The sequence below is a fragment of the Lygodium microphyllum genome, chromosome 14 (genome assembly GCF_053477565.2).
Source record: "Lygodium microphyllum isolate KBCC chromosome 14, Lygodium_microphyllum_v1.1.10, whole genome shotgun sequence".
Classification (NCBI taxonomy): domain Eukaryota; kingdom Viridiplantae; phylum Streptophyta; class Polypodiopsida; order Schizaeales; family Lygodiaceae; genus Lygodium; species Lygodium microphyllum.
In genome coordinates, this window is record NC_141148.1 from 35,287,391 (window position 1) to 35,359,479 (window position 72,089).

Here is a 72,089-nt window from a genome sequence, read left to right on the forward strand (position 1 = left end):
GCAACATGAGGATCTGGCAACAAAAATAGGTTAGATCAAACGGGGCATGAAATATTTTTCCGGAAGGAAAGAAGGAAGGAAGCAAGAAGAGGAGCAACACCACAGAGAGATGAAAACCATGACCGAAAAGTTGAGTCTTGAAAGAGAGGAGCAAGAGAGAATGAGCAGGGAATTGGAAGACCAGGAGCAAAGACTCATGGCCCTGGTACAAAGACAAGGAGAAAGTATAGAGGAAATGAAAAAGAGAGCCGAAGAGTGGGCAGGCCAAAATGAACGAAGAGTGAAGACCTTGACGCGTCGCCTGGCTCTTCTGGAAAAAGAAAAAGTCCTAGCATAAAGCAGAGCAAAGGCATCCCAAGTGGGCTTCAATACTCAACAACAAGTTTTCCTGAATACTCTGATGGATGCTACTCACGCGGAGGAAGGGGAGTCCCTTGAGGTGGTAAAGAAGAAGCTGAGCATAGCATGCAAAGCTTTGCAAGTAGGGCTATACATGCCCCCACAACCTGTTGCAGTTGGGTTGAGCCTTGATGAACAATGCAGGTACCTGTTATTGGCCAACCTAACCCCCAAGGAGATTGATGCACTGGGGTTTGTAGAGGAGGTACAACAGGAAGATTACCCAGGGAGTGAAGCTGAACTGCAATTTGACATGGGCAGATTCGAAGAAGAAGTGATCCCACAACCCCCCTCACCCCACTCTGAAGAGCAATGGGCAACCAACAACAGACACATCCGTGGAAAGAAAAACCGCCCTGAGGGAGAAGAGAAAGAAAAGTGGAAGAAACCAGACAAAGATTGAGGGCTAACCCTATGGCACAGCCATCTGCACCTCTTCCACCATGCCCAGGTGATCTACCGGCCAGTTTCCATGCAAAACTTGTAGTCTGGGAGAGACAAGAAAAAGAGAAACATCCTTTTAACTTCAGCTTCCTCCTCCCCAATGGCTTGCACAGAGTCCTTCCCCTTAAAATAGTGGACGAGGTGATCGACATCAGCCAATAATGGCTAGAAGAAAGAGAGAAAAATCCCACCCTCTGGGGCACCAAGGATGCATAGTACTGGCAAAATAAGGTGTTTGAAGTACCTCAATCAGTGCATGGATACGAGTGCCATCCACCACTGTGGCGGAGATGCATCTGTGATGACAATGTGTTCTCATGGATGGCTTTTTGTAATACCCTCCCTTCTAAGAGAGTAACAACCCCACCTTCATGGCATATCCTCATAGGGTAGGAGTAGAATTTGATGCAAATACCCATGGCCATTACGACTTCCCCATCATATATAACCCATGTACTACCACCTTAGCACAAGCCCTCACTTTCACCTAGAATAGCCTAGATGCTACCATGACCCACTTTATTTGCTGACTTCTCCTCTTTTCCTGATCCCACCTTCATTTCCACATGCAACTACCTTAGACTATTAAAAATCTTACTTAGGCAGGACCCCACCCCAGCAGAACCTGGTCTCCTCCCACTCTTTTTTGACCCTAACACCATAGATAGTTGCATGATGACCCATCTAATGATGCGAGCCAACCTTCTACCTTCCTTCTACCTCGCTATTCTCAAGGATATGAGTGACAGCCAATTCACCCATTGTAACCACCCATTCCTCTCCACCACCTCTCTCCAAGTCCGCTTGAACCTTAAGGGTTTCATACAAAGCTGGAAATTTTTGAGTCGCTCCATTAAATCCCCTTCACCACCACCTTTTGATGATGATAACTAGCAATTAGCTACTGCCTAAATCCTATATCTCAACAAGTTTATTTATTTATTTATTTTAAAAAGAGTAAACAAATAACGATTAAAGAAGCACGCGACATGTCAAAACACAAGTCGTGGCACGTAGCTCACAGTCACTGCACCTAGGGGTCCTCAAGTTAGGCATGTCCAATGGCCTCGATCGGCCAGCTCCATTCGTGATCCCCTAACCCTTTTTGCCTCCCCACTTCAAGCTTAGGGCATCCTAAAGGTAGGACATACCTAGGGAGATAAAACTCGCCTATGGTTAGACTTGTCAACCTAAGCTACACACACCATACCTCCCTTTGCATGAATGGGGTTCTCAAGTGTGGGACATCACCCAAGCTTACCTAGGGTTAGACCCAACTCCCTATTCCACTAGCACGAGCATAGAGCACTGCACGGTGAGGTAGACACTCCCCTTAGGTCAAGCACTTTCTCATTCCAGGTAGAATAAGATGCTGCAAACCACCAACTTTGGAGGCCCCCGTCATCCACTCAACACACCTTGGGTTCTCCATCCAAATTATTACCAAATCTTCCCAATCAAAAGAGCCCGCATGTGGCCCTATCATCACCCCACCAGCCACTTGCACGGACCCCACCCTTCCACAACAAAGAGCTCGAACTACCATGGGACTAGCACATGTCTCTCGAAGGGGGATAATGTTAACCTTAGTTCGAGAAGGCAAAAACATGAAGCAAAAAGTGGAAGAATGACAGAAAAAGAGCAAAGGTGCAAAGGTGCCCCCAAAGCTAAGCTGAGGCAAAAAGCACAATTTTAAATGGAAGGCACCTCAAAAAACTCTAAAAACTCTTGTAAAAGAGTTCTAGTCTCCCACCTGTGCCATTTGTAAAAGAATAGATGGGTGTATGCTTAAGGCATGAGGCAATAAGAGGGAATTAGGAAAAAGGACCTTGCCACAACGGCTGGTCATGTAAAAAGGGATGGGTGCCCGTGGGATTTTGGGGTTTGTATATAAAGTTCACAAAGTGAATAGAAGCTCATTCTTGTGTGTGGCCAAAAGTGGCTCTCCTCTTCTTCTTGCTTGCTTGAGCTTGTGCTTGAGAGAGGGAGTGTGAGAGTGTGAGGGAATGAGTGTGTGAGGGTGAGGGATCGGAGAGGAGAATCTCTCCATCTTCTCTTCTCCTCTCCTCTCCTCTCCTCTCCTCTGCTCTGCTCTCCATTCCTCTCTTCTCTTCTCTTCCGTGCGGCAATGGAGCTTGGAGCATGGAGCTTGAGGATGGATCTTGATTGAAGCTTGCACTTCGATCGTGGAGCTATCGGAGTGCTCGAGAGAAGAGGTAACTCGATCAGGCATGGAGGTCAGCTCATTACACACGTAGAAATGGATGGTGCGTCAACTATGTGAGAGATAGCCATTAGTGCTTGTCTTGGAACGCTTGAAGCAATAAGCAGTCTGTGGGTCTTGGCGGTTGATTGCCTCTACATCCACCCATATATCAATGTGGTTATGTAGCAATCTCACGATTCCATTTGGCCCAAACTTAACATTTTAATTAGTACACATGTAAGTTTCCCTTGAAAGGAGCTATATTGTAGAAACATTTTCATTGGTTTTAGCCATGTGGTCAAATCCTATTTAGTCATAAGACTTATCTATATGATTAGAAACTTTTCCATGGTTTTTTACCATATGGTTTTTAAAGGCTAGTTAAAGAGAGGATGCGGTTTATTGTGAAATGAGATTCACATATAAACAAATATGACTATGTAGCAAATCCCATAGATATCAATATAAGGTAATGTGAAAAACACTTGAAAGGTGGAGATTTGACCTCATGGTGAAACCTACAAGATAAGACGATTTCTATAAATTGGTTTTAACCATATGGCCAAATCTAGTTTCATAACCATATGAAAAAAGTGATTCATTTGTTGCAACATGTTGTGAAATTGGATTTGACTATATAGCCAAATATTGTTTTATAATTGAATGAAAAAGTGGTCTCATGGTTTGTAAGATATATGAGATTAGATTTGATCATATGGCCAAACGAAACAAGAATGGGGGATTCTTGGATGCTAGCATTGATAACAAAATGAAAGATTTGACCATATAGCCAATTTTTATTTTGTAATGGAATGGAAAAAGTGGATAATTTGTGGCAAAATGATATGATATTTATATATGAACATGTAGATAAGAAGTTATAAAAATTTGAAATAAAAGAAATGGTTTATGGAAACAAAGTGGTTTGTTTGTTGCACAACAAGTTCTGATCACATGGCAAAACTTCCTATAAATATAGTAGGTAATCAAGGAGTTCCAAGTAGAGCACGGTCTTCCTTTTTGAAGATAATATAGAAAATGTTATTCTTAGAAGATTTTTAGTAAGGAATTCTAAGTAGAAACTAGCCTTTCCTTTTGGAAGTAAGTAAGGGTTGATAATATAAGTAAGCATTTGACCAAATGGTGAAACTTCATTCTTGTAGTAAAATGAACAAAGTGGTTGATTTGTTGCAAGATATTGTGATACTACAAGAGTTCTTATTTTGGCCAAGAGATAGCTTAAGGAGAAGATTTGGCCGCATGGCAAAATCTCACAATATATAGGGAAAAATAACAGAAATTACATCTTATCTTATAAGAAAAGATTTGACCTCATGGTCAAATCTCAAATTGTATTGAATAAAATAACAAAAAGTACTTCTTATATTGTAAGAAAATTTTTGACCATATGGTCTAATCTATAGATTGATGAAAGATCATGATATGTGTTGTTAGAAGATCAAATTACATCCTATGGCAAAATCAAATTGAGTATTGGTAAGTATTGTATAGCCATATGCTTATTGTAAAATTATAAAGAATGTAACCATAAAATTTGACGAAAATGCTTTTACTATGAAAATACAGTATAATGAAAAGTTATATATAGTAAAGTATAATACGATGTATAAGAACTTGATAAACTGCTCTAATATTACTAAAGGATACAAGTAATATAAGGCTAAATCTAGCCTTGAGCTAAACCTTAAGATATATAGCATCACAGAATAGAAAGAAAGGCTAGTATTTTGAAAGCACTCATTGATAAAAGCATTGCACAAACCATTTATTCCATATTCACATCCAATAGAGTTTTTTCAACATTACACAAATCATATATTTCATATTCACAACAAAAAGAGTATTTTCAACAGTTCAAGAAATCATGTTTTTCATATTCACAGCAAAGAAACTATCATTTGTAAGGTAGTGGACAGCAAAAAAGACAAGCGCTCCAGGAGATTAATTAAGCAATCAAAAAGAAGAAGAAAGCATTGAATTCTCAAGAGTGAGTGCCTAATCTCATTGCTACAAAAATAAAGATTGCATTTAATTTTCATGCATGATTCTTATTTAGAAAATGCTTTTGGTGTTTGATCTTAATATTACTCAATATTAATCATACAAAATAATAGTAGTGTGATTTGTAGTAATTGTATGGATTGAAATGATCAAAATCAATGTAGTTTAACTCAAAATAAAAAATGAAATAGGGAAGAGCTGAAAACCTATTGTAGTTATAGTAGAAGTCAGTAATGTGTGCTAATGTAACAAAAATCACCTGTGAAGTAGAGCAGACACGTTGTGGAGTAACAATCATTCATTGCCCTATTGAATTGCTGAACCCTTGGAGCAAGATTTCTGATTTGAAGACGCAAGTATCCTGATTCGAACCAAAATTTGCACTGCACAATCTATTTCAGTTTGAGAAAACAAAACAGTGGAGAGCAATCAAAGAAGAGTAGGGGGATAGAACCGCCAAAGATTAGGGCTGCAAAACTTGCAGTAAGAGAGGGGCAACAGGAGCAGATATAAAAACGCAAAGGATCAAAGATGCAAAACCTGCAACTGTAAAAATGCAACAGAGAAAACACTCAAGCCAAAGAGTTGCATGGAAGAGAGAGGAAGGGGAAAAGAAACTCATTTTGAAAAACATCATGATTAGTTGTAAAGGCCGACCTCATGAAAGGGATCATTTAATGTATCACGCTATTCAAATAACCATAACTTATTACGGAATAAAAGTAGATTTAGATCTTATTTTTGTATCTATTTTTTAATTTTATTAAAGATTTCAAGTCGTAAATTTTTCAAAAATCACGTAATGGCTATATCGTCGCCCACTAGGGTCTACCGGCAGCCCCTGGACCCCCCGTGGGGGGCCTCGCCCCCAAACCCCCATCAGGGGCACTGCCCCCAAACCCCCACCATGGGGCGCTGCCCCCTGGGCCCCTTGTTGGGGGCATTGCTCCCAAACCCCCAACAAGGGCACTACCCCTTACTAAGGGTGTTGCCTGCAGACCCCCACCAAGGGACGCTAACCCTCGAACCCCCCATTGGGAGCATTACCCCCAAATCCCTACAAGGGGCACTATCCCCAAACCCCGACTGGGGACATTACTCCCAAACCTCCATCGAGGAGGACGTTGCTCTCGAACTCTCACCAGGGGTGTTTCTCCTAGACCCGCTCCTTCCCCCTCGCCCCTCCTTAAGAACCCACCATTGGGATATTGCCCCTATTTCCACAGCTAGAGATTTTGCCTACATACTCTCTATCCTACCTTGCTAGAGATTCTACTCTCGAACTATCACTAAGGTCGCTTCAAAATCCTCAATCATATTACACATTTCATATTAGATACATTAAATATACATAATCTTGAATATGCTTTAATATAATTTAATTATATTTATTAATTATTACTAATTTAATTTAATATATATATTTTTAAAATACATTTTGATACTATATTCCATAATATGCACATAAGATGATATACTAATATAATACGATTTAGACTAAAATAGTATAACTTAAAAATAAAATCTAATATGATACATTTTACTATTATCACAAGTAGGTAGTATAAGATTTATAAATATTTAACTATGATAAAAATTATATTTTCTTCTCAAATAGCTTCTAATTGATGCTGAAATTTCCTCAATCTTTATAGCTTTGTGTCATAGGAAATGAAATCTCCTATTCTTTAGAGGTCATTGTAGTTTTAACATTTAAGCACGAGGTGAAAGTTTCTCATAAAATATATTTATCCTTGTGGTCATGTGGAATACAAGAAATAAAGGTTTTGATCATTTGATCAAATATTTTCTAATGGAGATCACATAGATTATTTATCCTTGTTGACATACAATAAAGGCTTTGACCATTTGGCTAAATCTTGTTTTATGCAAATCACAAACAATTATTATCCTTGCTATCATCTAGGTTACATACAATACATGTTTTGACTTCTTGTGGACATACAAAGAATTTTAATCCCAAGTCTTGTGTAAAATAGTTGCAATAGAGGTTTTGACCATCTGGCTAAATCTTTTTTCATAAATATCACAATAAACTTTTATCATTGTTGTATGTATTTTGCTTGAGGTTTTGACCATCTGGCTAAATATTTTTCTATGGAGACCACAATGAACTTTTATCCTTTTTTTCATGTGAAATGCATGCAACAAAGGTTTCAATCATTTGACTATGTTTTCTCCTATGGGGATCACAAATAATTTTTATATTTGCTATGGTATGGAATACATACAATAGATTTTTGACCAAGTGGCTAAATCTTTTCCTAGACACATTATAAATAATTTAATCATTGTTCTCATGTTGAATAGATATAGTACAAGTTTTGAATGTCTGCTATATCTTTTCCCGATGAGAACACATAAGGAAGTTTATGCTAACTCAAAGAGTAGCTAATAAAATAAAGTAAAATCAAGGGCAACCAAAAATAATAGAAGAAACTTTTCTTATTTACTTTAGGGCATAGTTTATGAGAAAGTTTGTTTTTGGCCATATGGTCAAATCTATCCCTTTTCTATACGATGTTTCCATTAATACTTTCTATTATGGATGTTGGACTCATTCTATCTAATATTTAAGTGTTTTTTTCGTTTCAATGAAATTTGATACTTCATTGTATTTAGCAATTTCATTACTATTTTCTTCTTTCTGAGAGGTGACAATGTACACATTATAAAATCTCCATTTTCTCACTTGTACATGTATCATGAATAACAAATCTTATTTTGAAGAAACTGTGAATTTGCTAGTTGATCATGAGATTGTTGCACTTGGGAGAGTGCATGCAATACATCCAAATGAGACATGCCATGGAGAAACACTTGAAGATGGATATATTTCAGCGGCTATAATTGATAAATGTTTAAATGTAGCAGCATATTTTCCATTCCCAATAATTGACACAATGAAGGTTCATGAACTGTAGGTGGTTTTGCGAAATGGGGAAAGAAAGATGTGGTGGTTGTTTCAATATCAATAACAATTCATGACGAAGGCGATGATTACAAATCAAACCATGTCCTACCTTCTAAGAATATTGATGTGATTAGCATTCGTGAAAGTTGGAGAGAACGTAGAGTGATGTTATGGACAGAAGGCAACACTGTGTGTGTTGTTGGGACATGGGTTATATTATTGGCTTTTCCATATGATGTGATAAACTTTGAATTGCTAGGAGAAGAGGATGTTGGTGTGGTAGTAGATAAAGCCCTTGATCAAACCATAGGAATATACATAGATGGCAACCTCCACTATGTCACTTTGGAAAGATGGCCTATTAAACAAGTCACCTTTGATGACGGAACATCGTTGCTACATCAGCAATCATACATGCAATTTATCTCTACAAATTCTTGTGCCAAAAACATGAAAGATACCAATGAAGATTATGTTTCTACAAAAAAATCATTTTTTTCTAGAATAGATCATATTGTATGGTCAATAGAAAGCCTCAAATTATTGCTCCTAAAGGTGCAAACTTGAGGACTTCTATGGACTCCATTTCATAGGTTTCCATGATTGGTTGTTGCCGAGAAAAGTGTTGTCAATTTGCTTACAACAATTACGTAAATACTTTTGGGGATTCCAATTTGAAGACCTCACAAACTATGTTTATGACAAGTTTGAATCATCATGCAAGATTGATTACTTGGGAACAAGGAAGTACAACTTCATCTTCAATCTTCAATGGACAAGTGGTATGTGGAAGGGCATGGTATAAGATTCATGGAATCCCAAAAGACATCTTTTTACAGGTACAAAACACAATTTGAGCGTGGCATGAGGAGGGCAATGCATGGAAACAAGGGGGTAATAAGAGCAGCTTGGGACCACATAAAGATGGGAAGAGCCATCCTTAGAGACTTTGTTAAGAAGAATGTAGAGCAAATGCCACACAAGAGTAGAACAATGCAAGATGGATCAAGGGAGATACAATTGGCCATCCCAGATGTTTACAAGCAAGTAGATATATGGGCAGAAGTAAATACAACATTGAGTGGTATTGGATGTAAGCAAATGTCCTTGTCCACCTTCTATAGTCATTATTCCTTACTACTTGATCTAGATAAGGCCGCATGCATCGATGTTCGTCTTGTTGGTAGTGGCCTCCATTTGTAACTTAATACCTTGAGGATTCATATTGCAATCACTATTGTGGTTGCCGAAGGCTACAATAACACTACTTTAATATTGATAGAATGGGTTACCTAGAATAAAACTATAAGATGTTTGCAAGGGGTCCTCCATATCTAGAGCCTTTGTAGAATTAGACAACATATTAGTAGGAATAGGTTCACAATTAGTACAATAACACTACTTTGATATTGATAGAATGGGTTACCTAGAATAAAACTATAAGATGTTTGCAAGGGATCCTCCATATCCAGAGCCTTTGTAGAATTAGACAACATATTAGTAGGGATGGGTTCACAAGTTTCCATGATTGAAGTAGGAAATGATGCGAAGTGTGCTAGTATCAACCCTAAGCCCCATGATATCTTTACCATTATTAGAGAGGGAGCAAAGGAGGAGGCCAGAAGCATGGCCCTCCCCTTGAATTGAGGTGCATGTTGGAGACTACTAATCCCCTTAGTTGAGATGAGATTGTAGAGAAGACAAGTGTAGCACGTAAGGGAGCAAGGTGATGCATGGTTGTAGGGGGTAGTTGGAAATCTTACTCATCACTAGTTCCATCATACCTCATATAATGGTTGTAGAAACCAAATGCTTTTGTTACCTTTAACTGTAACCATAGTTGGTGGTACCCCACGCATATGAGGGATATGACCCCTCGGTATGGTAACTCAAAAAAATTGTAATGAGATAGGCCATGATTCACAACGCACACATAGGAGTTGCCTTTAAGAGCAAAGTCACAACATAACTGCACCAATATCTAAAAAGCAGTAAGCTTTTTAAGGTAGTTGCTTTTTGAAGAGCTCTTAGCATTGGATCTATTGCTTTGGACTTCATGACACTACCATGGTTTCCATTACTAACAAAAGGAAAATCCAATGGTTTACTGAACATGTTGCACTTCAACCCATTGTTAGGAATATTCACACATCACACTATGGCCTCATCTACACACAACATGAAGCTTAACATGAATAATACCCATAGTTCATAGCAGTAAGTGCACATACACATCATTTGACAACCACATGCTTTATTACCACATTCTTGCTCATCTAAGCTCATTATAAGCAATTGCAACAATACAAGCAATCATATCAACATTTGGTAACGGATTGTTAAATATGCATGACTTAACTCGAGCTTGAAAGTTTGTTGCTCTTTAATAGTAATAAGGCCAGCTAACTAACGATGACAAGGGGCCAAGGGTCTTGTGTGCCACCACAAAACACATATATACGTAAGTAGGTCTTTGCATGTTGGCTTTGTTAGCCCATTTGCATTTAATATCACTTCTTTTGCCCATTTACATGGGTAAATGAAGAACCTCTTTCTTCAACTTTCCATTTAAGTTAAAGGATAAATATTTCTTATATTCTTTGCTAATGGGCTTAGAGCTGGGTCATGCACATGTAGATTAATCTTGTGAAGAGGCTTAGAGCCAGATCATGTGTAGGTAGATTCTGCTCGTGTGAGCCCATGGAGTTGAGTGTATATCATGTGTGGCTAGTACGGCTAACCAACAGAAGCTGTTTGTTAGCACTTGGGGAAGTCAATGGAGTACCCTCGAAAATGAGGGTACTCCATAAGAGCTGTCAACTAGCTATTGATTGATAAGACCTTCTCTTTCTCATTTGTCTTTGCCCACAGAAGCTTGTGGAACTGTAGGCATGGGGGTTAGATTGGCTAATAAACTTGTGTGTGCCCGTGTTGACTTGAAGCTTTTGTAGCACACTCAAGCTGGTCACACATAGGGTGGACAGACAAGTTGCATCTAAGAAATGTGTGTTCTCAGAGGGTAACATGTGTGATCCTCATTTGCTCCAGATTTCACGGCTGACAGACACTTTTGGACGGCCACATTGGCTTGAAGCCTATGCACTTGCGGGTGGCTGTGCTCTTAGTGCGCTACGTGGGAACACCCTCTGTCTATAGATATACTATAAAAATGATATCTCCATATTATTCTCTATAATAATATAAATGTATATGGCTTAGATATGCGCGCCATTTTTCCTGTTCTTGAAAAGAGATGAAAGGCCCTGGGGCCTGCAGGGTCAGCGCGAGTGCACTAAATGTGCGCTCGTGACAGGCAAAATCTTACTAATTTAAAAAAAAGGGCAAAATACGCAGAAAACAAGGACGAAACGGACCTAACCCGAGGGTTAATTTTTAACTGCAGCAGGGAAAAGGTCGAGAACAGAGAGCGGGACACGTGGAAGGGAGGACCGTCTTCAGAATCATGTAGGATGGGATGGGATGGGATGGCTTCTCGACGACGACAAAAGGAAAGGTGAAAGAAGCGGGATAGTTTTAAAATTCAATTAAATTGGGATATTATATTAATAATTAGATATAATATAATAAAAGAAGAGCGCTTTAGAGAGCCAGAGAGAGGCCCCTGTTCCCACACCATTGAATTGCTGCTGCGCCTGTTTTTTCAGGAGAGCGTGCGGTGGGAACCACAACACTCTCTCTCTCTCAAGTGCTTACCTCCCCCCCACTTCTCACAGGATTCATGAATCACAGTCACTGGCCTCAATCTCTCTCCTACAAGCCCTGCCCTGTCGCAGGTTGCTTCCCTGCTCCCTCGCCCATGCAGCGCCTGATGTAAAATTAGGGTTTTGGTACCCCCCTTCCCCCCCGATGCTGGAAGCCCCTCTGCTGGAAGCTCAGGATGGATCTCCACTCCCCCAAACCGGTCAATTGGCGCAGCCCACATGCCCCCCGGCTTTCAATGGTCATACAATACACAGAGAATACAGCAATTGTAATATGCTCTGCACCTCAAGAGGACTCATCAAGCGACTTAGGCATGGCGCGATCTCTGGTTTAACCGCAGAAATTCAGACAGCCCAACTGCAAGATCTCTGGTTTCAAAGACAGCCCACCTGCTACTTGCACCCCCGGACGTTGCAAGTGACTCCGTAGGAATGAGACCTGTGGAAGTCTGAAAGGGGGTAAAACAGGAATCCTTCAATTATTTCCAAAGAGAGAGAGAGAGAGAGAGAGAGAGAGAGAGAGGCGCGCCTTACTTCCATCCCCTCACATTGCCTTTAACTCGGTTGCACGAAAAGCTATCCCTTTTGGAGCCTGCCAGGGCGCGCACACACAAGCTCCCCTGTAGCCTCGTTTTTCTACTGGCCAGTGACTGTAGCCAATTTCTATTGTTTTCATTTTAGGGCTTGCGTCTCTTTCACTCGGGCCTCTTCTTCTTCTTCCTCTTCTTCTTAATCCTCTCGGCCTGTTCGAATTCCCTGCTCTCAGTGCCTGATACTTTTCTAGCTTGTGGTTGAGAGTCGCTTCCTCTACTCATGTGCCCGGTTTTGAATAATCTCTCCAGTCAACCAATTCTCTTGTCCGTTTCCCATTCTGGAACCTGTGTAATAACCTTCACGTCTTCCTGTTTCTTATGAGGCCAGGCCAGACATTCCGTTTCTGATAGCACTCTCAGGGAAGGTTTTGAAGCTACGAATGAACGTTTTGCGAAGACAATTGTATTGCATTTTGTGACCAATGCGCGGCGATTTTCTCTTTCCATGCCTCCAGACCATACTTCTACCTGGGAGAGGCAACCCCTTGGTAGAGACAAATTCGAACGACCGGAGGACAAATACGGACCTGCCAGGAAAGACTGGCCCTCTGACAGGCCTCATAGATCTTCCATTGTAAATGGGAGTTTGCCTAGCTCTTTGAGTAAGCGACGTCCACAAGGTAAACCACAATTTGATGGATTATACGCCTTCTCCAGCACAATTATAGTTCTAATTTGCCGAGTTTTCATCAAATCGCTTCAATGTGTGAATTTTGTTGTTGGAACGCCCCTTTTTTTTGGGAGTTTTCGTCAAATTGCTTTCAATGTATGAATTTTGTCATTGAAATTTCCCAATTTTATTTTCTTACTCTGCGAATGCATGCTTCTCAGGTTCGACAGGTTGGCACGAGTGTACTGCTGTAAATGGCAGGTATAATTTTGCAGCAGACCGTCAATCAGAGCCTCTCTGTGCTACCTCGTCTTCAGAGGATGGCACTGTTGACAGGGATGGGGTCAGTTCGTGTGGTGGTAGTCCAGTCTTTGGCTTGAGTAATTCAAGTCTCTCAACTGACAAACCATGCAAAGCTTATGATGGGCAGCCTTGCCTATCTCCGGCAGATGGCAGGCCTGCTTCTACACCCAAGCTGGTATCTGGTCGCTTGTATGGTGTTTTTGAAGGGTTTGGCTCGAGGGAGAAAGGTAGATCAAGGTTTGCCAGTTCATACTGCTGGGATACACTCCCTAGGTCTCAAAGCTGTAGAGAATTTCCTTATAAGTCTGACAGTTTCAGAAGAGCTGACACTTTCCCCAGAGTGGGCTCTTCCAGAGTCCCAATTGAAGGAGATTTTCAGCCAGAAGGAAGGCTGGACAGGTATGGGAGTGCATTGAATAAGGAACAGTCTGCTTTTGACGCCAGCAACGCACAGTCTGATCATGATTGGAGTGCTGGAGATAAGCTTTCAAGCTCTCCTGCGTCTTCAAGGTGCTTTAAAGCCGAACCTGCTTTACAACATGAGCAAGATAGGTTGGTGGTCCAAATGCCTCCTAAAACCTCTTTTGTGGGGATTTTGAGCCCACAAAAAACTGGACATGAAGATGTTGAGCTTGTGTCTCCTCGGAAAAAGCCTCGATTAACTTGGGGGCAGGGTCTTGCCAAGTATGAACAAGGGAAAACAGAGGAAGACCCAGCTGTGTCTCAGAAGTCTGAGAAAGATAGTATTGGTGATTGCACTGATGTTGACAAAGGCGAGCCTAATGCAGTAGGACTTCTCAGTTGTGTTTTTGAGAAGTGTGATGAGCAACAGACTCTTGGTTCAGGTGGAATCGCTAAACCTTTTTGTTTATTTCGTTCTACAACACTTTCCTTATTATGTCAGCTTGTCCCTCCCCCTTTTTTTTTGTTTAACTCGTTCTACAACATTTTCCTTATCCCCCCCGCCCCCAGTCTGCATCAAACATAAAAAATTGTGGTGGAACTGTAAGTTTAGAAACCTTGGTTTTTGAATTTTGTAGCTGTGCTGACACATTGTGATTAGTTTGGCAGACTGTCACTTGAAGTTAGTAGGGATCAATGGGTATTGTAAATGTAAATGTTAAAGAACTATTTGGATTCCGGCTGTTATTTTGGATTGTGTTGGTTTTGCTGCATGGTTTCTATAGTGTTCGAATTCTGTACTAGCCTGATCTTTACAGTCTGATATATCTTTGCAGGACCTTTGCTTAGCAATATATTCAGTGCATGTGAAGAACAGTCTCCTAAACGGACTCTTGAGATTTTCAGTTGTGGCAATTTGAATTCTCTGAAGAGTGTCAATCTTGTGGAGACTGAAAACTGCAAGGATTCAGCAGCCTTTTTTACCAGGCCAGAGGAGTCAGCATCTGGTATTTTCAAGAGTTCTGCCTTGATTTGTCAGTCTTCAGTTGTTACTGAAGTGCAAACTCTTCTTGCAAGCTATCAGAATGACACTTCAAGTGTGTCTAAGGGTGCACTCACACAGCTTGTGGAGAAACTAGAGTTTGAAATTGATGTTGTTGAAAAGGAAATTTTGAAGCTTGAGAATGATGATGAATGTTCCATACAAACAATTAGAAAGAAGGATGTTTATATTCCTGCTACTTGTGATGCTACGTTGTCTGGTACTGATATGTCAAATAAGAGGCTTGAGGCTGTTCCATCTCTGATTAGTCCCTCTAAGGTTACTTCCATTGATACAGCTGCCACACGTGATGAGACTGCTCTTTCTGTTTATGGTCAAGGTGCAGGTCAATTGAGACATGCAGATGCTGAGTGCAGTGGCTCCAAGGTCGTTGCAGCAAGAACAATGCCAAATAAGTTTCATAACGATGCAGTATGCTTGCCAGACCCTGCCTCTCAGAGCATGAATGCTCAAGAGTCTGATGAAAAGGAAGTTACGACTGGAAAGGATCTGAATGTGGTATTGTGCCTTTTACAGGAAAACCATAAAATGGCAGATCAGGCCTCTTATGCTTTAGCTCACTTAATGCCTGTGTCTATTGCATCAGATGGATCAATTACCTTGAGCAGTGAAAATCTATACAGTAGACCGTCAGGAGCAAGTGTGTGGGAGTTCAATAAGGAAAATTATGAAAAGAAGCGGAAGTTTTTTGAACTTAAAGTTGCTGAAAGGAAGTACTCTATCAAGTTTGTAGAGGCACTTGTAGCTGTAAAATATAGGATGTTGAGAGGGGCTTGGAAGCAAGGACAGGCTGGCAGAGATAAGATGTTAGGTCAGCCAAAGACTCCTTGGGAATGCGTAAAAGGAGACTGTAAGAGTTGTCTATATATGTGTGACAAATCTTGTGTGCAGCATTACTGTAAAAGTAAGTTTTAACCTTGTGCTCATTCTAGTTTGTCTTTTTTGGGTTGTTTGGAGCTATTTTGAAGATTACACAAAATGATGTAACATTGTTGGTGTATTTTAGGTTCAGTTCAAAGTTAGGACTTTTGTCTCTTTCTGCTTGTACAGTTACTGAGCATTTTGCGTCATCTTGTTTTGGCATTTTTACAGCTATTATCCTTATGTGCAGGTGAGAACTTTGAGACTGATACATTTTTCTGTATGACTTCTCTGAGGCATGAAAGAGAGTACTTGAGAATGCCATCAATGCTACTGGACAAGAAGGAACACAATTTTAACAGGTTTGACACAAAGAATGGTTTGGTAGAGGATCCAGTTGCAGCAGAACGGGAAAGAACAATTGTGAACCCATGGACAAGAGAAGAGAGGAAACTTTTCCTGGACAAGTACTCATTGTATGGAAAAGACTTCCGCACGATAGCATCTTTTCTTGTTCATAAGTCTGTGGCTGATTGTGTTGAGTATTACTATCGCAATCAGAAGTCGGAAGAATTTGAAAAGGTGCACCGGAGGCATCAATTGAGGAAACGAAGAGACTGCACTCGGTCCAATGCCTCGTATCTCTCTACTGCCACCATAGCGAGCCGCCGTAGGCGCCGCGAATCTAATCATGCTAGTGCAGAAGGCTTAACATTGATGGCAGCTGCTGCAGCTGCAATGGGTGTTCAAAGAGATGTCTCTGGAGTTGTACAGAGTTCGAGTAAGATGGGTTCGTACTTAGCATGCTTCTGGTGATGTTGTAGAAAGTAGTTGGTCCCTTTCTTCTAGAATACTGGCACCATCATTAATTAATTTATGCTATTGTTGTTATTTTTAGCAGAACTATTGCAAGACAATCATAGAAGTAAGCAACTGTCCAACTTGATGGCATCTCTTGGTCAAATTAGCCATGACCTTGTTGGGGGTAAAGGATCACGCAGTATGCACTATCGAATTCCTAAAGGCCCCAAAGTAGATGCAGATCCACAATGGACGGATGATGAAAGGGAGCTTTTTGTTGGTGCTGTGGCAATGTTTGGGAAGGATTTTCGAAGCATTGCTCAGTATGTAGGTTCTAAAAGCCAGGGCCAGTGTAGAACTTTCTTCAACAGAAGACAGAAGCAATTGGGTTTGGATCTATTTTTAGAGCGGTATGAAATGCCTTTAGAGGAAGGTAGTGTAGATGCTATGAAACAGGTACCAGGTCCAGAGGATTTGAAGCTCTTGGAGCAGGTTGAAGAAGTTGCTAAGGGTTCTTGTCGTACCAAAATTTTGGATGTTAAAGGTGCACAGACACATGTTTCAGATGAGCCTTTAGAAAGACATTCTGTTTGTCCTGTTGTTCCACTAACAATTTCCAGTAACATTCCAGAGTGTCCAGTTGTGAGCATGACTGACCCAAAAGACGACACACTTGCCCATGATACAATGTCTGCTGCCAAGTCCATGGAAACCACTACAGGAGAGATGCATGGTCTCTTATCTGACAATGCTGATGTCTGTGAGACTGGTGCAATAGAGATGCGTGGTCTTTTGCCTGATGCTGATGTTGGTGGAACTCTTTCAGGTGCCCCATATGATAATGTGAAAGAAGAGATTTCTCCTGTTGACACTGGAGGTACTGTAACAGACTCTAACATGGTCAACCAACCTGTGGTTGATGCTACACAGTGCTGCTCTGAAGTTGATAGCTTGGCTTGTCAGGAAGTGCTGCAATTCAAAGCTGAACCAGTTGATGGTACTGTGGGATGTTCCGAGGCTTCTGGTGCAGCATTTTCTCTTGACCCGATGCTGTCTTCAGTGATTCCTCGATTGGTTGTGCCCAATCCCCCCACTGTGGCTTCTATTGCAAAGCTTGGAGATGTGAAAAGTAGAATTTTTAAAACAGTAGACAGTAGAACTAGAAGAGAGCCAACTTCCTGGAATCAAGATGAGAAAGATAAGTTCTTTGATGTAATCAGAAACCATGGCAAGGACTGGGTCCGGCTTTGTGAAAGTTTACCTGCCAAATCCCTTACTCAGATAAAAACCTATTTCCAGAACTCAAAAGCAAAATTGCATATGGTGCCTGATTCGGTTTCCACTATTAATAGTAATGTGGGTATGCATCGTAAAAGAAAATTAGATAAGCTGGATTCAATGTTTGATGCAGGTTTTGCAGGTCAATCCACTTCATCAAAAGTATTCATATCTTCAGATTCAAGTATGTTGACTTCTAGTGGAGGCCTGAGAATTAAGAGCATTGATGTAGATTCTCTCACTTGCAAGAGTGATCTAGGTTGTAGTTCATCTCAAAGCTTAGGGGACTCGATCAATATATCTGAGGTTTTCCACCAAAATGGAACACGTCAGAATCTGACTGCAACAGGAAGTATTCAGACATACAATATGGCTGCTGGATTTTCTTCAGGCACCTCTTCCTTGATTCAGCATTCAGTGTTTAGTTCTACCCCACTGGAGGCAAAATGTTCAGTCAATAGTCAAGTGCCAAACCAGTTTCCATCAACTGTCTCGACCCAAACATTGCAGCAACAGGTTGGGGTTCAGCAAACAAACCACAAGCAGCAGCAGCAACAAGCTCAGCCTGTGTCTAAGCATTCTCTGCTACCTCTGAATTCAAAACCATCAGGTGAGCCACAGCAAGTCATACAACAACTCCAACAGCATGTTGCAGAGGCTGTGTTAAAGCAGCAGATGATACCACACTTGGTGCAGATGCAGCCTCAGCAGCAGCTGCAGCTTGGTGCTCAGCAATTATCACAGATGCTGGCTCACCATCAAGCTCAGTCTCACGAGCAGTCTCTGCCTCAAGTGGTGAAGCAAAAGCTACAAAGCTCTAATCACTGTGAGGCTCCACCACAGTTGACTATCAGTGATAGTAGAAATGCTAGCTCACAGTTGACTATCAGTGATAGTAGACATGCTAGCTCACAGGTAGATCGAATAGGGCAGCTCCAGCCTCCATTTTACACAAGCTCATTATTGCAGCAAATTAACCCGAGCTCACGATCTGTCATGCAGGCTCACCCAAGCTCTCAAACATTTTTACAGCAGCAGACATCCCAGCAGCTTTTTCAGCAGCTGCAGCTTCATGTACAAGAGCAGAAACTGTTGATGTCTAAGCAATCTCAAAGACAAAGGCAAGGCACTGAAAACTCCCCATTACTTCAGCAATCTGCTTTTCATGGCTTTGAGGTGCGGCAGCAACAAGCAGTGTCTGGGGCTTCCCAGACACAGCAAACTATTAGTAATGTCTGTGAGGGACAGCAGCAGCAACAGGTTGCACTGACTGGAGTTAACTTGCATGTACCTGCTTCTGCTTCAGATATTCACACACACTGTTGTGTCTCAGAAATACCTGCCACTAAATTTCACAAGACCTCTCCTGGCAACCTGCAACAGTCACTGATTATTTCACAAGGTGCTGTGGGATTAACACCTCAGTCTAGTTTGGAAGTGCAAGTTCGAGGGACAGATGTAAAGCTGTTTGGTCAGTCTCTTTTGTCACAGCCAGCTGTCAGTTTTCAGCGTGGTAGTTCTTCTTTACAATCTCCACCAGCAACCTGTGCTACACCTACCAGCTTGACTGTAGCCAAGTCTGGATTACTGACTCTTCCCAAATCCTACGTGAGTTGTGGGGATAACACAGGTAAGACTGGACCTGGAGATCTTCCCAAGCCATATGAAACTGGAGGAGAGATTAACGTCCAAGGCTGTAAATGGCAGCAGGCTATACCTTCAGGCAGCATGTTTACAAATATGTCTGGTGCCAGCACAAAAGGTAAACCAAAAGTAGCTGATACTGTGGCTGCTGCTTGCCTTATGGCTAGTGGATTGAAACCTGACACTATCCGAATGAACAACTTTACAAAAAAGGAGCTGGAAATGCAAAAAAGGTGCCACATTGATGACCTGTCACTTGTCTCACAATCAATGCAAGATGGGAGGGACTTTGTAACTCTTGGTGGTCATGTCTCGGTTTTAGCAGAAGGTAAAAGAGTTGACAAAGACAGCAGAACCCACGAGCAGTTTGTAGTTTTCAATCAGGGAGCATCACTAGGCAAAAACCGAGGTCAAGATCTTAGCTCGTTTGCTGCAAAACTACCTGGATCACACATAGCAACCTCTCATAATTTACCACATGTTTTAGATGCTTTAGTGGCCCTAGCAGAGTGGCGGTTGCAGAACCCAAGCAATGGTAGGAACAAGCTAACTGAAGAGTTTCTTACTCAATCCTGGGAAGCGCTCCAGAGAGATCCAGGCTCTTTAGTAGAAGCTAGTAAAACAAATGGATCTCTAGCTCCACAATTTAGGGATGGTTTTGGTTATTGCCAGCCAAGCTCAATGCATTTTCGTACTTGTATTGGAGGTGGGAGGCAGAGTATAAGTAACTTCAAGCATTTGAATGGTGACACTCAAAATCCTACTGGACAGTCCTCTCTCTGCTCACATTCTGGGCCTCTGACTTTGATCAGGTCAGAAGAGTTCGAACTGATTGAAGTACAAGATGGCAAGAACAAAAGTGGTGCAGTGATTTGACGAGATCAGTATCTCAAAAACTGATTGAAGTATGAGATGCAAAGAGTTAAAATTCTGCACTGTTTTGGAGATGACCATCTCCCCAAAAGCTTTGGTGGGGCTCACTGTGCTGCTTTGGGCAGCCAAAGTGGTACTTCCCTGATTGTGGACAACCGCTGAGAGAAAGCAGGGCCTTGTTCTTCCAAGTTCCAATGCGAACACTGGAGCCACTTGATTCAAATGTAAGTTTTCTGCCATTGCTGGGCAGGGGGTAAATTTTATTGCTGCAAAGTTTTCCTAACATGTGCTGCTTTTAATATGTTCAGATCTTAAATATTTCAGGCCTCCCGTGGCATCAGCATTTCTGATACAGACCAGCACACTGTGTATTTATGTACCAAAAGCTGCTGTGTGAGAAGTGCGGGGCTATCTGAGCTTAGCGCCATTGCATTTCTTATGCTCTTTCTTATTCACCGAGGTTGCGGAGCTCTGGAGTGATAGGGATATTTAATGATGTGCAAGGGGGACTTTGCAGGCTATCATTCTATGTTCTGTCCTTTTATGTTCAAATAATCTTCTGGAGGGTACATGCATAGGTGTCTGCTTTTTGTCTTATGTCCTTTCTACTACCTCTCTCCCTGGATTACTTTCTTCTCCAGGAGGAAGTTTTGTATGAATAGTTTAAGATTGTAAATAGGCTCAGAGGCCACTGTAATATCCGGTAGCATAGAAGAAAGCCATCTCAGCTTTGAGTTCACTTAGTCATCTACAATATGTTGTAACATCTGCCCATTGAAATCAATGTATCATGCCTGTCACTTAAAGCTGGTCAAGTGGAAGTTTGATCTATGCGTTCTTTTCTTTCTTTCATGGTACAATTTGTGAAACTTGTGCTATAATGGTTAAAAGCTTTGATGCAGCTTGGGACTTTGGATGAATGGCCAGCACATCACCTTCTCCAACATCCCTAACAGCTCACCTACATGGGAGTGGACTTTAGCCAACTTGGAGCAGTTGACTTGCCCTAGCCAAGGGTGCACCTCAACCATTACTAAATAACATGTGTATGGCCAGTGCTAGTAAACATTGTATTTACACTGTTTTTGAAGCATTTGCAAGGAATTTTGTGGCCTACCAATGGGGTTGTAGCTCAGTGGTTTGAATGTGGGTTGAGTTTATTGGGGGTGTGAGTTCAAACCCTAGGCTGTGCATCTCCTATGGCATATTAAAATATCTAGTTGCATTGATGGATTTCGTGATTTGTATTTTTGGTGATGGAGGTGGCTTAGTCTGGAGAACAAATCCTGCCATTGTGGCATCTACTCTCCTTACCCCTTGGAGGCAGGAGCTGTACTAATTTGTAGCTAGTACAAGATGTAAACAGATTCATTGGCCCACTTTTTTATTCACACCCCAATCATACAAGTGGAGGAGAAGATTTCTATCCTAAACCTACGAGATCTACTATGTCTGGCTCCAAACCTAACATTTAAAACATAAGATTTCTATCTTGAACCTACGAGATCTACTACTTTGGCTCCAAACCTAACATTTAATTGTTTGTGTACTTCCAATACTCAAAATAGGTAGTGTGGGCTCGCTCACCTTCAAACCCGTAGCGTATAGAAGCAAAATTTGTTAGACTTTGTGAAGTTAGGATTGCAAAGCGTGTGTAGACCCTAGACATTACAACAAACAAAAAGAGTCTAGGATATCCAGCAACGTAAGATTGGAGAGCATATCCTTAAAAGATCATCCCAAAAATCAACACAGCCCTTAAGGAGAGTCGGGTATTTCTATCAAGGTCCATGCTCAATGTAGGCTGATAAATTAATATTAAACCATAGTGCAAGGGTAGAATTAGAAGACCATATGCGCTAAAGCTAGATGAAGAAAAAGGAGGAAGACTAAAAATCCCATTTGTATTTTCTTCATTGAAACATGGAATGCCATAGCTACATTTGAAGGTTGTCTTGTTTATCATTATGGAGTAGGTTCAAGATTGGAATCAAGAACGATCTTAGCTTTAGGAGCAGATGACTTATTATGAAGTGCAATGAGAAGGTTGGCTATTCACAAAATGCATTATTTTACATTTTTTACCAACTAAGTTGCCTTAATAATAGTTCGTAAGTTTGATATATCCTTGAAAATACAAGTGTAAGTTATATAGCCACTCTTTTTGTGAAATTTAAACAGGACTAAAGCATGTTGTGACTTGACCTTAGCTCTTTGTTGGAAATTATTATTAAAATATTTTCCAAGAAAAAATATATGTTACCTTTATTCATACTCAAAAGTGGTATTAGTTAGCACTAGAAGGGCCTCCTAAAATGGTGATATCATGAGACATGTCTCAAGCCTTTGAGCCTGAAGAGGCAAATCCTTCTAAACTTGGACAAAATGAGCCAGAGGACAAAGCCTCAAAGAAGGAAGAGCATGAGGGAGTGCTTACAATATGGTCCAATCAAGGTAACTTAGTGCCATGGAAGGAAACCTTGCTAATTGAGTCTTGGAGAACTTTCCAACTCACTCTTAAGGTGAATGCCTTTGGACTACGGCACCCGTTGGCTACCATACTCAATGCTAGTAAAGATTGAGATCTTGGTATTTAGGCCGCAAGCAATGCAAGGAGTTGTTATCCCGACCCTATGGATCCGTGACACACCAAGCACTCCAAATATGGGGTTCACCCCAAGAACTTCAAAGATATCTCTACTTCCGCAAACCAAAATCTGGTCTAAGTGTGACGACTTAGTCCATTCCCCTCCCAAGAACTTTAACTCCAAATGTAGCTAAGAAGAGCCAAAGAGGTGCCATGCAGCAAGACCACACCCTTTGTGCGAGAAGGAAAGTTGAGCCAACTGGTTTGTCTAAGTTCAAGGAAAGTAAGAAAGGAGGCCAAGAAAAACAACCCAAGTTCTCGACTTGGCGATGAGGGCAAAGCGTCTTGGCTAACAAACCAAGAGAGGCAATGGCACGAAGAAAGGGAGGGACAATGCAATGAGCAACACAATAGATTGCCTCCCTTAAGGCATGGCATGGCTACAATTGTGCCACCATAGCTTGACCCCAACAACATGACAACTTGGGATCACACCTACAGAGCTTGGTATGCAAAGCCATAAGCGCCAAGCCACATCAAGTTAGGACTATGAAGCCTCCACTCCTAAAATGTATTTGAGTTGAGGGTGGATTGGAATGCAAAAGAATAAAAAGAGCTAAGCCTAGATGGGTAGACCCTAGCCAACTTGAAAGAATAAGTTGTGTTAAGACTCCCAAGTTGTAGTGCGGCAAACATTGACCAACTTGATAGAAAAGGCTGTGTTAAGACTCCGCTAATGAGTCACGTCCTAGATCGACAGATACTGACCATCTTGATAGCATGAGCTATGTAACCCCATAATGAGTCAAGAAAACCACCCTTAGATTGCTGAGGATAGCAATCCATTAAGCAAGGGTGAGTGTAAGGGTATGGGCTTTGTAGCTATACCATGGAGTTGGAGCCATAATACCTATATAGGGAGTAGTAGTGACTTTGAGCTCTGCTTGGTTTTCACTCTGCGTGTGATTCCTTGAATCCTCACATATGCGGCGTCATGAGGGCGTAGTCTTGAGATGTGCATGAATGTTGTATCTTTCGATATCATGATACAAAGGATTCGTTATTGATATATCTGTGTCTTTCCGTTGAGCCATTTTGTGCCTCATGATAGGTTTTGACTCCTTTTATGAATTTGCGTCTATCAAAACTTTTGTTGACTGAAGACGATCATTCTGTCTGTCCTCATTAGGGGCGCTTGTGTTTAGGATCTTGATAAAATAGCTTCTTATCAAATTATTATCTATAAATTAGAAAAAGGAAGAATGTTAAAACGGGGGTGTAGCTCAGATGGTAGAGCGTCCGCTTCGCATGCGGAAGGTACGGGGATCGATACCCCGCGTCTCCATGTTTTTAAAATTCAAAATTCACAATCTGACTCTCAGTACCCATGGATATTTCTCACAGCAATCGCGCGATCCTCAATTGTTTTCTTCTATAAATTATTCTCTTCTATGTACATGTAGCTTTAATGATCAATGATTTTTACCTATTTTGTGCACACAACTTTCATCTAGCTTTTTTCTCTTGCATTCTCGGAGTATAAAGAATAAGCAGCAGAAGAAGCAACGACAACAACAAGATGGAGGGAGAGAGAGATCGATTCTTACTTTCAGCTAGAATATGTTAATTAGCTAGAGAGGGAGAGATGATGATTACTTTTAAAAAGGGAGTTAAAAACAAAATTCCCTATTTTGTAAGATGCTCAAGGTTCACTAGCTTAAGTATTCAAGAGTGCAAGATGCATGTATTGACCGCCTTAAAAGGCTTGGATAAATGGGTCTCTAGCTATAAAGCCTTTTGCAAAGCCTTTTGAACCTTAGTTAAGGCTCATTTCCCCTTTAGGAATGATGTAAATATCTTCCCTCCTTAATAATATATTTGCCATTGTTTGCTAACCCTATCTTGATATTCATTTGCTACAAAGCATACACCTTTTTGTTCTTCCTTTTGAGGTTAAGGTACAAATTTATTTGTACTAACTTTTTCTATGATGATGGAAGAAAAGACAAACCGCCACTAATTGGAACAACCATAATGGCAAAGTTGCCTAAACCTAAGCCCTATATAACATGCATGTTGATCAATGATGACACATGAAAGAGAGCATGAGAAGAGCCAAGAAGTCACATGTTAAGATGGTTGATTACACCCCATTCGCTTTTGGTACTAGCATTGCACAATTATTTGGGTGGACTCATGCTATCTACACATGAGAGAGAGAGAGAGAGAGAGAGAGAGAGAGAGAGAGAGAGAGTGTGTGTGTGTGTCAAATAGCCTTAAGCTTCATCCCTATTGTTTGTCTTCAACCTCTCCTTGATCTCTATGAAAATCGCCTCTCCTATCTCTCCCTTGAGCCTTCCCAATTTGCTAGCTTCTAATTACTTGTTCTAGGGCTTATTCCTCTCACATCATAGTTATAACAAATAATGGGCTCATCCGAGCGAAAATAAAAAACCATGTGTTTTATTTATTTTCAAAATTTTACTTTTTGATGTTTGTGTTTCTCCTTTCAATGGCAATTAGGCTTGGATTGCTTGTCCATCTCTTCCTGGAGCCTTCCCAAATTTCTAGCTATGTTTTTTTTGACTTGTTTTCAAAATTTTGATTTTTCATGTTTGGATTTATCCTTTCAATGGCACTTAGGCTTGGGATCCCTAACTTTGGCAAGAAAACATGAAGGCTATGCCTACACAATATATGATAAATAAATAGATCTATGCTGTTAGAAGAGAAGTAAATGATAGCAAAACAATAAAGTAGATGAAGCACAAATTGTAAATACGAAAGAAAAAGACAAGGAATCAGGAATATGAATTGATGATGAGCATCAAGAGGTCAATGTTAGGTGCCAGCTTACACATACCATATGCTCCTTCTCTCCACATCAAGAATCAACAAGTACAAGAATGAGTGGCTACACTTCCTCCTTTTTGTAGGGAAGAAGAAGAAGAAGATGTCCAATCATAATTCAGGTTATACAATGATCAAATGATTGATAAGAGGTCACCCGTAAGATTGAATAACATAGGATAGAAGGCCAAATGTAGTTGCGAATCCAAATTGACAACAATTGCAAGGGAAATATAGAGTTGGTCAAAAGTAGTCAAAGTTAGGTCAAAAGGAGGTAGCAAAGGCCAATTGTTAATGATGAAAGGAACCTTGAAGATGAAAAAAGTAAAGAAGGAAGACTAATTGGGTGTCCAAAAAGTGATAGATTAATTTTTGGGAATAATCTCACGTCACAAAATCTCTTTGAATCCACATCATAATGCATATTCTTGTAACATTTGGGTGTTGCGCTTAATTTTGTGCACATTCTATTTAATTTGCCAATGAGAATTTTAATCCATGTATGCACGAAGAAATCTTGCAAAAAATTATAGAAATGGCAAGCAAGAAAGCTCAGTTTATAGAGTTTGCAAGTCTAGTACAAGTCTTGCAAAAAATAACACAAGAGAGAAAGTAGAGACAATAATACATGATAAGTGAATGGATACAATGTCCCCCTATGCATGAGTGAGCATCTCCCTCAAGCATGTATTTATGGGTTTGCATTTAGTAGCTTTTTAACTCAAAAATCATGAAAAGTATTCTTTTAGCTTTTTGCTTTCTCTCATATGCTTTTGGGCTTAATTTCCTTGGCTCCTATCTATATGACTCTATTTTAAGGTTAGAAAAATAATTGTCTAGCCCTTAGGCTTTAATATAAAGGTTATGGCCATGATAAATAAATCCATGTTTGTGTGCATAACCATAGTTAAATATATGTGCTAGAAGTGCCTAGAATAATTATACATTAGAAAAATATATGTACTAAAAAAGGGTCTTTTAGCTTAGTATTTAATCACTATTTAATTACACATGATTTGAGGTGGACGATGAAAGGTAGAACTTGAGTGGTAGCACACAAGTGGAAGCAAGAGTAAAACAAGAGCTATGGTGGATGGAGTACGAGGGCAAGAGAGAGAAAGAGACACTATATTTGGGAACTCCAATAGTCACAATGTGTGACCAACCTACCTTATTCAATAGTTAGTGAAAGAATAAAGAATAAAGTGATAGTGATGGGCACCTACCACCTATAGTGTACAAGTGTGTAATTATAGTATGTGAGGTAAATACAGGATGGTGTAGGCATAAGTGCCTTTACCCCCAACAACCTCCCACTCAAAGGTGAATGTGCCTCTAGTGAGGAGAGGACAAAAAAAAGTGACAAAGTATAAATGTACATAAAGTACAATAGGATGAGGAATAGACATCATCTCATCTTGCATCCATCATCTTCTGAAGAAAGGCAAAACGTTTTGTTGAGAGACTTTTAGTGAGCAGATTTGCAAGATTCTCCCATTCGAGATCTTGATAAGCTCAATAAACTTGCCCTAGCGCATCTTAATATACATTGTATTCACATGGAAAATTGGACCAACTAAATAGCACTCATAGAATTCAAATGTAGTATAGGAATAAAAGTAATACCGGCATCTAACCATAATGCCTTCTTACAAGCCTCATTGGTTGCAACATACTTTGCCTTAGTAGTAGATAAGACTTTACATTTTTGCACCTTGGACATCCAAGAAACAACACCTCTAGCAAAAGTGAAGACATATCCAGAGGTGGACTTTCTACTGTTTGCATGTCTTACATACTCAGAGTAAGTGTAGCCCACGACTATAGTATTCTAACCACCATAGCAAATGCTCATATTTGTAGTGCCTTTCATATGTACCCTATGATATCCTTTATGATATTCTAATGTCATTAGCAAGATGTAGCCATGTAGCGTGCCACAACTCCCACTACAAATGCTATGTCTGGATGAGTGGTTATTATGGCATACATCAAACTATCCACTGTGGATGCATAAGGGAACTTGGCCATCTCAACCTTCTGCTCATTTGATTAGGGACAATCTACTCGATTGACGTTCACATGGGAAGGTAAAGGACAGCCAATAGGCTTAACATCTTGCATATGGAAGCACTCAAGGACCTTTGTATGTAGTTCTTGTGTGACAAGTAAACGAGCCCCTTAGAGCGATCACATGTGATACACATGCCATGAACATGTGAGGCATGTCCCATGTCCTATATCTCAAAGCTCTTCTTGAGCTAACTTTTCAAGGTACCCAATTTATCATGAGCTCTCCCAATAATCAACATATCAGCCACATAAAGTACCAAGATAATAAGACTACCATTACGAACCTTCTTTGTGTAGAGACACGAATCCATATCACTACATGTATATCCATGTGAATGCATGAAAGCATCAAACTTGTGGTACCATTCCCTATATGCTTGCTTAAGGCCATAAAGGCTCCTTTTTAACTTACACACTAGGTGTTTCTTTCCTTTTTCCTCAAATCCCTTAGGCTACTACATATAAATTTCATCATGAAGGTCCCTATGTAAGAAAGTCATATTTTCCATCTAATAAAGGTCAAAATCTAACTGCACAACCAAAGCCAGAGTACTAAGCATATGGTAGTCATCTTGACCATAGGAGAGAAGACCTCATGAAAGTCAACACCATGCTCATGCTTAAAACCCTTTGTAACCAATCTTGCCTTATATGTTGGCTTGGGCTATCTAGGGGTACTCTTTAACTGGTACACCCACTTGCATGGCAAAGGATGCTTTCCACTAGGCAAGGGAACTAGATCCCACGTATGATTTTTTTTTGCAATGAGTGATACTCTAATTGCATGGCCCTCTCCCAAGAGTGACTATCACCTCTGCATATGTTCTCATCATAGGTAAGAGGCTCACTAGCATACATCACCATAACATAGTCCATGGAGGGTGCAAAATGATCCGACTACTAACATCTATCTCTAGTAGGCCGTCACAAAACATGTTGTGGCGCATGGACATACTATCCAACATCATGATTATGGGCCATTGGAATATTGACTATAGGTTGTCTAGCTGGTTCTACGGTAAGAGGAGGCTCCTCTTGAGATATCAATCTGTATACCTCAACTACTTGCTCATGTTTCTTATGCATCTTCTCCTCATGAAAAACAACACCATGGCTACGGATGACCTTCCTGACCTGTGGATCCCATAGGTGATGGCCCAACATTTCACCTACATCTGCAATACCATTCTAAGGTGCGATGTAAGGGGTGATCAAGTGATGCTTAATACCCCACTTATCGCAAAATTACTCAAATGCTTTAGAGACATATTCAACCCCATTATCTGACCTTAGGTATTTCCTATTCCTAGACTAGTTCTCAACAAGAGCAAGACAATGCTGAAAAATAGCCAATACATCCAATTTCTACTTTATAGGATATGTTCAGACTTTATGCAAATAATCAACAATGAAAGTCTCAAAGTACTTTGTGCCACCTAGTAATTGATAGATCATGGGACCACATACATCAGAATGAAGAAGAGCTAGAGGCTCACCCATATGCGTAACACTAGACTTCTTATGAGAATTACATATCAGCATGTCATAAAGACAATGATCACATGAATCAAAACGTTTGTAGTCAAGGAGTGGAAGGTATTACAAATGAGAAAGCATTTTCATTCCTTTTAAGGACATGTGCCCAAGGCGACAATGCCATAAAGGTACATGTGGTATATCAGCCACACCAAAACATGGTTAATAGATGTAGATACAAGCAAGGGATAGAGGTTGCCAGCCTTGACGCCTTGAGCAATGACAAGATTCCCACGAGCAATATTCTAATATGCAAAATCACCAAAATATACATGCTACCTTGCATCATCCAACTATCCAACAAAGAATAGGCTTTTGGTCAAAGTCAGAACATGGCACACATCATGCAAAACAAAGGTGTTGCCTAAAGCGTAATGCACTCTAATATCATCGATATGAATAATAGCCAATGCCAAGTCTTTTCCTAGTCTCATATAACCTATCATGTTACGATAGGAATGAAACCAATCCTTACGTGGGGTAATATGAAAAGAAGCTCATAAATCAAGTATCCAAGAGTAAGAAAAAGTGGATGAGGCATTAGCCACAACTGACTGGCACCAAGAAAAGAAGATGCCATAGTTAGAGTCAGTGTATCCTAGGACTCCTATATCCTGGCTACGACAACATATGCACTTATTAGTAGTGCCCTTCAAGTACCTTATGATACCCTTCACGACATCCCAATGTTGCTTGCCAGGTGTAGCCATATAGCATGCCACAACACCAACTGCAAAAGCAATATCTGGATGGGTGGCTATCATGTAATACATAAGAATGCCCACTGCGGATGCATAGGGAATCTTGGCCATCTCGGCCCTCTGCTCATCTGTCTGGACAATCTGCTTGTGATACCTTCACATGAGAAGGCAATGGACATACAATAGGCTTTACATCCTGCATACAAAAGTGCTTAAGGACTTTACGAATGTACTCTCTCTGTGATAGATAGAGTAGTCCTTGATTCCTATCACATGTAATGCATATACCAAGAATATGAGAGTCTTGTCCTAGATCTTTCATCTCAAAGCTCTTATTGAGCTAAGATTTAAGAGCATCTAGCTCATCATGAGCTTTCCCTGCCAAAATCATGTTATCCACATAGAGTACCAAAATCAATAAAGTTCACATGATTTCTTCGCGTACAAGCACAGATCCATAGCACTACGGTGTAGCCCTATGACTGCATAAATACATCGAACTTATGATACCATTTTCTAGGTGCATGCTTCAAGCCATAAAGACTTTACTCAATCTACACACTAGATGTTCCCTACCAGGCTATATAAAGCCCTTAGGTTGCTCCGTGTAAATCTCAATATGGAAGTCCCCATGTAAGAAATCCATCTTGATATCCAACTAATACATGTCCAAGTCAAGCTGTGCAGCCAAAGCCAAGACTAAGCATAGGGTGGTCATCTTAACCACAGGAGAGAAGACCTCATCAAAGTCAAACCCTTTGCTACCAATCTGGCCTTGTATGCCAACCTGGGGTGTTCAGGGGTACTTTTCAACTTGTACACCCATTTGCAAGGCAAAGCCCTCTTGCCATTAGGCAAGGAAACCAAATCCCACGTACAATTCTTATGCAATGAGTCAATTTCAGACTGCATAGCCCTCTCCTAGGAGTGACTATCACCTTTGTGCATAGCCTCATCATAGGTGAGAGGCTATCTTGGATCTATAACAGAGACATCTTTTATGGAGGGCCCATAGCGGTCAAGAGGTCTCCTATCTCTAGTAGAACACCTCAATGTAGGGGCTGTGTTGCCTATCCAATATTCTACGTAACATCTTGTCTAACATCATGTCTAACATCCTGGCCATGAGGATCAGCAAGTGCAGGTTGTCTAGCTAGCTGTGTGGGAGTAGGGGGATCCTCTTGAAATATAACCATGTGTATCTCAACAACTTTCTCAGGTATGGATTTTGTCCTCATGGAACAAAACATCATGGGCTGCGGATAACTTTTCACGCATGCGGATCCCAAAGATGATATCCCATCTCACTTGCATCTCCATCGCCAAGGAAAATGCATTTCACACTTTTAGGATCCAGCTTATTGCGTTTATCCTTGGGTACATGGCAAAAGGCCTCACACCCAAAGACACGCAAATGAGCATATGAGGGAGACTTTCCTGTCCATACCTCCTCGGAAACCTGGAAGTCAATACCACTGCAAGGTGACTTGTTAATGAGATGCACGACAGTAGAGATTGCCTCAGCCCAAAAATGTTGTGGTAAGCTTGCTTGGCTAAGCATACTGTGGACCCTCTCCTAGATAGTCCTATTCATACGCTCAGTCATACCATTATGGAGAGGGGTGTAAGGGGTAGTCAACTAACGCTTAATACCCTGCTCATCACAAAATTGATCAAAAGCATGTGAGACATACTCACCCCCATTATCTATCCTTAGGCATTTCATATGCCCAGACTGGTTCTCGGCGCTAAAGCAAGCCAATGCTGAAGTAATGCCAAGATATCAGACTTCTGCTTTATGGGATAAGCCCAAATCATACGTGAAAAGTCATCAATAAATATAATGAAGTACTTCACACCCCCTAGTGATTAATAGGGCATGGTTCCACAAACACCAGAATGCACAAGAGCCAATGGCTCACCTATACATAACATACCAGATTTCTTATGCGAGTTCCTAGTCTGCCTGCCATTTTAACAATGATCACATGATGCAAAATCAGAAGAGTCAAAAGGCGAGATATACTACAAAGCACGAAGCATTTTCATTCCTTTAAGAGACATATGATCCAAATGAGCATGCCAAAGAGATACATGTGGGATATAAAACCCACTGCCACAAAACATGATCAAGAGTAGAACCAGATACAACCAAGGGGTAGAGGCTACCAGACTTGGCACCTCTTGCAAGAACAAGCCTACCATGAGTTAACTTCCATATAGAATCACCAAAGCATATATGATAACCTACATCATCAAGCTGCCCAACAGACATAAGGCTTTTAGTCAGTGGGGGTACATATAATGTACATTGTGCAAAATAAAAGTGCTACCAGAGGGAAATTGTAGAGTGACATTACCAATGCCAACAAGAGCAAGAGATCGATCATCATCTAAGCACACTGTATGAGATACACTACGATAGGTATGAAACCACTCACGATAGGGGGGTCACATGAAAAGACGCACCCAAATCCAAGAGCCAACATTGTGCATGAATAGATTGAGCCTCAGTCAACTGAGAGGCATCACATGAAGAGGCTGCTAAGATGTAGTGACCATCATCAGACTCCTCAGGTTCTGCATGATATTTATCTCCTCAATCTTTACGCTAGACTTTGCAGGTATAATGCTAAGATTATTGGATTTCTCGTGCCCTTTTTCTTTCCCCTTTTCTTTGCACTTGTCATCGCACATCTTATGGCACTAGCCGTATATGTCCTGCTTTCCCACAATAATGGCATGTAAGATTAGACTTACGTCAACGGGACTTGCTGTGTCCACGCGACTTAGACCGAGACTTCTGAGAGTCCTTCCCATGACGATCATTATCTTTCTTGCCACTTCTACCACCTCTAACGGATAAAGCATGTGAATTGCGGGAAGCATCATTGTTTTTCTTGTTAAATTTTTTAGTCAAAAGAGCACTCTCTACATCTTGCAATTTCAGCCCATCAAGTTTGTTGGTACAAATCATAGTGTGAAATACATCCCAAGACTCAGGTAAAGTGCCAAGTAGAAATAAAGGATGTAGATTATCCTGAAACTTAACACCCTGTTGAAGCAGATTCTTCATGATAGAATGAAATTGGATAAAGTGAGTAGATAATGTGGTCCCCTTCTTCATGCAGAGATCCATCAACTGTTTAAGCCAATACATCTGTGAAGCAGGGCTTTGCTTTGCATAAAGTTCCTAAATCTTTTCCCATAGATTCCATGCACTCTGATCTTCATCTTCAACAACATTATTATGGACCTCTTCAGAGAGTGATAAAATGATAGTGGACTTGCATAGTGCATCTAAATCAGCCCAATCATCATCATCCATATTCTCGGGTTTAATACCTTTGTTTCTTAGTGGCTTAATAAGCAATTTTTGTAACAAAATTTGCCATATTTGAGACTTCCAGTAGCCATAGTTGGTGCCATCCAACTTGGCAATGTTAAACAAAGTTGTATCTTTGAGATGACCAGCCATAATGAGTCAAACAAAGGCAAACTATACTAAAAAAAATCTGCTGTAATTAGCAGTAAAAAGGCCAAAACCACTGCCAAAACAAGCTAAAAATAAGAGAAACTACTAGAATGAGCAACTGTCCACACCAAATAGTACCGAAAGTACATCAGAAGGACATGATTAAGCTCATTAAATACATCACAATCTGCATAAAACAACTTACTATAATAAATGACAACAATGAGTAAATGAGAGAAAATAATGAGTTAATAGAGATCCAATGACAAGAGTGACTACCAAGTCCAATTCTACATCAAGTGGGCATAACAGAGGCACTATGACAGCTAATGAACATGAGCTAAACACCCAAATGTGTCAAGAGAGTCCTTTAGTACAATTGATACATCCCTTGAGTAATAAGCAAGATGTACACACCACTGGCAAGACCTGACAGAGATCGGTATATGCTCAATGAAGACGAATCAAATCAGCTCATAAGCATCCAAGAGTAGACATGGAAGTATCTACCAAGAAAATATCATAGTCAAGGACGTGTAAAAGATCCCTGTCTCAAATCTCAAGTAATAGCTCAAATGCATAGCCTACAAGCTCTTGGACAAAGGTTTTCAATGAAGAAGGGAAGGACACCAAAGGACTTGAGCAAAAAGAACTCAATGCAAATGATGGCTAAGATATGTTAGCACCCACTACCAAAATACTTTCAAAGAATAGATCATGATGATCAATAGTTTGGTGAGCCTTTATAAAAAACATTTCTATCAAGCAATTCATAAAAAATTGATCCCCTCCACAAATGATGACAAGGCCACTATATGCCTAGAGCTACAAAATGTTGTGGCTACCCTACAATATAACTTTATATCCACCCTACCCAATGACCTACGTTGCCATGAATATAAACCTTTAAGTTGGATGTTACAATAACAAAGAGATTCATGAGATAGGATTTTCTATTGACCCACATGAGGCAATCACCCATGATGCAAACCTATTGGAGCCTCCCCAACCAACATGTCCACACATGTACTACTTGCAAAGCTTGTTTGGGAGGAAGTCCCCAATAGTTGAGTAAGTGTTTTTTGATTTCAATCACTCAACATGTCACTCCCATTGAGATGTCACGTTTTCACCCCATCAATAATGACATCATCAAACTCATATAAGAAGACTTTAAGACCTCAAGGACAAATCAACATTCCTACCATCTTTGACTTTCATGTATCTCCCAAGCTATATTGAGACCTTCTCCTTTCCTCATTCGACAACTCATCAACACAAGATTCTAGATTGCATGTAAGATATTGGACCAACAAGATAAAGCCATCTACTTTCAATTCTTCTAGGATGCATTAAAATAGTGCAATAATTGTAAGACCAAGCCCAATAATGTGTACAACATCTTGTTTGTCATTGTCTCCCACTCTGATCAAATGTGTGTCACAATTTTCTTTTTGTATCACTTGCTATATATAGCTTGGGAAGACCAACACTGAACTTTACCGATGCAAGTTCAAAAAAGGCTTTGGGTGTTGAAAGTTTTAAAGGTTCTTAGAGTCTAAGCTATCAAATAAGAATCTAAATACCAACTCCAATGAAGTACCCTCATTCATTTAAAACTTCACCAATTTCATTGATCCTACCTTCATCATGACAGTCAACTATCTATGGCTCCTTATCCTTCCTTTGGAGACATTGCATATACAAAACAAGGAGGGATTTCTTCTTCAACAACAATATAGGGATAGAACTATTGACCCAATATCTCTACTCTATCTCTACATCCTACTTCTTTCAATGTACTATCTTGAAGTCTTGGATTCCCATCATCAACATCAAATCCATTGCATGTAGTCATTGCTACTTTCCTGATACTCCACTCTAGCAATGGCTATCCCTATGTTAGTCCTCCTACACCACCATTATCTCTCTACATCACTCTTCCCCCTCCCTTTACCACCTCCCCAAAATTTTTGAAAAATAATTATACTCATACACCATTCAATGCATTAGGTTCGTTAAGTTGGGGATACCTAATGACTCACTCCAACAACTCCTTCTCTAACTCCTTAGCCCTCTCTGCACTTAGGGTCATTAAGTTAGGGATACCTAATGACTTAGTCCACAAACTCCTTCTCTAACTCCCTATCCCTTTCCCCCTAGAAATAAGTTTAATCATACACCCTTCATTGCACTTAGGATCATTTAGGGATACCTAACTACTTACTCCACCAACTCCTTCTCTAACTCCCTAGCCCTCTCTACCCACAAACAATCTCCAAATAACATCAATGATAAGACACCCTTTGAGATTTTTATAAAGATAGGAATTCATAGAAACACTATACCATACCTCCCCCTATATTAATAAGGTCCTCAAGTATACATCATACCTAGGGAGTTATGCCTTGCCTAGCTTTAGAACCATCTCCCAATCACAGACTTACTCCACATCACTAGTTACCAAACTTGAGTACACCCCTTAAGAAGATTGTTTTCAATGCAAGTAATTATTTGGTGCCCACCCACACTTTCATTTGTGAGCCCATCAACACTATACCCCTTCTTACCGGTACCATGATTATGAGGAATTAGTATAATAGGGAATAATGCTAACCATCTACAAGATAAGGTGAATGGAAGGAAAAAGATGGTGCTAAAAGTAGAAACCAATTGTAAAAACATATGTAATGTGCTAACTAAAGAGTCCAAAAGAAAATGATGAAGTTAATGGAACAAGTGAAAAATGAAAGAAACAAGAGCTAAATCGAGATAATTCCTCTTCTCAAGCAAGAAAGGCCAATGCAAAATAGTTTGAATTTTCCAATACATAGTTTATTGATTGTAACAATCCCACTCCCAAAAAGCTTATTCATTATAGGATTTGAATGCTAGTGTGCAAAATGTATTATGTCATGTGCATGTTGTGACAAAGGCCTAGAGCTAAGAATTAACAATGAACAAGTGAAGGCTAAAGGGTAGTTAGAAGGGTAGAATCCCAAAGTGGAAACTCCAACCTTATCCAACCTTGTATGTAAGGCTCAAAAGAGGATTATAAAAGGGTAAGAAGTTGTGTGTGTAGTTTATTGTGGAACTCCTTCTCTCTTGATGCTTCTCTCTTCCCTATAGCTAGAGCTTAGAGTGAGAGTGAGAGTGTGTGAGAGCCTTCATTAGGTAGAGCGAGTGTTTTCCCTTCCTCCATCTCTTGAATATTTGGATTGAGAGCCCATCCAAGCTTGTTCCATATTGTTAGGAGTACAATGGCAAAGTATAAGGCATTGTTAAGTTTTCTGTTCTCTTGAGCTTTCTTGTTTAGTAGATTGCATTCACAAGTAGAGTGATATACATGACTAGAGACTACAACAAATAGATAGAGCAATCAAAGTGAGAGATGGGTTAATCATCAAGTGTCAAAACTCCTAGAAGGAATAATTGATGAATTTATCTCTCTCCATTGATTGTGAATGAGTCAACAATCCTCAAATTAAAAGTCCAAATCAAGTGAGAACATAGAGACCATCCTTGCATGTTATTACTTCTCAACAATTGATGGTTATGTTTATTTTGGCTCAAAAGCAAAGTACTGTCAAGATTGTGGGAGAGAAGGAAGGAGTCTCACTTGAAGCTTTCTTGCTTGCACAATGGGGGAATACACACAAGGATGGAGGCTGAAAACAGTTTTCCTCTTCTTAGTTGTGTAAGCCAAAAGAACTCAAGTACAAAGAAATAGAAGAACCCTATGTATGGGTCTCAAACCAAACTCAACTAACTAAGGTGGCATACTAACTGAGCCACGGATTAGAGTAGATAAGGATAGCTATCATGTAGCTATTATTCATGGGCGATGTACCAACCGCATCTGACTGACAAGTTGGTGACATAAATACACAACTGTCACCCTGGCGTATCACGAGTGGAGCTCGATATCTCAACACTCCCCCTCGAGCTCAATCCCAATTCCTGCACACCAAGCATGTCTCTGAACTTGCGCAGCTTCTCTGTGCCCAATGCCTTTGTGAATATGTCAGCTACCTGATCCTCTGTGCTGACATAAACTAGATCAATAAGACCTAGTAAAACCCTCTCTCGCACATAGTGATAATGCACCTCAATGTGCTTTGTTCTAGCATGATAGACTGGGTTATTTGCCAAGTGTATACTACTCATGTTGTCACAATAAATGACAATTGGCCCATTTGTAGACTGATGTATATCATAAAGTAGCTTATGCAACCAAGCTACCTCACATGCAGCCATTGCTGCACCCCTGTACTCAGCCTCTGTGCTGGACAAGGCAATTGTAGGCTGTTTCTTGCTGCTCCAAGTGACTGCAGCACTCCCAAAAGAGAACACATATCCACTGGTAGATCGTCTATCAGAAATACTACCAGCCCAATCAGCATTAGTGTATCCATGCTACTGTATCTGAACCCCAGTCTCATAAAATAGTCCATATTGCAATGTGGACTTCACATACCTGAGTATGCGTCTATCCGCATCCAAATGTGGTTTCCTTGGAGCCTGCATAAACTGACTTACCAATCCAATAGCATAGCTCAAATCTGGCCTGGTAATAATCATATAAATCAAACTTCCTACTATGCGTCTGTACACAGTAGGGTCTTCTAGAAGCTCACATGCATCTGTGCTTAGCTTCACATTCTGCTCCAAAGGAACTGAAATAGGCTTACAGCCTGTCATCCCATATTTGGACAACATGTCCAATCCATACTGCCTCTGCAAGAGCTGTATCCCACTTGGTGATCTCATCACCTCAATACCCAAGAAATAACGCAGCTCTCCCAAATCCTTCATCTCAAACTTCTGCTTCAATAGCATTTTCACATGAAGGATATCTTCATCACTGTCACATGTCATAATCAAATCATCAACACAAATGACAAGTAGCATAATACCTTTCTCAGTTTTTCTCACATAAAGTGAGAAATCTACCTTGGAAATTTGAAAGCCAATAGTGAAAAGATACTATCCTATCTTGTCAGACCATGCTCTAGGTGCTTGCTTCAAGCTATACAAGGCTTTCTTCAACCTGCAAACAAACTCAGGATGAACAGCATGCACATAACCTGGTGGCTGCTCCATATAGACCTCTTCTTGCAAATCACCATGCAAGAAGGCATTCTTTACATCCATCTGATGTAAAGACCATCCCTTTGATGCAGCCATAGCAATGACTGCTCTTACGGTTGCCATCCTTGCAACCGGACTGAATGTTTCTTCATAGTCAATGCCATATGTTTGTGCATACCCCTTGACTACTAATCTTGTCTTGTATCTGTTCACAGAACCATATGCATTGTGCTTTACCTTATAAACCCACTTACATCCAATTGCATTTTTACCTTTAGAGAAAGGTACCAATTCCCATGTAGCATTTGCTTCCAAGGCATCCATTTCTTCATCCATGGCTTTCTCCCATTTTTCTTTTCCCATGGCTTGCTCAAAAGAAGTGGGTTCTGGTTCCTGTATCACTTTGACCATATATGCATAATGAATGACTGTAAATCCATCATATTTCAGCCTATCCATAGGATACCTAGCTCTGGTAGACCTGCGCAAAGTAGGTTCACTCCCAAGTGCTCTCAAAACATCCATGGTCTTCCTTACTCCAGGTGTAACAATAGAAGGAATACCCAACTCATCATCAATGCTTTGTTCTGAGCCACTGGATTCACCATCCACATAAGAGTGACCTGCATTCACATCAAACATGGGCTGATCAAGCTTCTTTTTTCCTTTTTGTGATACCTGCATACCACTATCTGCATTGCTTTGAGAAGATTCTCATGATCTCAATCTGTTTGTCCATGGCGAAGAATGTGAACCACTGCTAGAGGACGCTCTAGGTCCACTAATATTTTGTAACTGCTGCTGTGAATTCTGTGCAGCATTACCATTTTGTGCATCTACATCATCAATCACATTTACTGGTTTATACCAGCTACTCATGTAATAAAAAACAACATCTCTGCTCATTGTAAACTTACAAGTAGAAGGGTTAGAGCATCTATATCCTTTTTGCTGCAGAGAGTAACCAATAAAGATGCACTTCTCAGCTTTTGGATCCAACTTGGATCTCAGCTCATCTGGCACGTATACATAGGCAATGCAACCAAAAATTTTCAAATGAGAAATATCTGGTTTCCTACCAGTATACCTCTCCTCTGGAGTCATCCCATGTATTGCTGCAGTGGGAGTCCTATTGATTATATAGACTGCTGTAGCAACTGCTTCAGGCCAATAAAAATCTGGCAGGTCTTTTTCATTGAGCATGGCACGAGATACCTCTCCAATATGCCCATTTTTCCTTTCTGCAATTCCATTTTGTTGCGGGGTATGACTGCATGAGTATTGCTGCTTTATGCCATGCTCTTACAAGAACTTTGCAAACTCATTTGAGAGGTACTCTCCCCCTCCATCTGACCTTAGGCATTTTATTTGCAGGTCTGTTTCTTTTTCAACCATAGCTTTAAGGGTTCTGAAATGCCCAAAAACTTCACTTTTCTTTTTCATAAAATACACCCAAATTTTTCTGCTATAGTCATCAATAAAAGTGACAAAATAATGACAGCCTCCAAGAGATGCAGCTTTAGTAGTCCACACATTAGAGTGGATTAATTCCAATGGCTTCTCACTCTCTTGAATATGTCTAGAAATGGTTTCCTTGCCTGTTTTCCAAACTGACAGGCTTCACATACCTTATGCATTTCTGCAACCTTGAATTTAGGCAAACCTGCAACAATATTTTGGGCCTGCATTGATTTAAGTCGCTGTACATTAACATGACCAATGCGTTTATGCCATATATCAATATCTGCAACTACACCGGTCCCAGGTGCAAACATTGCTGCACTTAATTCAGACATATCTGCATCTAATGTAAACATTCTGCCCTTCTTCTTTCCTTTTGCTATCAAGCGACCTTTATTTTTCATATCCTCAACAAAGCATCCATGAGGATTAAATTTGACCTGCAAGCCCTGCTCAACCATTTGACCAACAGAAACCAGATTCTTGGTGATATTCGGGACATGAAATACATCGGACATGTATTTCTTTTTCCCATCCTGCATAGACAAAGGAAATTTTCCAATTTGCACAATAGGATATGCAGTATCATCACCAGTCTCCACAAATCCTGGTTTTTCCATTTTCCTTGCATCCTCCATCCATTCTGCATGACCTGTCATGTGGTTTGATGCACCTGAGTCAACATACCATACATCATTGCTTTCTTCTGCACTTGTCACAGAATTGTTCATGTGCTGCACCATAAACAAGTGCTCATTTCTATCATCACCCTGTCTACTAGAAGATGCATAATTCCCTTGTTATAGTTTTCCAGTCATGATGTCATTCTACTTTTTATAGCAGTCTTTAGCCATATGACCCATTTTACCACAGTAGTAGCATTCAACATTACTGTTTGTATTTTGGCCTCTTTGCCATCCACCACGACCTCTTTGGCTCCCCCTGCCTCTAGAGTTACGACGTCCTCCTCCATAGGACTAGTTTTCTTGAGTTTGCTGCACATTCTGATTTCTACCATGGCCTCCATATCGGTCTCCTCTACCTCTGCCTCTACCTATTCCAGCATTTGAGTAGAAGACATCTTCTTTTGAAGTTCCTCCTGAAGAAGATGCACCACCATTTCTCTGCTCCTCAGAAATTAGAAGAGCAATCAACTCCTCAAAATCATGAAATCTTTCATGGATGGAAATGGATGTTCGGAACTGTGCATAATCCTTTCCTAGACCATTCAAGGTCACAGAAACTAAATCATCATCTTCCACTGGTGACCCAATGGAAGCAAGTGTATCTGCATTCTTCTTCACCTTCATGTGGTAGTCATTGATGCTCATATTTTCTCTTTGCACATTATGCAACTCTTGCTTGAGCTGCATTTTCCTGGCTTGCGTATTTGTGCTATACATTTTTGACAAAGTATCCCATGCCTCCTTTGGCATACTTGCATCTTGAATATGCACAATCATAGAGTCTGAAATGTTGATAGACAGCCAGTACATAATTTTCTTGGCTCTCTCATGCCATGCTTTAAATGCCTGCATTTGCTGTTGATTGGGAACATTAGGAAGAACTGGTTCTTCTTCATTTCCTGCAACAAATTCCCAATATCCTTTTCCCATAAGGAAATTCGTTATTCTAAACTTCCATGCTTGGAAGTTGTTCTTGTCAAGCTTTTTAGTGACAATCTGTGAGAGAGAATCAGACGCCATTACAAAACACTGCAAAAAATTCTGTCACTGCAAAAAACACAGCTTCACCCTCACAAGGGAAAATTTGTAAAACTGGCGAAAGTGGTATTTGACCACACAGTCACTTCCTAGTGACGATTTTGCATAAACAGGAACCAAGGATGATTTTGTAACTCCCAATGTATGTGCACACAAGCATACGATGCAATTTCTGTGGTAACTGTTCACCGACATGTAGAACAGTGGTCACACAACATAAAACAGAGCCTTTTCCTGAGTGCGTGCAGAAAACTTCCGCCTCCAAAACAGGCCCCGAAATGGCCTCAAATAAAAAAAACAAGGTCGTCGAGGGCTAAAGACCTGTCCCGCAACATATACTGCCCTCTTGCTTCACCGCGAAGGGCGTCTCAACCTGAGACAATGCACTCCTGCACTTTTCGGCTGTGCTACCTGCAGAGATCTACTCCCAAAACAAAAAATGAAAGCAACACTGCTCCTTTTACCAGAACACTGCGAGCTTGGCTTGCTTTCTTGAGCTCCTTACCACGAATAAGGCTCTGATACCATGTCAAGATTGTGGAAGAGAAGGAAGGAGTCTCACTTGTAGCTTTCTTGCTTGCACAATGGGGGAATACACACAGAGGTGGAGGCTGAAAACAGTTTTCCTATTCTTAGTTGTGTAAGCCAAAAGAACTCTCATACAAATAAATAGAAGAACCCTATATATGGGTCTCAAACCAAACTTAACTAACTAAGGTGGCAAACTAACTGAGCCACGAACTAGAGTAGATAAGGATAGCTGTCATGTAGCTATTATTCATGGGCGGTGTACCAATCGTGTCTGCAACTGACCAGTCGGTGACATAAATACACAACGGTCACCCTGGCGTATCACGAGTGGAGCTCGATATCTCAACAAGTATATCAACTTGTTAAAAAACAAAAAAAAACCACTTATATCAATGATCTTGAAGTCATTGCTCATTTGCCTAAACTAGGGTCTTTCTTCTATCCGTAAGGCACATGCCCTAGGTGCAACATTAATAAATCAACTACTTTTGTGCCTTGTGCATCTCATGTGTGAAAAATAGATCATATCACAACGTTTTTAAGTTTGTTTTTAAGTTGTATTCGACTTTTTGCCTTGAGTTCATTCTCCTCGTAGCCTTTTTGCCTCAACTATCCAAGTCTTCCTTGGTTGTCCCTCCTATCATGAGATTGATCTTGTGAATCTTTTCTATACTTTCCATGGTATTAGAGAGCAATTTTGGTTGGGCTTTAAGTTCTTCTAAATCTTCAGATTGAGAAATGTGAGCTAACCTTATTGATTCCCTAAACAACTCTTGCAATCGGCCATGACCAATTTTCAAGCCTCCATCTAGACTCTGTGTTGGCTTTCACTTTATAAGAAGACCATTACTAGGTCATTGGAGAGATTTTTCAAGGTGGTCTTGTATAGCCTTTGTGTGTCATTTTCTACCATACTTATTGTCAAGATTGTGGGAGAGAAGGAAGGAGTCTCACTTGTAGCTTTCTTGCTTGCACAATGGGGGAATACACACAAAGGTGGAGGTTGAAAACTGTTTTCCTCTTCTTAGTTGTATAAGCCAAAAAAGAACTCTCATATAAAGAAATAGAAGAACCCTATATATGGGTCTCAAACCAAACTCAACTAACTAAGGTGGCATACTAACTGAGCCACAAACTAGAGTAGATAAGGATAGCTGTCATGTAGCTATTATTCATGGGCGGTGTACCAACCGCATCTGCAACTGACAAGTCAGTGACATAAATACACAATGGTCACCCTGGCGTATCACGAGTGGAGCTCGATATCTCAACACTCCCCCTCGAGCTCAATCCCAATTCCTGCACACCAAGCAGGTCTCTGAACTTGCGCAGCTTCTCTGCGCCCAATGCCTTCGTGAATATGTCAGCTACCTGATCCTCTGTGTTGACATAAACTAGATCAATAAGACCTAATAAAACCCTCTCCCGCACATAGTGATAATGCACCTCAATGTGCTTTGTCCTAGCATGATAGACTAAGTTATTTTCCAAGTGTATACTACTCATGTTGTCACAATAAATGACAACTGGCCCATCTGTAGGTTGATGCATATCATAAAGTAGCTTATGCAACCAAGCTACCTCACATGTAGCCATTGCTGCGCCCCTGTACTCAGCCTCTGTGCTGGATAAGGCAACTGTAGGCTGTTTCTTGCTGCTCCAAGTGACTGCAACACTTCCAAAAGAGAACACATATCCACTGGTAGATCGTCTATCAGAAATGCTACCAGCCCAATCAACATGAGTATATCCATGTAACTGTATCTGAACCCCAGTCTCATAAAATAGTCCATACTGCAATGTGGACTTCACATACCTGAGTATGCGTCTAGCCGCATCCAAATGTGGTTTCCTTGGAGCCTGCATAAATTGACTTACCAATCCAACATCATAGCTCAGATCTGGCCTGGTAATAGTCATATAAATCAAACTTCCTACTATGCATCTGTACATAGTAGGGTCTTCTAGAAGCTCACCTGCATCTGTGCTTAGCTTCACATTCTGCTCCAAAGGAACTGAAATAGGCTTACAGCCTGTCATCCCATATTTGGACAGCATGTCCAATCCATACTGCCTCTGCAAGAGCTGTATCCCACTTGGTGATCTGATCACCTCAATGCCCAAGAAATAACGCAGCTCTCCCAAATTCTTCATCTCAAACTTCTGCTTCAATAGCATTTTCACATGAAGGATATCTTCATCACTGTCACGTGTCATAATCAAATCATCAACATAAATGACAAGTAGCATAATACATTTCTCTGTTTTTCTCACATAAAGTGAGAAATTTGCCTTGGAAATCTGAAAGCCAATAGTGACAAGATACTGTCCTATCTTGTCAGACCATGCTCTAGGTGCTTGCTTCAAGCCATACAAGGCTTTCTTCAACCTGCAAACAAACTCAGGATGAACAGCATGCACATAACCTGGTGGCTGCTCCATATAGACCTCTTCTTGCAAATCACCATGCAAGAAGGCATTCTTTACATCCATCTGATGTAAAGACCATCCCTTTGATGCAGCCATAGCAATGACTGCTCTTACGGTTGCCATCCTTGCAACCGGACTGAATGTTTCTTCATAGTCAATGCCATATGTTTGTGCATACCCCTTGACTACTAATCTTGTCTTGTATCTGTTCACAGAACCATATGCATTGTGCTTTACCTTATAAACCCACTTACATCCAATTGCATTTTTACCTTTAGAGAAAGGTACCAATTCCCATGTAGCATTTGCTTCCAAGGCATCCATTTCTTCATCCATGGCTTTCTCCCATTTTTCTTTTCCCATGGCTTGCTCAAAAGAAGTGGGTTCTGGTTCCTGTATCACTTTGACCATATATGCATAATGAATGACTGTAAATCCATCATATTTCAGCCTATCCATAGGATACCTAGCTCTGGTAGACCTGTGCAAAGTAGGTTCACTCCCAAGTGCTCTCAAAACATCCATGGTCTTCCTTACTCCAGGTGTAACAATAGAAGGAATACCCAACTCATCATCAATGCTCTGTTCTGAGCCACTGGATTCACCATCCACATAAGAGTGACCTGCATTCACATCAAACATGGGCTGATCAAGCTTCTTTTTTCCTTTTTGTGATACCTGCATACCACTATCTGCATTGCTTTGAGAAGATTCTCCTGATCTCAATCTGCCTGTCCATGGCGAAGAATGTGAACCACTGCTAGAGGACGCTCTAGGTCCACTAATATTTTGTAACTGCTGCTGTGAATTCTGTGCAGCATTACCATTTTGTGCATCTACATCATCAATCACATTTACTAGTTTATACCAGCTACTCATCTCATCAAAAACAACATCTCTGCTCACTGTAAACTTACGAGTAGAAGGGTTATAGCATCTATACCCTTTTGCTGCAGAGAGTAACCAACAAAGATGCACTTCTCAGCTTTTGGATCCAACTTGGATCTTAGCTCATCTGGCACATGTACATAGGTAATGCAACAAAAAATTTTCAAATGAGAAATATCTGGTTTCCTACCAGTATACCTCTCCTCTGGAGTCATCCCATGTATTGCTGCAGTGGGAGTCCTGTTCATTATATAGACTACTGTAGCAACTGCTTCAGGCCAATAAAAATCTGGCAGGTCTTTTTCATTGAGCATGACACGAGATACCTCTTCAATATGCATGTTTTTCCTTTCTGCAATTCCATTTTGTTGCGGGGTATGACTGCATGAATATTGCTGCTTTATGCCATGCTCCTGCAAGAACTTTGCAAACTCATTTGAGAGATACTCTACCCCTCCATCTGAGCTTAGGCATTTTATTTGCAGGCCTGTTTCTTTTTCAACCATAGCTTTAAGGATTTTGAAATGCCCAAAAACTTCACTTTTCTTTTTCATAAAATACACCCAAACTTTTCTGCTATAGTCATCAATAAAAGTGACAAAATAATGACAGTCTCCAAGAGATGCAGCTTTAGTAGTCCACACATCAGAGTGGATTAATTCCAATGGCTTCTCACTCTCTTGAATATGTCTAGGAAATGGTTTCCTTGCCTGTTTTCCAAACTGACAGGCTTCACATACCTTATGCATTTCTGCAACCTTGAATTTAGGCAAACCTGCAACAATATTTTGGGCCTGCATTGATTTAAGTCGCTGTACATTAACATGACCAATGCGTTTATGCCAGATATCAATATCTGCAACTACACCGGTCCCATGTGCAAACATTGCTGCACTTAATTCAGACATATCTGCATCCAATGTAAACATTCTGCCCTTCTTCTTTCCTTTTGCTATCAAGCGACCTTTATTTTTCATATCCTCAATAAAGCATCCATGAGGATTAAATTTGACCTGCAAGCCCTGCTCAACCATTTGACCAACAGAAACCAGATTCTTGGTGATATTCGGGACATGAAATACATCGAACAGGTATTTCTTTTTCCCATCTTGCATAGACAAAGGAATTTTTCCAATCTGCACAATAGGATGTGCAGTATCATCACCAGTCTCCACAAATCCTGGTTTTTCCATTTTTCTTGCATCCTCCATCCATTCTGCATGACCTGTCATGTGGTTTGATGCACTTGAGTCAACATACCATACATCATTGCTTTTTTCTGCACTTGTCACAGAATTGTTCATGTGCTACACCATAAACAAGTGCTCATTTCTGTCATTACCTTGTCTACTAGAAGATGCATAATTCCCTTGTTGCAGTTTTCCATTCATGATGTCATTCTGCTTTTTATAGCAGTCTTTAGCCATATGACCCATTTTACCACAGTAGTAGCATTCAACATTACTGTTTGCATTTTGGCCTCTTTGCCATCCACCACGACCTCTTTGGCTCCCCTTGCCTCTAGAGTTACCACGTCCTCCTCCATAGGACTGGTTTTCTTGAGTTTGCTGCATATTCTGATTTCTGCCATGGCCTGCAAATCGGCCTCCTCTACCTCTGCCTCTACCTCTTCCAGCATTTGAGTAGAAGACAGCTTCTTTTGAAGTTCCTCCTGAAGAAGATGCACCACCATTTCTCTGCTCCTCGGAAATTAGAAGAGCAATGAACTCCTCAAAATTAGGAAATCTTTCACGGACGGAAATGGATGTTCGAAACTGTGCATAATCCTTTCCTAGACCATTCAAGGTCACGGAAACTAAATCATCATCTTCCACTGGCGACCCAATGGAAGTAAGTGTATCTGCAATCTTCTTCACCTTCATGTGGTAGTCGTTGATGCTCATACTTTCTCTTTGCACATTATGCAACTCTTGCTTGAGCTGCATTTTCCTGGCTTGCATATTTGTGCTATACATTTTTGACAAAGTATCCCATGCCTCCTTTGGCGTACTTGCATCCTGAATATGCACAATCATAGAGTCTGAAATACTGATAGATAGCCAATACATAACTTTCATGGCTCTCTCATGCCATGTTTTGAATGCCTGCATTTGTTGTTGATTGGGAACATTAGGAAGAACTGGTTCTTCTTCATTTCCTGCAACAAATTCCCAATATCCTTTTCCCATAAGGAAATTTGTCATTCTAAACTTCCATGCTTGGAAGTTGTTCTTGTCAAGCTTTTCAGTGACAATCTGTGAGAGAGAATCAGACGCCATTACAAAACACTGCAAAAAATTCTGTCACTGCAAAGAACACAGCTTCAGCCTCACAAAGGCAAATCTGCAGAACTGACGAAAGTGGTATTTGACCACACAGTCACTTCCTAGTGACAATTTTGCATCAACAGGCAATAGGGATGATTCTATAACTCCCAATGTCTCTGCGCACAAGCATACGATGCAATTTCTACAGTAACTTTTCACCGACCTGTAGAACAGTGGCCGCATAACATAAAACTGGGACTTTTCCTGAGTGCGTGCAGAAAACTTCCGCCTCCAAAACAGGCCCCGAAATGGCCTCAAATAAAAAAAACAAGGTCGCTCAGGGCTAAAGCCCTATCCTGCAGCATATACTGCCCTCTTGCTTCACCGCGAAGGGCGTCTCAACCTGAGACAATGCACTTCTGCACTTTTCGGCTGTGCTACCTGCAGAGATCTACTCCCAAAACAGAAAATGAAAGCAACACTGCTCCTCTTACCAGAACACCGCGAGCTTGGCTTGCTTTCTTGAGCTCCTTACCACAAACAAGGCTCTGATACCATGTCAAGATTGTGGGAGAGAAGGAAGGAGTCTCACTTGAAGCTTTCTTGCTTGCACAATGGGGGAATACACACAAAGGTGGAGGCTGAAAACTGTTTTCCTCTTCTTAGTTGTATAAGCCAAAAAAGAACTCTCATACAAAGAAATAGAAGAACCCTATATATGGGTCTCAAACCAAACTCAACTAACTAAGGTGGCATACTAACTGAGCCACGAACTGGAGTAGATAAGGATAGCTGTCATGTAACTATTATTCATGGGCGGTGTACCAACCGCGTCTGCAAACTGACAAGTCGGTGACATAAATACACAACGGTCACCCTGGCGTATCACGAGTGGAGCTCGATATCTCAACACTTATAGCCCTTGACAAGTTGGTGGAGATGGTCTCCGGTAGACCTGCATATGATTGTGTGTCATTTTCTACCATACTTACAGCTCCTGATAAGTTGGTGGAGATGGTCTTTGTGGTAGACGTGCATATGGGGCATTCCATTGGCCCTATATTTGCATGCTAATGCTCTAGATGCCATCTTTCATGGAGATGTATTTTTTCCTTCTCTCAAGCCACTTTTATTTTAGCAAGGGTACACTCATGACAACTTGTTTTTGTTAACTGCATGCTTGGCTTGGTAGTTTCTACTCTATCACTATTGAGTGATTGGTCTTGCTCCCTGAGTCTATCTTGAAGCTCCTTCATGGTGGTCTCTTGTTCTTTAAGATGATCTTGGAGGTTTTTAAGCATAGAGTCATGCTTCTTCAGTTCAGTTTATAGCTCTTGCATCCATTTTTCTTGACAATCTTTGAGTGTTGTGTCATGCTCCTTCAACTGGTTTTGGAGATCTATAGAGCGCCAAGCTGCACTCCTTTAGTTGAGCTTGGTGTGAGGTGCCTCCTCCAACAGACCTTGAGGAGTACTCTTAGTAGTCGACTGAAATTCATATCCATGCACATCACCATCCAGTCTCCCTATGGGAAACCTAGGACTTAGTTGAACATGGGAATCTTAGTTCTACTTCACATGGGAAGCGTGGACAAGTCACCCCTAACAGCAATCTAATGCCCACACCTAAGAAAGACCACTTTGTAATCAATCAAAGGCACGAGTGAGGTTAACACTGCACTTGGTTCAAAGAGAGTGAGAGACGGGGGAGAGTGTAACTTGATCCCCCTACCCATAAGGTAAAATCTTAGCTGCAGTCCCCTAAAACGGTGTTAAACCTGGTAACTAATCCTATTGATATTGGGAGGGTCATGATTTAATAAGCTCTATCTAGCATTGGAAAGTTACTTTACCTAAATTATTGGGTCCACCGAGCCATAGGCGTTCGATCGTTAGGATCGAAGCCTCCCACTTTCCTTGATTGAGTTTGTTTTAGTTTTCTAATTAGCAAAGCATACTATCATGATGTTTGGACATATAAAAAACAACTTCCTTTTATTACTCAATTAAATTACGTTCGTTAAACTCAATCTTTAGCACATAACAAACAATTTGGAAATCAAATACTTTATTTTATAATAACAAGCAGAACCATCACTCTGCAGAGTGGTATAAAACCATCTTTCCACAAAAAGACACTGTCCAACCTAGGATAGGACCTTCCAATCTCATAGGATGGGCTGTATGTGATCACACTTCGTTTGTAGTGGTCAATAGGGAATTTACTAGCTCAGAGCCCCTCTAAGATTCCTTGAGCCTTAAGAGCCATCCTACATATAACATGGGTGCTTATCACTTGGCCCTTTGCTCTCTCACGTGCTCGAGTAATCAAAAACCAAAAAACACCTACCTCCCTCGGGAGCATAGGACCCCCACCCTCAAGTGAGTTTTTCCACACTTTGCAAAGTGTTAGGGAGCATTGGGTAGTGGGGACCCCAACGTCCCGAACCACCACAATCCATAACTTATCGGGCTGTTACAAGCACATAATCTTAAGATACATAATTCATATTTCACAAATCCAAAAGTAGACATAACCATAAAACATTTTTAACACACTTGTCAATGTATGCGATGCATAGAATCTATTCCCCTTATCAACTCGTGTCCTTTCCTAAAAAGAAATTGATAATACTAACATGCTTTTGTAAGTTTAAGTACGTTCTTAACTAATTGTAATCTACGTAACAGACTTAAAAGTAATCTTTTTTTAATGTACTAAACCTGATTATCTTCGTTCAACTATCCATCGTGATTACGAGGTATGATTGCAACCTCGGTTTGTTGTGGAATAATTTGTCCTTTGGATTGAATGGATTTAAGGGTAACTTTGGATTGAATGGATTTAAGGGTAACTTTTGCTTGCGCTTCAATAGTATATTGAGTTCCCTTAGCAGTGAGGACTACTTCCTCATGTTGGGGAGCTCTTCGAGCATGACCTCACTCAGCATCTTGACATCTCTTGGGAGACATGGAAGAAGCTTGATGGATTTGAGTAGTGCTTTCGCATAGGTGTGGAGAGAGAGAGAGAGGCTTGGTTGATTGTAGCAGAGCTTCGTCACATCAACAACAAAGAGGCTTTTGCACGGGTTGTTGTTCTGGCGTGATGCTCTATCCTTGTTTATATAGTAATCGGGGGGGGGGGGGGGTAAAAGAGAGAATGCTTGCTTTTAGCATTTTCAATGACATCATCGTTGTTGTTCTGGCATGATGCTCTATTCTTGTTTATATAGTAATCGGGGGGGGGGGGGGTAAAAGAGAGAACGCTTGCTTTTAGCATTTTCAATGACATCATCGATGATGTTAGAGAGGGGCTCCATTTTTGGAATGTAGCATGGACATAAAGATACAATGAGCACCGCACGTCACGTCATTGGGTGGGCATCAATCCAAGGCGGTGACCAAGGCATATACCTTGGCATCTTGGCCTTGGCATACTTGGCAATGAGCTTCAAAGCCTTTGTTTCGGCACTATTGGCTATGCGGAAGAAGCTACTGCTAGCTTGTAGGAAAAGCTTCCCGGGAGGTCACCCATCCTGATAGTGTCGTCACCTGAGTGCACTTAACTGCCAAGTGACTATCTACTAGGCTAGTTCTTTTTGTTGTTGTACACTACAAACATAGTTTTAATAAGCTTGTCTTGGGAGATTTTCCCAAGCCTTCCTTCCATGAATTGGCATATAATACCTCATCAATTATCTTCATAGTTAGAGCTAGTTTTAAAAATGTGCAATCTTTACCATTTTGTTTTCAACATAAATCAAATTTTAGAATGTATACACACATTATTTATTAAAATAAATTAATTAGTGGGGACATTATATTCTATCAAGAAGTTTTTATATCGATCTCATTCCTCTCCAACCTACCTTGGAGCTCTTGTTTGGCATTGAATGCATTGGCTTTGCCTTCATTGAGCTCTTTATACATCCACTTAAGGGCTTGTATTCGTCTTGCTACACTCCATCCCTTGCAATATTCTTGTGCATCTTAATGGTATCTGTTGAGCAAGATCTCTCTTCTAGATTAGTTATAGTGACTTTAGGTGTGCCAATGCATTGATATGTGCTTGCATATTTCCTGTTTGAGGAATAGCTCACAAAGGGTTACAAAGTCAACAATTGGTTCCTCTTTCTCCTTTCTGGGCTATAAGATTTGCTACTTGTTGTGTGATAGGATTTCCCTTGCTACACATGGACTCTCCTACAAATGCTCTAATAGCCCTTTTGTAATCTTCCTGTGATTGCCCCATTTTGGCTTCTAAATTTCTAAATTTCTTCTTTAACCTCTTTTTAGCAGTGTGGACAATCAAGCACTCATCTTCCATGTCTCTTTCATTGGAGATTCCTCCAAGGATTATAGTAATTTTTCCTCTTCTCCTAGTTGTTTTTCTTGATTGTGTCATCAATATGACTGGGGTTCCCTACCTCTTCTCTTCACTGTTAGCAAACATGGATCTTGAACACAATTTAGCTATGGAGGCTTAAACTCGTAAGCAAGAGACATGAAGAAGAATGATGACTAGACATAGACTTTCACTCAAGTGAATTAGGCTCCAAGATAAATTAGCTTGGACTCATAAACACAATCTTGAGTGGATAGAGTTATAGACTCTAAGTACAAAGTACAAAATAGCATTATATGAAAACTGAACCAAGTACATGTCTTTATAGCTTTTCAGCTTCTCCCACCAAACACTTTGAGAGCCCATGAACTTAAATCTCAAAACACAATCAACAAAACATTATCTTTCAAATAGTTTTTCCAATGTAACATTGTGTTTTGATGATACTTTCAAAATAACATGACAAAATAACAAAGGCATGGACATGTGTGCATGCAAACCTTGTAGATAAGTCAAATTTTAGGCTATTCATAATTACTTACAAAATGTACATAATTTGAAATCTCTTTAAATCACTCATTTGGTTTCTAAGTAATAACAAGTGGCCCTACTCTCCCAATTATCAAACCCCTTGTAAATATCAATCTTCTTGTAAAAGGATAGACACTGCCTGAGAGTTCTCGTGGTAAGACCTCCTACTAAGATGATTGAAGTGGAACATATAGTAAAGTTTAATGGTGAAGGCTTTCATGCCTGGAAGGAGAAGACCATGTACCATCTTATGCGGAAAGACTTGTGGGACTTGTTTGAAGATGATGCAGATAACAAGAAGGAAGATGATGAAGATGGGCTCGTTGAAGAAGACCAGTTCAAAACCAAAGAATGAAAGAAGATGAATAACAAGGCACTAGGCATCATTTCTTGGGGGCTAAGTGATGATGTGCTAGAACCACTTGGGAGGAACTTGACATAATGTTTGGTACCCAAGCAAAGAAATCAAAGGTAAAATTACTCATGCAATTTTATAAACTAGATATCAAAGACAATGATTCTATGACCACACACATTAACAAGTTCAAGAGCGTAAAAACCCAGCTTGCAACTCTTAAGAAGAATATTGATGAAGATGAAATAATAACCGTACTGCTTGCAAGTGTAAACAAGGATCCATATGAGAACCTTGTGTCCACCCTAAGTAATGTTCCCAGTCTCTCACTCAAAGACATTGAGCACTCACTGCTTGATGGAGAAAGCAAATTTAAAAGCAAAGATGTAAAAGAGACCATCCCAAGGGAAAATCTGTTATACACTAAAGGAGCTACTGGACCCAAAGGAAGAGGTCGAGGATTCAACACTGACAACAGAAGTCAGATAACATGTCATTATTGTGGTAAAACTGGCCATATTGTCAGTGAATGCTTCCACAAGAAAAGAGCACAATAGATGCAGAATGACCACCACCAAAGTCAATTCATGAATGAAGAAGAAGAAAAAGATACTTCCGCTACCATCAACAACTCTGACAAATTGTTCTAAGGAATTTTCTCCCATAGTGGATCTCTATGTTTCCCTTAGTGGATTTGATTTGTAAAACCCTTGCCAAAGATGTAAAGCCTCAAGCTTTAACTTGACTAGGCTGCCTATGAGCTAGCCTTCCGGGCCATGTTATCATGTAGGGGGGGCAAAAGAAGCCAGCAAGTGTAGAGACTCATCATTTGAGGGGGGGTGTTGAGAATTGACAAATGATGTGTGTTCCAGGAAGAGCTGTCATGAATCCCATATGCACAGTGAGGATTAAGAAAGACTAAGCATTTCAATGTACTATTCAATAAAAAGCTACTACAAATCCAAGTTATTTAGATTAATTACTCTAGGAGTTACAAACATGTGTCTCTTCTATGTTTTCACAACTTGTTCTTTCCAATTTGTGTAGTATTGAGCCTCAACCATAGGTTTTGATTCCAACCTAAACCATATAAGTTTTCTACCTATGTTTTAATAGAAAAGATATTTCAAATCTTAATTCATCATGGACACCTCGAGACTCATGTTTCACTATTGTAAATTGAATTCTATTCGTTGCTCATAGTTCAGCTAGTCTTAGATTAGAGATATTCGGTATCAAGCTCTCCATTACAAGAGAATGTAAAGTCTGCATATGATGGAGGTTGTGAGTCCATTTCTAACACAATGTCCTCATCATGAATTTGGCATAAGACAAGGAAATGGACACTCAATGCCTTAATTGCTATGATTACATTATCATGTATGGAATTTTTAATCCAAGGTTTTAGTATTGCTCATCTATTCATACTATTTACCCATCAATAGATCCTTTAACTATGTATATCTTCACACACAACCCATTTTAAGGTCACCTTCTTGATGCATCAAACCTTAGAGAACTAGTATTTTGCTATGTAGGTGGATCCATAATGTAGATAATTGCATCTCATCAATGTTGAAGAGAAATATCTTCTTCTCAAAAGAGACGTTAAGATTCCTAACATTACCACTTCTATATCGTGTTGCAATACTTCTTATGGCCTCAATCAACTCCTTCTCTTTGTGAATGACATTCCCCCTCCATATGGTTCTTTAACATAAAGCTTACTGCCCTTTGACAATTGGATTTCCTCGATTGTCTCTCCTGATGACTAAACTTTTTCAAATCTTTTCTCTTTGGGATTTTTTGAGATGCTTGATGTTTAAACAAATGGTAAATATGCTGAAAATAGACCTCAAACTGCATTAGCCCCAAGTGGTCCAAAATTCCTTTTCCCAAATGTTGTGAAGGAGTGAAAAAAAAGGCTCATGTTTTAAGTGTGGTGATAAGTACATGGTATACCATGCCTCCAAATGCCCCTACAAGACAACGAAGGTCAAAGTTCATAGCATGTATGAAATGGAAGATTGGCACAATGATGAGGAGGAATTACATGCCTTGCTTTCTACAAATAACTTTATGCATGCTGAAAATGAGGAGTATGCTGAGGACTTGGACTAAGAGCAGTTTTATGATTCGAAGGATGGGTTTCCCTTTGACCCAAGTGGTTGCCCACCTCATGATCTTGGTTTGAATACCTCTACTATACCCCCCTCTCCGGTTATCATTTTCCTTTGCTCCATCTCCTTAGATGCACGGACTAGCTCTAGTAGGAGCCTCAACTCTCTACACATTCAAGGAAGCATTAGTGAAAAGCATGTATTTATCCTTGTGGATAGTGATAGTACACACAGTTTTGTTAATAAATCAGCCATTAATCAATTGAAATGTACCCTTATGGAATTATAACACCCCTTGAAATTTCAAGTAGTAAATGGTGAAAAAGAAATCAATGCACATGTATGCTCGAAGGTTTCCCTATGCTTGGCTAAAAACTATGTGGCATCACTTGATTTAATTGTGTTGAGCATGGGCCCCTTTGATGTTGTCTTGGGTTGTGATTGGCTAAAACACCTGGGTAAAATTGCTATGGACCTCTCAACTCTACTTGGGGAGTTTATGATGAATGGACATCTCATCTACTTAGAGGGAGTTTGTGATAATGCTAATTTTCAGCTAATCACATCATAACAACTCAAAAGGGAGTTCAAGAAATGCTCACAGATCTTTGTCTTGCACTTGAATAAGGAAAATTCAAATCAGCCCTCCAAAGTATCTAGGAATTCAACCTTGAAAGCTTTACTAGAGGAATAACATTGCTCTAATTGCTTTGAAAGGAAAATATTTTATAATCCTTTTATATCTTATCTTCATTGGATAGTCTTTCTCGTAGTCATCATAAATTGTATCCTTAGAGCTTTCAATATAGATATATAGAGCTATCTCAACTGATATTAAAAATGTTTTGTAGGGATGGATTTCAGATGGTCTAGTAAGATCTTTAATTATATTATGCTTTTCTTTTTCGTTTTTTCCCTAGAAAGGACTTGTTTTAAGACATGATGCATTTCAAAAGTTAATTGCATATACATCTTTTGTATCCTAAAAGATGAAAATGGAGTTTTTTAAATTAAAAAAGTTCAAAATTGGGGGAGGATGGGTGGGTGGGGGTGGCTACTTACATGAAGATATTTATTGCTAAGGCCTGTAAGTGGGAAAAGTAAAGTTAAAATAAGTACTTCAATGCTTGTAGAAATTATAGTGTGCATGCAGCATACACATGATAAGCAAGCACTAACTTATTTTCAATAGATGGCCATGGATTGGTGGAGGGACTTTTGGAAAAAAAGTAAATAAAACATGCATCACTTTGTCTTTTCATATGTTTTCAAAGTAAACATATATCTATTAGCAAGCATATCATACAAGAAAGTTGCATGGCATTTAGATTTTCCATGGCTTTGATTTGATGTCATGCTTACGTGTGATAGATATTAAATTATGAAATTGTGCATGGTAACTATGTATAGATGATTGAAATCATACTTAAACTTTACGAAAGGGATGCTTCATAAGAACACAAAGTGTTACATAGGGGTTTTAAAGATATTTGTTTTATAAGGGTGACCCCCTAGAGTCTAGATCATGTGCCTTTATGATTTGGTGCTAAGGGATATTATATTTAGTATAGTCATATATTGTTAAGCATAAGTTACATATAGCTTGTAACTTAAAACTTACTTTTAGTAAAGTCATATATTATATTTAGTATATTCATACATTATTAACATAATTTACTCATAGCTTATAGCTTAAAACTTAAAACTTACTTTTATAAAGTTTTGTGTTATATCTCAAGCCTCAATTAGCATAAAGAGAACAATTATTATCTTACACTTGCATGAAGGATGGTGTCTAGGCCCCAAATCTTTATGATATGGTGCTAAGAAATACTATATTTAGTGTTATCATAGATATTATGCAAGTCATTTAAATTGTATATATTAAGACTTATATTATGCTTTTCATCCATGTCCTAAACCTTGTGTAACATGCCTACTTAAACACATATTGATAGTACGTATTTTAGCAGCCCATCAAGAAATAATCAACATTACACCATCCAAAACTCCTTAGAATAACCAAACATTGTAACCTTGAACTACTTGAGTCTACCTCGTAGGGGAAACTTCATCTCAAAACCACAAGGATCAAAATGAAAAATAAGGAATCTAATATAACATACTATAGTCTCCTAGTAGCCATCTAGTGTCAGCTTTTGAGGTGACAACATTTGCTATCATCCCTCAAGCTGAAGCAAACCATTTCCACATATGGTTCAAAGAGCGAGAAATTGTAATGAAGAAGATTGGAAAGGGAGAAGAGAAGATTGCAAAGAGGAGAGAAAAAGAGAGTATTGGATAGAGAAATATTAGAGAAAGAGAGAGAAAGAAGGAGAGGAAGCTATGAAAGCTAGAGAGAAAAGTGAAGAGACTTGGTTATGCAATAACTGATACCTTAACTAAGTCTCTCAACACCTTATATACCTCGTCAATGTGACTTGGTACTTTCCCATGTTAACCCCATGTTTAACCCATTGATTCTACTCTTTTACATTCCATCCTGACCCCTAAGGTTATAGCCCTAAGAAATAAAAAGAGGACTTATTGGTGTGGCTCAATAGGGTGGTTACAAAGTACTAATCTGCTCAACATTATAAAGGGTGTATGAGTTTGGCCTGGTGCGCATATCGGATGCTGTACGCTCGGGTAGTGAATGTCGGAAGGTCCCCAAGAACAATAGAACTCTACTTTTTGCAAAATTACAAGGTAAAAAGCATGAACGACAAGAGCAAGAGACCAATTGGGTGCAATCTCCCCCCATGCCTTGTGTGAGCGCTCCACAAAGCATGTATTTTATGTATTATTCATCTTCAAGCTCAAATAATAGCCCAAATTACAAAATAGCAAGCTTTTAGCTTTTGAGTTTGCTTTAACACAAAATAGGAATAAAGCTAATGGACGGTGCCCAAAGAGTCTGGCACGCCCAAAACAATGTCCAAATAGTAATAACATAATTGTGCGTCCATGCGCATACAAAATAATAATAAATATTCGACGCCTTAATAAATAGGCGTGACAAAATATAGGCGCCATGCCTAAGGTATGTGCCCATCAAAATATAACCCATAAATCGAATACTCGCTATCCTCCACCACTGCTGCTATCTCTACACATCAACTGAAGCATTCACAATCGTTAGTAAAATAATACAATTAAACCGACAAAAGTGAATACCTAGCAGTCTTCAGCTACATAAATAAATGAACTGGTTAGAAATAAATCCTAACCTTAATTTATTACGAGTGCGCACTCTTAACTCATAAACGTTTATTAATTTAATATGCATTTTACAGAATCACCCGCTATGGAATCACCCATGTACACACTAAATTAATGAAACACCCGAAAAGGACAGGCGTCCCCATCAACTTCTCGCACAAAGAATCCACTTTGTGTATGAGCCCCGGTCATCAAAGTTTACGGAATCCACCATAAAACCTCACGGAATCCACCGTGGCGCGGAATCCACCGTGAAATATGCCTCATGGCATCATGGCCACTAACATTTGAGAGTTAGGGTCTTACAAACAATGAACATCATACTTTAGAACATGCATGATGCTGTAGAGAATTGGTCATGACTTTCTATGGGCGGCTCCCAATGAGACGTGTGACATGTTAAAATGAAGCTCATGAAGTGTACTTTCAGTCCATATAGGTTACACTTGGCTATCATTAATGTGGGGTTTAAAACAATGTTTTTTTCACAAGCTATCTATAGTCTAAGCTAGGCCCCAATAAGCTAGTCTTCGGCCACAAAGATTGCATCTTTGAGGTAGGCAAACTCTTCCAAAATGGTCTCTAGTCTCTAAGAAGTTTCTTCCAAGGGTAAACCCTAGCATTTGACTAAATATTCTTGAGTTGACTAAGTTTTAAGCTTCTTTTCTCTTTGATGGCTTTAAAAGCTATTTACAAAGTCATTGGATTTGAAATTTTCAATAAAGGAGTTGAGAATATAATTTTGTTAGAGAAGAAGAAAGCCATAAAGGGTTTTTGGCTGCATGCTTGGTTGTAGTGGATCTAGAGCTGGATACTTTTGAGTATTTATCTCCTATTTACTCTCCCACGTGGGAGATCTAGAAAATTTGAAGCTTCTCCCAGGCTATAGAAGTAAGAGTTTTTGAAATGTAGATGTTTTATTGAGTGGGATGAATGCAAGAATTCCTATGCAACAACAGGGACAGATTGAAAGATCCTAAAGAATCAAGGGTTTCTTGAAACCCATCTTTTTCATTTTCTTTGTTTTGTTTGTAACCATTTTAAAAGCCTCTGCTTGCACAAGAGTTTCAATATCCTCTTTCCTTTTCTATGTAACAATTTGTATATTTTTGGCCAAAGATGATGTATTGCATGATGTGGTTGTATCTTTAAGCTTTCATTTATACTAAATTTATCTATAAAACCATTAAAATAACTCTAGTCAATTGTTTGCTTTAACTCTTCCTCCTCCATGTCTTGTGTACCGAAAGTAATTTTGTTCTTGCTTTTGATAAAGTGACTTTTCCACACCTTGGGTTAACCAAATACATAGACTTCTATATTGTTTGATAAAATATGGAGCATAGTTGTATAAAGTATTGTGCACTATTAAAAAACAAAGTGACTCAGTTAAAAATATTATTTGAGTCAGACAATGAAGAAACATATCAACTTCTTACTATACAAGCATAAGAACTTCTTACCATATAGTGAGTGAAGTGTTGATTACCCCAAGCTTCTATCATTGCCTTTTTTGAAAAGGTTCAATTAGTCTTTGAAGTATTTGAGGTCATCATCTTTCCAATCAATTTTATTGCAATAAAAGAATATTTTATCTAGTGTTTTTCAAACTTTTTCTTTTCTATTCCGAGCATGTCCATTATCAACATGATCCTTAACTACATTATGTAGGGATTTCCATTAATTATATTTAATAGTTGTATGAAGCACATTCAAGTGATGGATCACTTGTTGTTGCCTAGAATGCAAAAAATGGCGATTATAGGCAACCGAGAGTAGTTTGTGTTTTTGTTTTTTAAATAAAAATTTCCTTGAATCAAAAATGTTTTTATCCTAATGTCACAAATTTCAAGAAATCCAAGACTATTCTATGAAAACAAAAACCTATGCACATTCCACGGATTAGTCCCCATCCAACCTATCTATCCTAACTACGATGACGTACGAGGTTTTCACATCAAACTTGTCATGGCGAGAAAGCCCATCTTGCTCGGATTTAGCACGTTCTGATCATCGTCCATGGTCGAAGACTCGTCAAGAGAGATTCCATCATGTCCCAATAATGGAACCAAAATGTAGGGTTTCTTCACCCATGTGCCGAATCTAGATAGAAAGATGCATATTAGTTATGTGCTTCCTCAAGCCAATTCTACTCACAGTCTCTTATCCCATGAGGTTTCCTATCATCTTGTCTCACTCATTCAACTTGTCACGAATGATAATCCACAACCTGTTAAGCAAGAAGACAACCAAAGAGAAATAGTAGATGCAAGGGAACTCATTATGTGTACTTTAGATGTCCATTGAGAGCTCCCAAGCTCCAATGACTTTGCGGACACACAATACCATAAGCTCCGCATTTCTCGCTCCGCCATCCTTCGAATGCAAATAATTAGTCTCCGTTGCTTGTTTCTCCAAGCCAATGCAAGTCTACCTCTTCTCTCTCTCTCTCTCTCTCTCTCAGTCCCTCTCTCACACTCTCTCCCAAGCCCCCTTTGGCTCTCTATCTTTGCAACAAAGTCTCTACTCTTCCACCTCTCAAGCTGGGAAGCTCCGAAGAAGGTCAGGGGAAGCAATGGAGTTTTACTAGAGTAACCAAGGGCTGTCAAGATTGTGGGAGAGAAGGAAGGAGTCTCACTTGAAGCTTTCTTGCTTGCACAATGGGGGAATACACACAAGGATGGAGGCTGAAAACAGTTTTCCTCTTCTTAGTTGTGTAAGCCAAAAGAACTCAAGTACAAAGAAATAGAAGAACCCTATGTATGGGTCTCAAACCAAACTCAACTAACTAAGGTGGCATACTAACTGAGCCACGAATTAGAGTAGATAAGGATAGCTATCATGTAGCTATTATTCATGGGCGGTGTACCAACCGCGTCTGACTGACAAGTTGGTGACATAAATACACAACTGTCACCCTGGCGTATCACGAGTGGAGCTCGATATCTCAACACTCCCCCTCGAGCTCAATCCCAATTCCTGCACACCAAGCATGTCTCTGAACTTGCGCAGCTTCTCTGCGCCCAATGCCTTTGTGAATATGTCAGCTACCTGATCCTCTGTGCTGACATAAACTAGATCAATAAGACCTAGTAAAACCCTCTCTCGCACATAGTAATAATGCACCTCAATGTGCTTTGTTCTAGCATGATAGACTGGGTTATTTGCCAAGTGTATACTACTCATGTTGTCACAATAAATGACAACTGGCCCATCTGTAGTCTGATGCATATCATAAAGTAGCTTATGCAACCAAGCTACCTCACATGCAGCCATTGCTGCACCCCTGTACTCAGCCTCTGTGCTGGACAAGGCAACTGTAGGCTGTTTCTTGCTGCTCCAAGTGACTGCAGCACTCCCAAAAGAGAACACATATCCACTGGTAGATCGTCTATCAGAAATACTACCAGCCCAATCAGCATCAATGTATCCATGTAACTGTATCTGAACCCCAGTCTCATAAAATAGTCCATACTGCAATGTGGACTTCACATACCTGAGTATGCGTCTAGCCGCATCCAAATGTGGTTTCCTTGGAGCCTGCATAAACTGACTTACCAATCCAACAACATAGCTCAAATCTGGCCTGGTAATAATCATATAAATCAAGCTTCCTACTATGCGTCTGTACATAGTAGGGTCTTCTAGAAGCTCACCTGCATCTGTGCTTAGCTTCACATTCTGCTCCAAAGGAACTGAAATAGGCTTACAGCCTGTCATCCCATATTTGGACAGCATGTCCAATCCATACTGCCTCTGCAAGAGCTGTATCCCACTTGGTGATCTCATCACCTCAATGCCCAAGAAATAACGCAGCTCTCCCAAATCCTTCATCTCAAACTTCTGCTTCAATAGCATTTTCACATGAATGATATCTTCATCACTGTCACGTGTCATAATCAAATCATCAACATAAATGACAAGTAGCATAATACATTTCTCTGTTTTTCTCACATAAAGTGAGAAATCTGCCTTGGAAATCTGAAAGCCAATAGTGACAAGATACTGTCCTATCTTGTCAGACCATGCTCTAGGTGCTTGCTTCAAGCCATACAAGACTTTCTTCAACCTGCAAACAAACTCAGGATGAACAGCATGCACATAACCTGGTGGCTGCTCCATATAGACCTCTTCTTGCAAATCACCATGCAAGAAGGCATTCTTTACATCCATCTTTTGTAAAGAACATCCCTTTGATGCAGCCATAGCAATGACTGCTCTTACGGTTGCCATCCTTGCAACCGGACTGAATGTTTCTTCATAGTCAATGCCATATGTTTGTGCATACCCCTTGACTACTAATCTTGTCTTGTATCTGTTCACAGAACCATATGCATTGTGCTTTACCTTATAAACCCACTTACATCCAATTGCATTTTTACCTTTAGAGAAAGGTACCAATTCCCATGTAGCATTTGCTTCCAAGGCATCCATTTCTTCATCCATGGCTTTCTCCCATTTTTCTTTTCCCATGGCTTGCTCAAAAGAAGTGGGTTCTGGTTCCTGTATCACTTTGACCATATATGCATAATGAATGACTGTAAATCCATCATATTTCAGCCTATCCATAGGATACCTAGCTCTGGTAGACATGCGCAAAGTAGGTTCACTCCCAAGTGCTCTCAAAACATCCATGGTCTTCCTTACTCCAGGTGTAACAATAGAAGGAATACCCAACTCATCATCAATGCTCTGTTCTGAGCCACTGGATTCACCATCCACATAAGAGTGACCTGCATTCACATCAAACATGGGCTGATCAAGCTTCTTTTTTCCTTTTTGTGATACCTGCATACCACTATCTGCATTGCTTTGAGAAGATTCTCCTGATCTCAATCTGCCTGTCCATGGCGAAGAATGTGAACCACTGCTAGAGGACGCTCTAGGTCCACTAATATTTTGTAACTGCTGCTGTGAATTCTGTGCAGCATTACCATTTTGTGCATCTACATCATCAATCACATTTACTAGTTTATACCAGCTACTCATCTCATCAAAAACAACATCTCTGCTCACTGTAAACTTACGAGTAGAAGGGTTATAGCATCTATACCCTTTTGCTGCAGAGAGTAACCAACAAAGATGCACTTCTCAGCTTTTGGATCCAACTTGGATCTTAGCTCATCTGGCACATGTACATAGGTAATGCAACAAAAAATTTTCAAATGAGAAATATCTGGTTTCCTACCAGTATACCTCTCCTCTGGAGTCATCCCATGTATTGCTGCAGTGGGAGTCCTGTTCATTATATAGACTGCTGTAGCAACTGCTTCAGGCCAATAAAAATCTGGCAGGTCTTTTTCATTGAGCATGACACGAGATACCTCTTCAATATGCATGTTTTTCCTTTCTGCAATTCCATTTTGTTGCGGGGTATGACTGCATGAATATTGCTGCTTTATGCCATGCTCCTGCAAGAACTTTGCAAACTCATTTGAGAGATACTCTACCCCTCCATCTGAGCTTAGGCATTTTATTTGCAGGCCTGTTTCTTTTTCAACCATAGCTTTAAGGATTTTGAAATGCCCAAAAACTTCACTTTTCTTTTTCATAAAATACACCCAAACTTTTCTGCTATAGTCATCAATAAAAGTGACAAAATAATGACAGTCTCCAAGAGATGCAGCTTTAGTAGTCCACACATCAGAGTGGATTAATTCCAATGGCTTCTTACTCTCTTGAACATGTCTAGGAAATGGTTTCCTTGCCTGTTTTCCAAACTGACAGGCTTCACATACCTTATGCATTTCTGCAACCTTGAATTTTGGCAAACCTGCAACAATATTTTGGGCCTGCATTGATTTAAGTCGCTGTACATTAACATGACCAATGCGTTTATGCCAGATATTAATATCTGCAACTACACCGGTCCCATGTGCAAACATTGCTGCACTCAATTCAGACATGTCTGCATCCAATGTAAACATTCTGCCCTTCTTCTTTCCTTTTGCTATCAAGCGACCTTTATTTTTCATATCCTCAACAAAGCATCCATGAGGATTAAATCTGACCTGCAAGCCCTGCTCAACCATTTGACCAACAGAAACCTGATTCTTGGTGATATTCGGGACATGAAATACATCGGACATGTATTTCTTTTTTCCATCCTGCATAGACAAGGGAATTTTTCCAATCTGCACAATAGGATGTGCAGTATCATCACCAGTCTCCACAAATCCTGGTTTTTCCATTTTTCTTGCATCCTCCATCCATTCTGCATGACCTGTCATGTGGTTTGATGCACTTGAGTCAACATACCATACATCATTGCTTTTTTCTGCACTTGTCACAGAATTGTTCATGTGCTACACCATAAACAAGTGCTCATTTCTGTCATTACCTTGTCTACTAGAAGATGCATAATTCCCTTGTTGCAGTTTTCCATTCATGATGTCATTCTGCTTTTTATAGCAGTCTTTAGCCATATGACCCATTTTACCACAGTAGTAGCATTCAACATTACTGTTTGCATTTTGGCCTCTTTGCCATCCACCACGACCTCTTTGGCTCCCCTTGCCTCTAGAGTTACCACGTCCTCCTCCATAGGACTGGTTTTCTTGAGTTTGCTGCATATTCTGATTTCTGCCATGGCCTGCAAATCGGCCTCCTCTACCTCTGCCTCTACCTCTTCCAGCATTTGAGTAGAAGACAGCTTCTTTTGAAGTTCCTCCTGAAGAAGATGCACCACCATTTCTCTGCTCCTCGGAAATTAGAAGAGCAATGAACTCCTCAAAATTAGGAAATCTTTCACGGACGGAAATGGATGTTCGAAACTGTGCATAATCCTTTCCTAGACCATTCAAGGTCACGGAAACTAAATCATCATCTTCCACTGGCGACCCAATGGAAGTAAGTGTATCTGCAATCTTCTTCACCTTCATGTGGTAGTCGTTGATGCTCATACTTTCTCTTTGCACATTATGCAACTCTTGCTTGAGCTGCATTTTCCTGGCTTGCATATTTGTGCTATACATTTTTGACAAAGTATCCCATGCCTCCTTTGGCGTACTTGCATCCTGAATATGCACAATCATAGAGTCTGAAATACTGATAGATAGCCAATACATAACTTTCATGGCTCTCTCATGCCATGTTTTGAATGCCTGCATTTGTTGTTGATTGGGAACATCAGGAAGAACTGGTTCTTCTTCATTTCCTGCAACAAATTCCCAATATCCTTTTCCCATAAGAAAATTTGTTATTCTAAATTTCCATGCTTGGAAGTTGTTCTTGTCAAGCTTTTCAGTGACAATCTGTGAAAGAGAATCAGACGCCATTAGAGAACACTGCAAAAAATTCTGTCACTGCAAAGAACACAACTTCAACCTCACAAGGGCAAATCTGCAAAACTGACGAAAGTGGTATTTGACCACACAGTCACTTCCTAGTGACGATTTTGCATCAACAGGCAACAGGGATGATTCTGTAACTCCCAATGTCTCTGCGCACAGGCATACAATGCAATTTCTACAGTAACTTTTTACCGACCTGCAGAATAGTGGTCGCATAGCATAAAATTGGGCCTTTTCCTGAGTGCGTGCAGAAAACTTCCGCCTCCAAAACAAGCCCCGAAATGGCCTCAAATAAAAAAAACAAGGTCGCGAAGGGCTAAAGCTCTTACCCGCAGCATATACTGCCCTCTTGCTTCACCGCGAAGGGCGTCTCAACCTGAGACAATGCACTCCTGCACTTTCCGGCTGTGCTACCTGCAGAGTTCTGCTCACAAAACAGAAAATGAAAGCAACACTGCTCCTCTTACCAAAACACCGCGAGCTTGGCTTGCTTTCTTGAGCTCCTTACCACGAACAAGGCTCTGATACCATGTCAAGATTGTGGGAGAGAAGGAAGGAGTCTCACTTGAAGCTTTCTTGCTTGCACAATGGGGGAATACACACAAGGATGGAGGCTGAAAACAGTTTTCCTCTTCTTATTTGTTTAAGCCAAAAGAACTCAAGTACAAAGAAATAGAAGAACCCTATGTATGGGTCTCAAACCAAACTCAACTAACTAAGGTGGCATACTAACTGAGCCACGAACTAGAGTAGATAAGGATAGCTATCATGTAGCTATTATTCATGGGCGGTGTATCAACCGCGTCTGCAACTGATAAGTCGGTGACATAAATACACAACTGTCACCCTGGCGTATCACGAGTGGAGCTCGATATCTCAACAAGGGCAAGCCCACAAGCTCTCACAAGACTCTCTCTATCTCTCTAAGATCATGCATGCAAGAGATGGCCACATAGAGAATAAAATGAGACTATGAAGAAGATAAAAGGTAAGTCTACTTTGCATTAGTCGATGGAATAGTTACAATAGGGTTTTTCACACAATCTATATGTGACCTTTGATTTAAGATTTGGGTTGGGCCTATATTTCAAGGGTGCCCATTGCTCGTGGTCTCTTCATGCTTACTTGTAGAGTCCTATGACTTATCTAGACATCCTAACTCACTCCTCTCATGCACCCTTAAATGCACATTGATTTACAATTTGCACGAGAGTGAGCCCAGTGTTTGAGAGTGATTTTACAAAAAATTATTTGAACTTTCTTGGTATTGATTTTAATTCTTGATTTTTCTAGAGTGCCTGACGTCTTCATGCTTATTTTTTCTTTTTTCTCTCTTAACGGGCACTTTTTACTCTAGGCTTTGAATTCTACCAATTAGACACGATCAATGTATCTCTAGGAGGCTATCACTTTTGGGTTCTCTTTGATCCTTACATGTATCCCACTTTTCACTTCTTTTGACACATGTTGCTTATTTTTTTATACGCTCGTCGCTTGCTACTTCCTACTTTTATAGCTCTTTTGCAAAAAAGGTTAACAACATACAAGTTGTAACTTTTTGAAAGGTCCAAAATGTTTTCCATGTTAACTTGCTAAAGGCTTATGTACCCAATCTCGATCATCATGTATTAAATGATCAATAGATGGCGAGCCAAGGAGTCCTTACGATCCATCTTGAGAGAGCGCTTGGTGCAAATGAGAAAATTCTTAGAACTAGAACTTTAAGGGAATACCTCATCCAATGGAAAGACTATCCTAAAGAGGATGCCATATGGATTGATGAGGAAGCTCTATGTAAACAATATCCCTAGTTTCTCTCGAGATGAGGACATCTCAAATCCTCTAGGGGGAGACGATGTAATGACCTTAGAAAAATTAAAAAATATTTATAAAGCTTTAGAGATCCATTGATCATCCACCATGATATCATCGTTTCGGCCGTCTTGCTTGATCACTTTCTAGTTTCTCAAAGTATTCTAATTAGTTCGTTGAATAGTGCCCACAATCCTCAAAGCTCACATCGAGATAAATCCATCGATGAGAAGCTCGCAATCATGCCAATCCCTTTTGATTAGACTATCTGACGAAAAGCACGAGTACGTTTAGCTAAGTATGATGAGTAATGAAGTAAGCCAAAGGCTATATAAAGCCTCAGGCCTTTAAGGATTAAGCTATTCATTTTTTATCTTCTTGTGTGTTGCTTGTCACAGAGAGAGAGAGAGAGAGAGAGAGAGAGAGAGAGAGAGAGAGAGAGAGAGAGAGAGAGAGAGAGAGAGAGAGAGAGAGTGTGTGTATACATACATACATACATACATACATACATACATACATACATACATACATACATACATACATACATACCTATGTACGTATGTACGTACATACACACATGTCATACATACACACATGTGTGTATGTACGTACGTACGTATGTACATATGTATGTATGTATGTATGTATGTATGTATGTATGTATGTATGTATGTATGTAGAGGATGAGAGTTAGAAAATATAGAGAAGGAGAGTGAGAGATAGGGAGAGGGAGAGTATACATACATACACACATAAATAAATAAATAAATATACATGCATACATATGTATGTATATAGAGGGAGAGAGTAAGAGGATAGCAAGAGAGATAGTAAAGGGAAGAGTAAGAGAAAGTAACAAGATAGAGGGTTGTTCTTTTAAGCAAAACCTATGCTTGTAAGGGAATGAGATATCCCAATGAAAGGTATCTCATCAGTAAAACCAAGACCTAAGAATAAGAAGCGTGACTTGAAAATCAAATGAAACCTATGCTTGTAAGCTTAGAGCACTAATGCATAAGTATATTTTTATCATATTGCTTGTTGCAACGAAATGAATGTTTTAATTGTTTATGGATGGTAATAATTAAATTATAAAAAATAATAATTTATTATTAGATTGCACACTAGACCAATTCAGTTGCAACATCAAGAAAGATATGATAGATGTGATTACAGAACAGTTGTAGACGCTGAAGGTGAATACCGTGCCAACTTTTCACCAAGGAAGCGGAATGATTGTTAGGATTGGTATTAGACTTGAGATACTTTGTATGCTAGCAAGTGTAAAGGAGCCAAGGGGGCTTTGGCAGTAACTCCTTGGGTGTGCTAGGACTAGCTTACCCCCTGGTGAGTTTGAGTTGATCTTGAATAAGGCCCCGATGCTAGTTGAATGCAGACTTGGTGGATTTATTTTGGCCTTCAAGTGGAGTCTAGATATGGAATTGGATATTTATTGGAACAAAAATAAAAATAATAAAATAAAATGAGTATTTTATATTCCAAAAATATTGTTTTCCTTTGAATTTGTGTTAGTCTCTAACTTACATGAAGGAACACTATTTACTAGATTAATTAACAAAGTTGTTCTTATTTGAACTAAATTGTGTTAGGATAATTAGAAAACGAAGAATACTTTTCAAGGGAAGCAAGTGATTAGATCCTCAATATATCTTTCCTATGGTAGGGTGGTCTCAGTTAGCTGATAAGCTTCCACAAAAACTTGAATGCTAGATGAGGCAAAGCTAGAAAGAGCCAAAGCTAACTATTCTAGTGTGTTGTCCTAGATTCCAACCAATGTTGTTTTAGGGGGTCAGGGTCGAGACTATGCCTTATGGGTATAGGGGTCAATGCATATTGCTCCCCTTCATTTCTCACTCTCTTTGAACCAAGTGCAACTTTAGTTTGAGGGATGATAGCAATGCAGTCATCTCAAAAATAGGTGTATGATAATACTAATAGGAGATTGTAATATTAATTTAGGACTTGTTTCAAGTTGATTCTTATGGGATTGAGGCAAATATTTCCCTACAAGGTGGATTCAAGTAGTTCAAGGTTACGAATGTTTACTCTAAGGAGTTCCAAATGGTAGTTATCTTGATTGCTTCTTGATGGAGTACTAAAAATATATGCCCTTGAGATTCATTAGATAGGCATGTTGCAATAGCATTGCATGAATTCATACATATTATTCCTTCCCTTGCTTTTAACAAACAAGCACATAATTCCCATGATGAATGATTTTTAAATTTAAATGGCCATCAAGCTAACATTTTTGTATATGGATCTCTTAACCATAGCAAGGAACACTTCAAAACTTGTTAGAAGCATATCTCAACTTTTTGTGAATTCTGTACTCTTGGTTGGGAATGATTTCCTTGGCAATATGTTCTTAGTAGCTCATCAAGAGATGTCCTAGGAAGCACCGAACGGGATTTTGATAAAACACTCGGAGTTTGCTAACTAGGCTCACTTGAGTCTACCCCGTAGAGGAAGTTTCGGCCACTCCCATGAGGATCGATTTGAGTTTTTCTAGTCTAATCTATTACTAGTGGCTAATTAATATTAGTAGATTCTAAAGTGATGTGAGTCAATCTTTTTGGTTTCTAATGGTTCATCAAGTGGAATTTTTATTTCTTCTTAGGAAAGCTCTCGGCTTATCCAAGACCACCCAGCCATAGCATCGGGGGTCCATCCTCTCGCTTCCCTCAAGAGAGTAGTTTTAGTTATCTAATTACCCACCACTTTAGGTTCAACATATAAAATTAGATTTCTTGAATTATCTCCTGATACAAATTCATTACACGCCTTTAATTTACGACACAAAAACAGAGTAAAGCAATTCCTTCTTAATAGTTCCTTTCAGAAAAATGACTTTTACAATGTCCTCTGTTTGAAGTATTATTCTCTCCAAGCTCCGTTCCCCAACAAATAGTATTGGAACTTCCAAAACACAGTCTAGAAATTGAAGGGTAGTTGGTAGTTTGTAAGAGCCTAAGGAGTTTATGACTAGAGGCCCCTGGTATCCTCACCTCCTCCAGCTGACTAGAGTTTCCTACTACGACAAGACCTTTCGCGTCATGATTGGTCTAAACTCACTAACATGAAAAAAAAGGAAAAACCCCTTGGAGTAGGCTTTATTCGTGCTGGCCTTGGGGAGGTCTAACAGTATCAAGAACACTACCTCAGTGGACGTTCTGTGTTCACCAAAATACTACCTCAATTGGTGATCTGTACCCAGTTATCCATCTTTTAGCCTGATGATTTTAGGAAAGATCAATACCTAGCTCACAATCACAAATATCTTATTTCGAATCCATTATACATAAACTCGTAACAAGTTTATTTCCAAGACAAATCTTTTCTTTCCAAAAATAATAACATCGAGGCAATTTAGCATAAGTGGCAAAACAACTATAACAAAAATAACTTCAAATGAATCAGCCTAAGTGGCAAAAATAACTTCGATACAAATCAGCATAAGTGTCAAAATAAATTCGAGATAAATCAACATAAGTGGCAATATAACTTTGAGACAAATCAACATAAGTGGTAAAATAACTTCGAGACAAATTAGCATAAGTGGAAAAATAACTATAAGTGACAAAACAAATTCAAGACAAATCAGCCTAAGTGGCAAAATAACTTACTGGAAAAAATAACTTCGAGACAAATCAACATAAGTGGCAAAATAACTTCGAGACAAATCAACATAAGTGGCAATACCTTCTAATAGTCTTCCTGGATTCCCTCTTCCTTGGGGATTAGTTTGGATTGAATTTAAGCAAGAATTTCATACTTGAGGATTACTCCCTTGGAGTTTCGTGGGTCTTTGCTCACAACAAAAGAAAATCTTGATTAGTTTAATTACGAACATTATCATTTGGCAATTGCATCTCAAGGTCTCTTATATACCGAGGATTAGCATTTGTGATCATAGATTTCATTTGTTCAACACAAAAATCAGAAATATTAAATATTTTAGGGACACATTACCTTCCTTGTACTTGCATAGGTTCATCTTGTATAGACCCATGTTAACCCTTAGAATTTGCGGTTAAGAAATCCTCAAAGAAATTATATGCATTAGTTGAATAAAATATTATTTTTCTCATGTAGCTTCTATTGCCTATTCATAGAATAAAGGCATGCTAGCTAATTGTATTTAAGAAAATTAGCACTTGAAGATCCATGAGATGGGTGCTTGGTTGATGGTATTCGCGGCTTCGTTTGTAATCCCCATACTCGCCATTTCATTTATAGTAATTATGTCTGTAGCATTATTGGCACCTCCTGCCTCCGCAACCTTTGTAGCAAGTTTCTTCTTCGGGGACATGGTCTTATTCGCGAGACTGCAAAAAAAGGAAAATTTGGCAAAGGAGCTTGGGGGTAATTAGATTGACGGAATTTTGATTGACCGGGGGGGGTGGAAGCGATCACCAAAGATTTTGAGAAACCAAGAAGAGTCTTGATTCCATAGGAAGGAATACGATAGAAGGGATGGAGGGACAAAATTTGAGAGCTTGCGGAGTATCCTCTTGTCTTCTTGATGAGAAAATCCTATGCTCGCACTTTTCTTGCCTCACTCCCTCTTGTTCTATACTCCTGAGAAGGGCCTCTCCCCTCTTACTTGGATTACTCTCAAT

At 39.9% G+C, this 72,089-nt stretch overlaps 1 protein-coding gene and 1 non-coding gene across 6 annotated transcripts; both read left to right on the plus strand.

Annotated features, from left to right (window-relative positions):
* The first annotated feature begins 11,705 nt into the window (after positions 1-11,705).
* Positions 11,706-20,962, plus strand: LOC148025487 (uncharacterized). Of its 5 annotated transcripts, none has more exons than XM_087692642.1 (6): positions 11,706-12,941; positions 13,153-14,079; positions 14,473-15,603; positions 15,811-16,350; positions 16,459-20,380; positions 20,465-20,962. In XM_087692642.1, exons 1-5 carry the CDS (start codon positions 12,767-12,769, stop codon positions 20,157-20,159), a joined length of 6,474 nt encoding a protein of 2,157 aa, XP_087548768.1. In that variant the 5' UTR covers positions 11,706-12,766; the 3' UTR covers positions 20,160-20,380; positions 20,465-20,962. The 5 variants fall into 5 exon arrangements, with proteins under 5 accessions (XP_087548768.1, XP_087548767.1, XP_087548770.1 ...); XM_087692641.1 differs by having other exon boundaries at positions 20,481-20,962; XM_087692644.1 differs by having other exon boundaries at positions 15,811-16,341; positions 20,481-20,962.
* Positions 20,963-24,015: 3,053 nt separating this feature from the next.
* Positions 24,016-24,088, plus strand: TRNAA-CGC (transfer RNA alanine (anticodon CGC)). The gene has a single exon. It is a non-coding gene; the product is annotated as a tRNA-Ala (tRNA).
* Positions 24,089-72,089: the final 48,001 nt, after the last annotated feature.

Coding starts and splice junctions, on each gene's coding strand:
- LOC148025487 (XM_087692642.1), top strand. CDS start 12,767: ATGCCTCCAGACCATACTTCTACCTGGGAGAGGCAACCCCTTGGTAGA. Junction 12,942..13,152: donor GAGTAAGCGACGTCCACAAG/GTAAACCACAAT, acceptor CATGCTTCTCAG/GTTCGACAGGTTGGCACGAG. Junction 16,351..16,458: donor ACAGAGTTCGAGTAAGATGG/GTTCGTACTTAG, acceptor TGTTATTTTTAG/CAGAACTATTGCAAGACAAT.